The following is a 72,089-nucleotide window of genomic DNA, read 5'->3' as shown; positions in this document are numbered from 1 at the left end:
TGGCGGACGGCTGTCTTCGATGGACCTGCAAGAAGCCTGGGCCGGAAGATCCGGCGAAGACCCTCCGATGCTTAAGTCGGAGAGGGATCTTTAGATATTTTAATGGAGAGATATTTTCTGACAAGGGGAGAAGATGTCTCTCTCCTCGGAGTTCCTTCCTCTTTATAGGAGAGGGTGTAGCGGTTACTCGCAATCGGATGTGATTGCACAAATCTTGGGTTAAATGAATTACTTTAGATGGCACGGAATTTCAGGCTAGCTGGCAATCGGTTGAGTTCACAAGGATTCAAATATTGACAGTCGTTATTGCGGAGACTGCAGGATTTGATCCCGAATATGAAGGATTTAGTGACCCCTTTTTTAGGCAGACCGACTTGACTGTTGGTCCACTGGAGTCTGCCCAAATTGAAGGACATTTGAATATTAGAATAATATAAAAGTCCCATTTTTGGCTTGCACTCTTCACATCGAGAGGCTATTGTAATCTCTTTTTCTCAAAAGGCAGCTCTATACGTTCATGCATTTCTTGTGTATACCAATCAACATGCTAGCTACGTCTAGATTTCAATAGTTGCGAGGAAAAATGGTGAGTTTGCTGTTCATATCAGGGGCAGGAAAAACCATCAGTTTACCAGGAAAAACCAGCAATGGCAACCTAAAACGAAGAACTTTGAAAGGAAAATTAGGGTAGGCCCGTTAAAACGGGAGAAAAAAGGAAAAACGAGATTATTTTTTTTTTTTAAAAAAAGGTTCTATTACCTAGGGGTCTGGGTGCATTTTGCACATGAAAGAAGCATTCACCTTTCTTCCCGAGCAATCGAGCAACCACTGGTTCTTTTGATATCTCTGCAGTGAATGATAGAGTCCGAAGTGCATTGAGATCAATGCATTGGGTGATCAAATGGTGTTCGTGGCAAGGAAGATGAATCCTTCTTTCAAGTGTAAGATACAACCCGGATCATTTATTTGAAGCATGTTGATAGGAGTATCTTGAATACAATTTGGCACAATGTTGAGCCCCCCCCCCCCCCCCCCAAAAAAAAAAAGAAAAAAAAGTTTTTTTTTGTGTACATACCCTCCTAAATATTAGAATTTATGTGAACACCCTTCTAAAATTAATATTTGCATATATATCATCATCAAACACTTGTTTTGTATATATATATCTTCTTTTTTTTTTGCATATCTATCCATGCCATCTAACGTCCTTAAGAAGTTAGCGGTTTAAAATTAAAATAACAAAAATATCCTTAGCGGATAAATATGCAAAAAAAAAATGTTTATAAAGGTATACATGCAAATAGTAATTTTGAAGGATATTCATGCAATTTCATATATTTAGAAAGGTATAGATACAGAAAAAAATCTTATATTTTTGTATAAATACCTTTCTAAATTTTGAAATATGCATGAATGCCCTCCAAATTAATATTTACGTATATGCCCTCATAAAATACTATTTTTGTATGAATATTATTGACATAGCGATTCAGCTAATATGATTAGCCAAAATCATATTTATTTAAATTAAAAATTAATTAAAATTATAAAAGTATATTTTTATTTTTGAAGCATAACAGGTTAATAGGTCTCACTGGAAACTAATATCTTTATCCTTTTTGATAAATTTTTCAATCTATCTCGACCTTCCCTTTTATTTCTCCATCCGAAATCAAAACCATTCCCTTGACTTCTTTCTCCACCATAGACAACCCTTCATTATATCCTTTTTTATATGAAGATGATCAGGTCGTGCCTTTAGCTTTATGAATTATTTAAAAAAAAACGTATTGTGAGAAATTTACAACATTTATCTTTTAATATATGAGATTTGTAATTTTACCTTTTAGAGTTAGAAAATTTCTCATTTGTAGGCTGAAGGCTAATTTAAAATTATTATGACAAGATGGGCTCCATACGCTAGATCTTTTCTTCTTTTAAAAAATTGAAGCTTCAAAGAAAAGTGGCTTAAGGTATACAACGTAAGTAGTGGCCTTCGACCACACGGCTGCGAAGCTTGTTAATAAGTCTGTAGGGTTCGAAGTCCTTCAATGACTTTGCTTGAGGATGACTGAAGTTGTTCTTCCATACATAAGCATAGCAGTAGTAAGGAACCTTAATCATTGCAATTTATCACGTGCCTTTAAGAGCTTCTAATACATGCCCTTATATATGCATTATAAATGAAGAAAAATAAAGTAAAAAGATCCCATGATTAGTGAAAAACTTTCATAACTCTTTTTATTATCTAATTATCGAATCAAAATTTTTCTTGAATAATATTTTTAAGAAAAATATTGAGGAGCAGACACTAGATATATCCGAGCGTTAAAATAGGTTGAAATAAAAAAAAATAAAATTAGAATTTTTTGCATGTAAATCCTTCTCAATATGTGAAATTGTATGAATACCCTCGCAAAGAATTATTTGTATATAAACCCTTATAAATATTTTTTTATATATCTATCCCTTAAGAATATTTCAGTTATTTTTAATTTTAAACCACTAATTTTTTACGCCGTTAAATGGTGTGAGCACATATACAAGAAAAAAAAAGAGTATACCCATAAAAAAAAGTATTTTATAAGAATATATATGCAAATATTAATTTTAAGAGGGTATTCATATAAATTAGGAGGATATGTATCTAAAAAATCTATAAAAAAACAACACAGCTGCTGGATTCCGTGTCTCGTTGGTTGCTTGGGCCTGAAGGAAACGGACCAGTTTTCCCATGTTCTAATGTCAAAGGCAACAAAAGAAAGTAATCAGCTGAAAACAAGTAATCAACTAAAACATAGGCTTTTTTTTTTCATCTCACTTGACGGAGAAAAGCCTCCTTCTTCACACCAATCCTTATGCAATTATTTTTATGTTTTGAGAAATTATCGTAATCTAACATAGCACCAAATTAGTAATCTAAAGAACATCTCTGATTAAGTCGACAAATATTTTCAAAAAGTTCCCCATTTTAGGGGCACGTAAGGGTCCCCCTGCCCTTAATGATTCACGCCCGGAGGGGTGCAAGCCTTTGTTGGGACAAGAGGAGCCCATCCATGTCTTACCATGCGTCCGCGTGATTTAAGACACGGCTCCCAAACAATAGTACAATAAAGTACATGTACGTCAATATATGTTCCCTAATTCACTCATAAATTAAACTAAATACACTCCTAGATGGGTGTAGGAAAAGGCGTAGACGGCACCGCTTGCTTTCCCGTAACTTCGGGCAGACAAATCAAGGGGCTGGCACTCTTGGCTCTTGGCATGGATGGAAAAATATTTCAATATCGCACCCACAAAATGTATAAAAAAAAAGAAAATCCCAAAAAAGATGAATGGTTTTATCATTAATATTTCCCCTATGCTTTGTTTAATTCTCCTTTTTTTTTTTTTTTTTTGAACATGATTTGTCTAATTAGACGATTGTTAATAGCCGAGCAATTTAAGAAATTATATCCTACACAGTATGCACCATGTGGTTGTGGTTGTTCACGCCACTAATCACAATCATCCGTACTTGTAGACTTCTTCTTCGAGCCTTACCCTCTTGTTAACGAGATTGACCTTCTCTGTCTTACAATCATGGATCTCTTAATCCAGTTTGCTTACCCATCCTTATCTGGTTACGGTAAGTTCACAATTTCTTTTACCATGATGCGTTCTTTGCTAGTGGAATGGAAGCAAGACTCTTTCCTATCCACTTTGCCGAGGAGAGAGAACTATCAGATAACTCAAGCTAGACAGAAATGTGCAAAAGTCCACAGTTCCTTAAGGATCTTGTAAGCAAGTAGGTTCAGATTGTCATTTAGCTTCAATTTCTTCTTTCTTGTCTGGCTCTCGAGGAGTTGAGCGGGTGCTGGCCAGCAACTTTCGTGCCTGAGAATGGAAGAGGGCATAGATTCATTCTTCGTACCTGGTCTAGCCTCACAACCCTTCGCAGGTTGGTTAGATGGAATTGGACAAAGAAAAGAGAGTGCTCGACCGGAACAACGTCAAACCATAGAACACAGCTCCTTTCGGTCGAACCCGCTTCATACATCAAGCGCTCATCTCGGTACATCATTGCAGAAACGAGAGGCTATGATTAGCGGTATGCATGGCCACTTGGTGCATACTGTGTATAATATAATTTTTCAAGCAAATAGGTCATGCAGTTCCAGAACCAACTCACATTAGTTTGAAAATCTATTTCATCGGCTTATTAGTTAAAATATTTATTTGCTTCAATAAATAAAAAAATTATTGAAAAATATGGATCAATATAAAGTTTTCTACTATGGGTAGCTCTTCAAATTTGAAAGTGCAACCTTTTATATTTTCCTAGCACCACTAGGCCGATGATGCTGCTTATAAATTTCAAAATTTGCAATATATAGCAACAATGTCCAATGTGGATTATGGTTGCATCCTTCGTGCAAAAGAACAATATGCCTCCCTTTGCAATCATTTATTTCTCACCTTGAGATCCATGCAGGTACAATTTGGAGCATTTTGAGATCTGTGCGATGGATGATTCAATGGTCATCGCATCATGCAAAGAAAGAAAAGCATATCCTTCCACTGCACAAAGGACACGACTATGTCCGGTCTAATGCGAAATCATTCTTTACTTTGCAGTAGACCTAGACCATATCAAATGCCCAATACTAATATAAATCAAGATCTTAGCCAAGACGAAAACCATTGTTCACTCTCAAAAAAGGGCTGAGCATGAAGATTTTTACATGCAACTCTCAAGCTGCAAGTAAATAATAAATTGGCCATCTTTCCTGAAAACTATGGTGAATCGGCTAACAGACGCCGATGGGAATCCAATGCACGGCCTCGAAAACTTTGACCCCGGGAGAAAGCAGGGTTGGGCTGCCCAATTCTTTTCGCAAAGGGCGAAGCGTACCAGCCAGCATGACAATGGAAGGGTGGGCCCGGGGGGGGGGCCCATGTGGAGCTCCAAAGATAAGAAGCCCCCATGTGGATACCATGTGAGTAACATTTTTAGCTTTTCTCAAAGCCCGCTGTACCCCACATCCATCACCATTTTTTCTGGATCCTGCCAATCCACTTTTCGCACCACCCCCAATAATGAGGGAAGAAAAGGTCGCAGAAGAACACATTACCAAAAATATATTCTTTTGGCTAGAATTGGGTATAGGTCTTTCAGTTTTTGGTTGGGATTAGGTATAGGTCAAATTTTCTGACTAGAATTTTCAATAAGTCGAATATGGATCAAAAAAAATTTAATCCGACTCGCGTTATGTGGGAAGGATTCTATTTAGGTTAAAATAATTTAGGTTAGATTGAGTTATAATTTTGAATATTTTTTTTTGAATGATTATTTTAAAAAAAATTTCGAAAAGTTAATAGGGTTGCAGATTGGGTGGCCGCTTATGCGGCTAGCCATGCAGATAATACCTTGTGGGCTAAGAATGGGAGCTGCCTCAGGTACTCTGAGATATTTTGTTTTTTAATTTTATTGGGTGTATTCATACTCATCGGGTATCAATAATTCGCTCTAGCAAAAAAAAAAAAAATATTTAGTGGTAAGTACCGTATAGTCAATTTGATGGGTTAGATTAACTTAGGCCTATTAGGGATTGAATCTTATAAAATCGATTAAATTATGGTCAAATAGGTAGCTCAAAATGATGCATGGGTGTCCATGAGTCAAGAGGTCTAGACTCGATCCATGATAAGGTTGGGTATGGGTCAAGTTTTTTATGAGGTTATCTTACTTGATCCAAGCAAATCTAAACCTGACCCAACCTAACCTATTGCCACCCCTACTAAACACTAGATCACTTTATATATCGTGAAGAAGAAAAAAGAATTAAACGGAAAAGAAGCATACCTTATTTTGATAATTATATATGCTCATTTCTTCTATGTATCAAATTTTAAATGCTTTGCAAGAACAAAAAATCTTTAAATATCATTAAAAAAACCCTAGCTTCATGATATATAGGCATACATGTGCAGTGATCATATAACTAATCAAAATTTCTAAACAATCGATTTGCCTTTCACCTTTCAATTTTTCTTGCTCTTTAACACACTAAAATGTGTTCAGTGCAAGAAAGAGCCCATGGTACCATCGAACAATAGTTACTCCTAGCATTTTCTCGCAGTATTAGTAATACCTATCGAGATATGAACAAGCTATTAGAGGACACTTTCATCTTAGGAAAACACCCAATAAGAAAATTTAACACAAAGTGACTATAGAATTTTCTGGCGAACGACTTTATAAAACTAGAAGTTTATCCATGAGAGTTAAATTTTACAGAAAGATGGGTATCAAAAATAAATAAAAAAAAATAATCTGAACTTACATGCAAAAATATCATCGTTATAACTCTCACCCCTACTTCTTCCTGATGAGATTTAGCAAACTCCTACAATTTATACTTATTTTGAAGTGAAAAAGTTACAAAGGTCGACTCGGGTCTCCTACGAGCTAGGAAAAACACAATTAGATTTTTTTTTTTTTTCCTTTGGTGGCAATTTGACAATGGTATCAGCATCTAGCACTGCTACCTAGCTAGCTTGCTAATAACTTGTTCTTATGTGTTCATAAATTTATGAAAAAAGTTGAGTTTTTCACTTGAAATACAGATCTACTTGGTATTGTTTGTGAGTGTGGGCCCTTGAGCACCATGTGCATGCATGTGGCACGTCTCTTTCCACAAGGTCCCACTTGCTTTCCCTTACTCAAAGAACCCTAAATTTTATTGGTTTTCTATTCATTCCTCCCCATGACTCGTCTCATTTCAAACCCAAAATTCTTCCTCTTCCTCTTTCATATTTGTTGCTATCTGGCCCTTTTGGTGGCACTCTGAAAGCACACTGCCTACCATGGAAACCAGTCACATTTTCTGAGTACACCAGCGCTCATGTGAAGACAAACCAAACTTTCCAATGACCACAGACCCGCATAGCTTTGAGCAAATTCCATTCTCAATCCTCCCATTATAGGCCCCAAGATAAGGAATCAAGCTCTCATCCAAACCAGACAGCCATTTCTCCTGGTCGCTCCTCTCTTCTACTCTCACTACTATAGAAATAAAGCCACAGGATTTGTTTTTAAGCATATATACACCAAGCCTTTGCCTCTCTACCTTGCTTTCCCAATCGCTACCATGCAAGCCTCAGAGACATTCATGCGAGCTTTCCTCAAACGCATGCTCTTGGGTCTCCAAGTAGCTGGTGTTTCATCCGAGAGCATGACCATCCAAGAGAGAGAGAGTGCCATTAAGCTCTCGGCCGATGCCGCCTTGGCCGGCGCTAGAGGCAGCACAAATTGGACTCGTGCCCTCATTGCTAACCTTTCAAAACAAGCGAGGAGCAAGGCCCTCCTGAGGAGTATCCTCGGGAAAGATTATGAGAGGCTAACCAAGCCATGCCACCACACGTGGAAGATCCCGAGAAGTAGGAAGATCTTGAGGAGGAGTGTCAGGGTGTGCTCGAGGAGGAGAAATGCTCTTCGTGCACCTGCAACAAGTGTTCTTGCCAGGGTTTTGGTGAAGAAGAGGACTCAGGTTCTCAAAAGACTAATACCAGGGGGTGAGTCCTTGGATGGCTTCTATTTGTTGGATGAGACTTTAGATTATGTCGTCTCTCTCCGAGTTCAGGTTGATCTCATGCAACGCCTTTTGAAGGCCGTTGAAGCCTCAAATCTCAGGTAAGTTCAAGCATTACCTCCCTTTGGTTACATGATCGAGGGTGTCACCAAACTAATTATTTTTTTTATACTTCTGTATGTTTATATATACGTTAATTCAATCCTTCTGCATCCCTGCATTCTCTCTTTTTCTGCCCACAGATCTCCCAATGTGCTGCAAGCAAGGGAGGCTTCAAGTTTTCGTAAATGAGGGGCTTCAGAGATAGCTGCCTCTTAATCTCCCAAAACAATAAGAGGAAGAAACAACTCGGACCCAAGAAAGGCTTCCATAGATTGTAGCATGGGAGGCAACGTAATGAGTGTCTTAGCCTGTCAACTCTACTGAAGATGATGAAGAAATTATGTTGGTTTCTACATATCGTAAGGCCAAGCCGCAAAGAGACATGAGCTTGGGTTTGTATCTATATGATTGTTAGATTGTATCGAGAGAGAATGATGTTAGGGTTTCCAAAGCTTCGGATAGCATTTCCATGCTGATGGCATTATTAGCTAATAAATATAGAATTACAGTGCGGCATGAGTTCAAATCAAGGTATCTAAACCATCTAAACAGAAGAAAATTTCTTTCCAATTAAATTAAAACTACTTCTTTTGCTTTTTGAGAATGGATGGAGGAACCCACCAAGATTTCTCATTAAGAAAACAAAAAAAAAATACATCAAGGCCTTCTTGCAGCACCGATAGGTTTGCATATGATTTGTGTGCAAAGAACAATGGCAAGGTCCACATCAGACATCCATAAACCGCCTATGTCTGCCCATTCAGTTTGGACATGAAACAAATTGTGCCTCTAATGGAAAAGTTATGAAATATACAAGGGAAAAAAGTGAGGAAGCACAAGGTAACCATGAGAACTGTTTCCCAGTTTTCCTTCTCTTTCAAGGAAAAGGCTCAGGGAATGGGAAATCACATTTCCCATTGGCAAGGCTCCAAACTGTATGATCTTTAGAGAATATTGTAAGAATATTAGGAATTATCTAAGTAGTTGCAACCACTTAACTACTTAAGCATGAACGGAACTAATTACAGCATGACGAACACGATCAAGCCAGTTCAATTACAGAAGAATTTCCGGTTCATTTGAGTAAAACTTTTGGATGTTCAAGTCTAAGTCTTACCGATTACTGACCACGTTAATTTTTAGGAATTTGTGAAATATGAGTTCTAATCCATTTGGATTACGATATTTGAGCATGTTTAAATATCCAATGTTCATCACTGATCAATTGTTAATGGAGGTATGTAAATGAAGTGAAAAATATAACAAGCCATCAACTAACTAGCCTGAGGCTATGACCATGTTTAAGAGAATAAAGCCATTTTGTTAGGCTCGAGTTTGTAAGATTTGTTTCAACGTTGTGGCATCATGAGGAATCCCAGAAGTTATACAACATCGATCTTTTCTGGTCTAGGTTCTTTAAGGCTCCCTGTTAACTCACTGGTTAGGCAGAGATTGCAATTATTTGTTTTTTTGGTAAAGAGAGGTTCTTTCGGAACACTTAGATGTGAAGGTTGTGTATAAAGAGGCCTATGATAGCGTGCATATTGATAGAGATTACACACACTGGACCTGTCAAATAATATGACCATGAAATAAGGATGGATGCATACTATCAAGCTTTAAGAAATGAGTTGATAGTTGACAATTAAATTGGCTATTAGGGCTTGACAAAAGGTAATGGGGTAATTATCACGACCCCCACCCCGTTCCCGGCGGGCCGCCGCGACGGTCCTAGGGTGCGGGTAAGCATAATGTAGAACCTTACTACCTATCAATCATCAATAAATTTTGAAAATTTTGGCATGATACATGCACAAAATGATCACCTTTCCTATATTGAGATGTCAGGATTATCTCAATACATACAACACTACCTGTTAGAACAGCAATCACATAATCTATCACATAATAAACCTGGACAATATATAGCAATACATTATCATAGGCACACAACTGATCTGCACACACACACACACATATATATATATATACCTGCTTCCCAATCCATCCATGGTCAACCCATATCCACAACAGGATCTATGACTGTAACTATGCACTATATACAACAGAAGATTTATAATACACCAAAAGGTATAAACCTCTATCTACATTATACTATGGAGCAGCACAGCTAGCGGGCAATCTCTAACTCTGTCCCTCTCTATACAACACCTGCCCTGCAATCAAAAACACCAAACTGGAAAGTGAGTATATAAATACTCAGTGAGTGGAGTAGAGGATACTATGCATATGAGACAGAATATAATCATGGCTCGAAATGAAATCTCAAGAGCATATGAATGGTGATCAATAGCAAGATGAGCATGAACTCAACATAAAGAATATGGAGTAAATCATCAATATCACTCATCTGAAGCACATATTGAATAATCAAGTTAACATATATGCTACTCATGAATATGCTCAACAGATCATAATGCTGGAACATACAAATCGGGTGTCAATATGCGAAGTCATCACTAGACACCTATCGGAGATGGGTCTTACGCCACAGGCGAACCACAACAACTTCCTACTGTCACATGCATATGCAGGATAAGACACCACACTGATCATGTAAATGCTAGCCAGTATCCAGAATAGAAATCCATAGAACACCGTGAGACTCATCTCACATCTGAATACTAAATGGCACCTCGCGGAAATTCTACATCCGCAGAAAGCCATACTGCACCTCGCGAAGTCTTACTATGCCCGGCGGCAAGTAGAATATAAGTCGTAGGACCGGCCGATCCTACGTCTAGGGTCGTGTCCCCCCTAAGAAGGGACTGGGCTCCGCCCACCCAGAAGGCTACTATGTGCACACAGGCCGATGTCTAACCCCATCGACTATAGGTGTCCTGTAGATACTACCAAGCCATGCATAAATGCTATAATGCACCCTCCCAATACTCTACTAAAAAGGAGTATAATCAAGACTACCACTCACTCGACCATGACCCAATCATAAACTACATCAGGGTTGGGAGTGAGGAATCATGGGAGTGCAATGCAACTCAATATACCATGAGAAGGGTTCTACAAGTCTTTGAAATAGAGGAAATGAAATCAATTTACAAAAGAAGTCATTTCACAATTCGGAACCAATTTAATTACTCATCTACCCCTCGTAATTCCTCTCAATGTTTCCTCAAATGCATGTACAAAACAATCAAGCATGGAGAACAAAACATAGAGGAATCTACCACAATAATTAGTCAATAAGCTCAGGTGGAATCAAGTCACACTTGGCAACATTCATAAAAATGAATAAGAAATGTGCTCATGGTGCAAAGTACAAACTCCCACTCACCTGTCAATCTGGTACAGTCCTGATACACCTCCAAAAATCTACAGTAGGCAGTGGGGAACTTCTTCCTCTTGTTCCCTAGCTTCTTGCCCAACTGATATATGCATTTACAATACATTTAGTCTTGTATCAAGGGCCATAATCTACGTGTCAATCATAAATATAGGAAACCTAATTGATTCAACTCTCTCCTTTTTTTAAATCCTTTCCTTTTTCTCTTTTTCCTATCAATTAATCTTCCCCTTATATGTATTATGATGCAAAAGCATCACACACACACACACCTTAGGCCACTGCTATAGGGTCAAGGTGCGAGAAAGAGTCAAAATCCTCCTTCACTAAAAATTTCACTGAAGCGTGAGTCGACCCCAACCTCATGAGTCGACCACGACCACAGAGCCGCAAAACTTCATTTTTTGGACTTTCAGAGAGACTCGACCCCCAACCTCGTGAGTCGACCCCTCTGAGGCATGAGTCGACCCCAATCTGCCCCGAGTCAACTCCAGTTGACCTCGAGTCGACTCCGGCGCGTTTTGAGGCGACGCCCATCATTTTTCTCACTTTCTTCATCTCGGATAAACAGTACTCCGGACTGACAGCAGGTTACTTCATCCCGATTTCGATCTATTTTCCAAACTCCAAATTTAATAAAATTTTTACCTAACATTCTACACTCATAGGGATTTCCAGAATGGTAACATGCATCGCCATCGGAGGCCGATTAACCTCCGAAATAATTCACCGAAGTTGGAACTTCGACACAGTTTTTCCGTAGCCTTGGAAAAACTTATCGAAATCCGATTTTCTCTTCTTTAACCACTTCTAACATTTCTATCTAACCTCTCTAGACTAAATCCACCCTTTGTATAGCCTAATTTCATTAGAAGACTAGGTATGGATGGGTATTTACACTTTGCGTAGAGGAGAAGGAGACCTACACTTTTTCCTTCAGCTGACAGCGCAACCGGGACTCCCTTCCACTTTGAATCTCCTTCCCTTCTTCTTTCTTCTACTTCTTCCTTTCTTTTCTGTTTGATTCCACCGCCTGAGACCCAGCCCCCTTCTTCTCTATTTTATTCCACCGACAGCACAACCCCCCCCCAATTAAGTCACATCAAACACTATTCACCCTTTGTTTAATATTATTAAATTTCTATTTTGCCCTTAACACTTCAACATATCTACTGTTATGTCATTAACTTTTGATTCCTTCCAATTTTACCCCTTATATCAATTTTAAAGGACTATTCTATCCTTTTTTATATATAAAATTTTTTTTGGGGGTTATTACAAGTCCAATTATTCATTACCAATATCAAAACTACTGTCTAATAATAGATCAAAGCATGGTATGATGTACTGGCCTGAACCAGACGGTACGGAACACATCATACTGTACTGGTTCGATATCGATAACTGATACGGATGGCGTACTGACATTCGGTATGCTGATGGAGGACGACTGCAGAAGAAAGAGAGAAAGAGGAAGAAGAAGGGATGGAGGAGGAAGAAGAGGTTATAGAGACGCAAAAAGAAGAAAAGAGGAGGAGGAAGAAGAAGAAGCAGAAAGAAGGCTAGGGTTTTTTATTCAATCATTCAATCGCCTAATTCATAAGAGGGGTGGCCTTTATATAGGCCTTACTTCAGGCCAATCAATTGATGACATACCAAACTGAGATCCTCAATCAATTGACTAAATCAACCGATTGATTACATACCAAAATCGATCTATTCACTCGACCTAATTACACAACTTAACAGCTAACCCAATTGACTTCATTAAAACAAAAACAAATGACCAAATTGGCTTAAATGTAGAAAATAAAAATAAAACAGACTCAAATGGATCTAATCTGGGCCTGACTCAAATCGGAGACTCAAGACCACCTCCTAGCCATAATGATGTCAACCCCTAGTATGAACGCGAGCGAGCAACCCTGATGGCTCGATCGTCTGAACGAACGATTCCAATCTCTATCACACTAGTACGATATTAGGTACCGAAACAGCGAATCTTTGATCAAAGCAGCCAGAATCTATAATTAAGGTTCCAAAATCACCCAAGACCAAGCCAAAATAATTTGCTAATTATCTAAATTCAGTATTTCTGATTGTTAGAGCTCAGAGGTGGCTCTAAATAAGAATGCTTTGCATATAAACGTCCATGAAGTTGACCCCCAAAACTTTGGAACAAGGCTGGATAGTAACGGTTTTAAAAATTATCTTCCACTTCATGTTTAGTATGACCATACTACTATCTTGTGGCTTTTTAACTTGAGCATCAACTCTGGAGTGTAGGAATACAAAAACTGCATGCCCTGTTACCACAATGCTGCCCATAAAAAAAATTTGTGCATACAGTCTTAGCTACATTTTAGGCATGTATCTTTCTGTGAATTGACAGAAGAACGTACTTCCAGTGTCACGCCTTATCTTCTTGTTCTTTTTCTTTGAATCCTTCCAAATTCAGCAGTCTCTTTGAGGGTCCGTCAGTTGCACGAGATTAACTTGTATGAACAATAATGCAAGCTTCTCCTCGCACCGACGACTTTTCGACGTTCTATCACACTCTGCCATGAAGCAAGCTAGGATGAGAGGAACCAACTGTTAGACATTGTTAAAACTTTGTTGGGTTGAACTCTGATTTATAAATTATAATGCCAACCCTAAAGAGATGATTCCCAGCATTCTAAAATGTCTACTATCTTATGAGGGGACACATATTTACAGAGAAGCTAACAGTGCCGGTGACTGTATGATGAGATATGCAGCGAATCAGATGGGAGCTAATTTGTAGTTTGCTCCACTAGATTTTTTTCTGATTTTTTGCATATTTTATTTTTTAATTCACACTGATGAATAATGAATTTTTACTAGATTGGTATAATAAATCCGGTATTACCCAAAGAAAGAAAAGTATCTGCTGTAGACAACTCACAAGAACCAATGGCATATCATAAAAGAGGTCCACCATGTCCATAGATCTGTGAAGGATTAGCGGGTCATATGAATGAGCCAACTCAAAGAACACAAAAGAATTGGTTCTCAGGATGTCTGCAGATTTGGCTTCACAAACATCAATCAAGACAAAGACACAACAACAATCGAACAACGTACTGATCTCTCTTTCCCCATCTTTGATCCCCAACAGTTAGCAATACCCATGGTATGTTCCACAGATCAGCTAGCAATGCATACATGCATGCTGCAGCGACATGACCGATTACATACACCATTAAAATATAAAATGTAATCTTGCTTCTTTTTCCAACTATTCTTAAAATATAATAAATTATATAAATAAAAGGTTTAAATAGCTAAATTTTTGTTGCATATTAAACAGTAAACTCATTTTCGATGGTGAATGGAGAACTCCACACAAGCTGAGCCTCTATTTTAAATAATATATAATAGATAATAGATGACCTAAGGATAAGAGTTGGTATTGTTCTCAAGGCTCAATATATATTGTTTAATCAGAATGGATTAAGATGTAGAGAACTCCATACAAGCTAAGCCTCTATTTTAAATAATATATAATAGATAATAGATGACCTAAGGATAAGAGTTGGTATTGTTCTCAAGGCTCAATATATATTGTTTAATCAGAACGGATTAAAATGTAGAGAACTCCACACAAGCTAAGCCTCTATTTTAAATAATATATAATAGATAATAGATGACCTAAGGATAAGAGTTGGTATTGTTCTCAAGGCTCAATATATATTGTTTAATCAGAACGGATTAAGATGTGGGATTGCAGTCCAGTCTTTGGAGAATTAAATATTGGCCCATGTAGTTTTATATTTGGTCCATGCTCTTTGCATGATATGGGTATCTTGGGCACTTCTCCACCAAGTGCTTGGCCCAGCGGGCTGAGGCAGTGGAAGGCCTGCTGCTGTACCTGGTGGCTGGTTTGGCCAGTCTATATTATCACACACACACACACACACACACACACACACACACACACACACACACAAAAGGGGGGTTTTGAAGAAGAATGATGTCCAGGCCTTCAGTTAGAGGAAGCCACCCGCAAGTCATGGCACATGATTAATCAAATTATAGACTGTGATATGTTTCACTCCAATATTAAACAAAATTTTTCATGCATTTGTAAGAGTGATTTATCATTACTCTTTCTTGATAAATTTGTGGTTTAGATCAGTTTATTAGGAAACATATTGATGTATTGTTACTTTTTCAGCTGCAGTGCTGTGGGGCAAAGCAAAAGATTTAGAGTGAACAAGGCAAAAACACAAGAGTCTAGAAAGATTGCTCAGTGGTTGTGTGAGGATCCATGTGGGCGTATATTTAGTCTCACATCGGTTATTCACTGGGTTGATCTTGGGTACTTATACAGAATCAAGAAATCTAAATAATAGTTTCCGATTAATGGTGATGCCCTATGTTTTTACAAAAGGTATTAGAGCAGACCTCATCCATAACCTATGTGGAATAAGGAACACTGTATCACAGATCTATTGTGGCTGATCACGAGCCGATCGTTGTGCTTGTGATTAGATATAAATAGATTTAAACCTTTAGCCTAATGAGGACGTGAGGGCGGGGAGAGTATGTGAGAACCCATGCGGGCGTATGTTTAGTCTTACATCAGTTATTCGCTATGTTGATCTTTCAGCTAGCCATCTTGGGCGAGATCTTGAGTTGTTACAGGTTGACATCCATGAACCTCTAATAGCTATCAGAAATTACATAAAACACCTAGAATTATAAATTTTTACTTTGAGTGTGCCTTTTAGTTGGGCATTAGTCCCTCATTAACTTTAAATTGTGCTATCTTATTTTAGATGATCATGCATTTTTCTGTATATGTCATGCTTGAATTGTTAATACATAAAAGTCCATCAACAAGGAATCTCACTCTAGTGCATTGTGAGGCCCTTGTTAACCTCTACTAGAACATTAGAATTATAATATCTAGGTGTAACACCACCTTGCATGATGATGTCTGCGTAGCATGACCATAAAATCTTGGTATGACACCATTTCACATGATGATGATGCTCAAGTTGTGCAGTTCTTTGAGAAATTCTTTCCAAAAATTTTGCACACCACCTTTAGTGAGACTCTCACCCATGCTACTTTTGCTTCTCTTGCGAGGCAGGACTTGATAAAACCAACATATTGATCTTATTTCAGGGTTGAATCATCAAATAGAACTTGTTGAGCTAACCTGTTAAGATTTCCATGTTCAAGCTTTTACTTCGAGTTTAATACAAAAATGTTTAGACTTTTTGTTTTATAAAATGCATTGACCAACCACCAAGAACTCGGGGTTCGATTTTGAATAGGCATAAACCCTCGGCCCTCAATTAACAAAGAACTCATTCTACGAGCTTTGACTCGCTTTACCTCGAGTCCTAAGCTTCGATCTAGATGAGGTGCGATGGGTATAGGTTATCGAATGAGGATCAGTTCCTCCTAACTTCCACAAAAAAAAAAAAAAGGACATGAATAATCCAACAATATATCTTCTCTAAATTTTGTAATCTTTTGGTTTCCCATGAATAATTCTTTGTCGACTTGAGTCATTTACAAGCTCTACACCTTCATAACTAAAATTAGGCATGATTAAGATCACAACGTGCTTATCTGCCTTTTAAAAACCCAAGTTCTGACTGGTTAAGGATAACAACAAAAGTCTAGGATGGTTGGGATAACTCTTAAAGTGTATTAAAACATAACGGTGAGAAGAGTCATGCTAAGGCCAAAATACTTCTGTTACTTTATATTTGCTTCAACAATGGAAAAGAAAGTCAGTCCAAAACAAGTCATCATTCTGTTCCTTCCCAATGTTCCAATTTCCATTGACATCATCATTTGCTCTCATCCATAATGTTATGCCCTACAAAGTGCCCACTAATTATTTTAGAAGATAGGTACTCTTTCAAAATATGGCACCTAGAGCTGTGAATCTCAGGCATATTACCATAAACACCAGCTTCTAAAAGGCCTATCTTGCATACAAAAACCCTATATATACCCTAAAATCACCTCATCCACCCAAACGAGCAAACAAATTCCATATTGCTCTGGCCTTTTTTCTATATCAATAAATGAATTGTTAAAGCAATCAAACAACAAATAACATCAAAGCCAACCACATAATAGTAAATGATACTGAACTATGAAAGTAAAAAAGGGTCTCTGAACAAACCATTAATATATCCAAGGCTACAGTAATCACATCAAGGTAAAACCTAGATCACTGCAACCAGATATATCTCTATATCCTAAGTTAAAACACTTCAGCAGAGGAGAACTGCCGCACCCAGGATATACAGAGGAGAAAAGTGAAAACAAGAACAGCGAAGGAAAAAGAGAAGCGCTAATAGGAGAAACTATCACTCGCTAAGCAAATCCTCCTTTCCATCTCGGGTGCGCATTGCCCTGCCTGTTGTTTCTGAAGGCACAGCATCCAACAGAGTAGACGACAATAAGGAAGATGAGGAAGATGATGTTCACGACCGCGACCTTCTTCCAGTCATTCTTGACATTGGCGAGGACCCCTGCTTTGCAAGATTGGCAGTCATAGCAGAGGATTGATGGATCGTTTTGCCAAGTGTTGCAGTCCGAAATATTAGAAGGGGTGAAGCCAGGAGGTTTATCCCAAACAGTTTCACTTCGGTAGGTGAAGTTACATGCAGTGGGAGGCTTGCAGCATCCAGACTGCATAAAAACAACAGAGAAATATTTAACAGGTAGCAAAGAACCGAAATTTCATTAAGTTTATATGGTGCCAATATCAGATCCTAATTCAAACACATGGAGAAACCACTCAACACAGATGTGATTCACCTGAAAATAATTCGGATACAAACTATCAGTCCAAAGTTATGCATCTAAACACCAAGGAAGACAGCTACAGAAAGGAAGTAAACTTTGAGGCATTAAAGAAAGATCGATATGATCACAGTTCAAAGGAGGAACAGAATCAGAATTGAGGAGGGCCAAAGCACATGAAAGTTTAAATTCCAGTTTGATTAAACTAAAACACCAACAGATGTTAAAAAACCTGTCAGCAGCTGTAATATAGTGATACTAGTTGCCTCTAGTAGCTAGCATCAGACAAACTACACAGTTTTCTCAACGTTCAGATGCAGTTTAAATTCCATATTTTTAATAACAAGACTACTCGAGTAATTTGCACGCATAGTTGATGAACCATTAGTATAGTATAAAAAGCTTCTTAGGTTGCAAAAATCAATGTGGGGTGTGCCAAGATTACAGCAGCAAACAAAGCTTGAAAACTTTCTTAAGTTGCAAAAAACCCCACATGGGAGATGTTGCAATAAAAGCAACAACCAAAGACTTCACAAGGATATCCTATATGTCAATCAAAGGAAGTTTTGTGACTTGGTTTTTGTACAAATGAATTAGTAAATAAATATACTTCAACTCTTGGTTAAGCAGTATGACCAGAACAATGTGACCGTTAACTGAAGCCTTGATGAAGGCGGCCTCGGAAAAACAAAAGCTAAGCACATGGCTAACCAATCTAGACTTGAGGATTATAGAGTAAAATGAATCATGGAAAGTCATATTGTACTCCGAGAACTCAAATACAAGGAAATTCATTCCAATAAAATAATAACGTGCAAAAAACTCAAATATAAGGCCCATATGACACATGCGGATAGGTTCGGGTTGTATCTTTCGTGCCGAAGAAGGACTGATCTTCTTTCACGACATCAACCATGGGTTCGCACCTCGCACAGATCTCAGAGCACTCCATCCTTCTTCTTCTATCCGCCGTCCAGTCCAATGGTCAATATCGCGAAAGAAGATGAATTGTTCTTTCACGCGAAAGATACAACCCGAAACCTGTGCAGATTACCTACAATAGATTCAAATTTAAAGATCATGATCATCTAGAATTCTAGATAGCAAAATACAGGGCAAGAGGCAGTAAACAAAAGGCAACAAAAATATTGATCAATGAAACAAATAAAGAAATTCACAGGAACATAAGAATGCCTAGGAAATCCACCAAACAATTTACCACAGGAAGGGGAAAAAACGAGCAAATTCATCAAGAAGAACACCAGTAACATGCAAGGACCCTTAACAAAAGCCACTAGAAAACAGAAGGTGCACAAAGTACGAAAAACCCAGAGCCAGAGAGAGATTCTGAAAGAAAACATAAAAAAATTGTCATTAAAAAACAAAAGAGAATCAAAGCAAAAAAAAAAACAAAAAAAACAAAAACAAAAGAGAAAAAGAGAGGGGCCACATCTCCTAATAACCAGACAGAAACCCAAAAAGAAAACGATAAGTTACAAAACTCCCTTGAGTCTCAGTAAATACCCACAGAAAATCACTTGCAGGAATAAGACAAAAGGAGAAGAAAGATAAAGCAACTCACCAAACCATCAGAAAGCTGCCATCAGACTGCACCAGAAAACACTAAACCCACTTTCTAATACCATCACTTTGGCCAGGGAAGAAGGAGGAGGAGGAGGAGGAGGAGGAGGAGGAGAACAAAAGAAAGTATTTTATAAGAGCATTGATCCAATAATACATAGAATATTGACAGGCGACCAGTGACGAATCCGATACTCCGATAAATAAGAACAGAAAACAAAAAAGAACCCAGATTAAAAGAAAAAAATATATAAATAAAAATCGAATGATCAATGGAAAAGAGACATTTTCCGATAAACCCATGTTCCAAAAGGACGAAAACCATCAAATTGTTACAAGCGAACAAACGAAATCAGAAGAAAAAAAAAATCGAATTTTCAGTCTCGAATAGCATTGATCGAATACTATCTCGATGGATAGAGAGAGATTTTTGTTGATGAATCCATGTTCCAAAAGGACTGAAACCATCAAAGATCGAATTTTTAACCTTGACAAGGGACAAGAAGAGAGCAAAAACAAGGCTTTACCTGGATTGGCGAGAGGTGGTTGTTGATGAACTCATCAAGCGTCTGGTTCCTCTCCCCCAACCTCTGGCAGACCTTGCCTTCCCGCAAGCAGCTCCGGATCTTGCGCCAGTTCCCGTCGTCTTCGACTCTCTTCTGGAGCCAGTGGGAGTAGTCCCCGAGGCGGTACTCCTTGTATCCCCGACCGGAAACGACCTCGCCGGCGCCGGGATTGGTCACGACGAAGGCGAAGACGGTGAAGCAGAAGAGGAGGACAATGAGGAGGAACATGACGAGAAGGTAGAGCCATAGGAGCCAGGAGACGCTGCAGCAGGCGCCGACGAGGCCGGCGAGGGAGACGAGGAGGAGGAAGACGCCGAGGGCGATGACGGGGCGCTCCAAGAACTTCTCGCAGTCAGTGTGGGCGCGGTGGCCCAACCAGATGCCGGCGCCCAGGATGGGGATCGAGAGGAGGAGCGTCACGATGTTGAGAAGCCCGACCAGGTTGTTGCTCACCCGCACCATCCCTGTTCCTTTTTTTTGTCTCTGCCTTTTGGTGGGGAGGGAGAGAAAGAGAGAGAAGACGAGGATTCGATAAGGAGTGGAGGAGTATTTATGGGAGTTGGTCAGTCGGATGGAAAAGAACCCCCTTTTCTGGACTCTGGGGCCCACTTGAGAGCTGGATGCTGGGCCTCGTGGGCTCTTTCTTGTTTTTAACATTTGATTGAATACTTTTTCCAACGAAATCTTATAAGAATAGTGAATGCACAATTTTTTTCTTTAAAAAAAAATAGTAATAATAAAATAAAGCATTGGCTTGTGTATAACAGTGTTTTCGTAACTCAGATTGAATCTTAATGTCTCACCATCCGAATTTATTAGAAGGTACACTGATAAATCTCTTGTTAAGGCTAGCTAGTCTTCCTTGTGTTTTATCTTTTAAGGCATGCTCTCTCATTTCCGAACATACCCGAAAAATGGTAGCTTTCATGGTTGTAACTAGTAATGCTTCATGCAAGCAAATTCAATAGATTAATCTAATGATCTTTCAAGTGGTTCCTCTACTAACAAATATGTGCCTTCAATATATATCCTTTCCTTGGCTAAGCAAGTTTGATCCGAAACGAACATAGGGCCATTTAGAATGGCTGCACTAAAACAAATTGTTTCTCTATTACTTCAATTTTCTTCCCTAGTTTGTGGGGTTTATCTAGGATTATTGGGCTTGTTGTATTGATAAAACCTCCAATTGGGCCGGGGCCTATTCAGAAAACCTTTATGATGAAGGTAAGTTAAGCCTTGCTCACGTCATGTTTCCTCCTAACGGCTATATTGCCGATGCCGGCATCCACCCCCGACAGTTTCCTTTTCAAGGCCGCGAAAAGGCTTCGAAAAAAGAACAACTGCCCCCTTCCTTTTCTTACTACTAACGGTTTGGTGGGTACGACGCATCGTGGTCGCGGTGAACTCAAGAACCGATGACCGGTGCGTACTGGAACTCCGGTCCGTATCCACGCGGCATAACTTAAGCCAGGCGGTACACATGGCACGAATCCCATCAAGGCCGACGAAGCATCGATCTCATTCGTCCGATTAAAAGAGCGCGGCTTATTGAATGGAGAAAGTTTATTGGTCCAAGACGAGTGTTCAGATTCAGATACACTGCTCTGTGGTACATTTTAAGGAAGGGGCGGAGGGGAGGGTGTCGAACTTCGAAACCGCTGAAGGTTAAGGAAACCGCAAAACCTTCAGCGGCGGTTCGCGCGGTTGCTCACGCCAACTTGGAAGGACACTCCCCCTTAGGGTTTTTTTTTTTTTTTTTTTTTTTAATATAAATACCCATCTAAAAATTTAAATTTACATAAATATCTTTTTAAATTTATATTTATTTCTGTACTCTTATAAAATATTATTGTTTACAAATATTCCTAATATAACTGTTCTTCTAACATCGTTAATAGAAATTATATTTATTTTAATTAAAAATAAAATTAAATTTTAAAATTATCTTTTTCATCGCGATTGCCTTATAAGTATATTTTTTTGCACATCTACCGATTAAAAAAATTTCAGTTATTTTAATTTGAAATCGTTAATTTTTTAAAGGCGTTCATAGCATGGGTATATATGCACAAACAAGAATAAAAAAAAGAATAGCACAGAAAAAGTAGTGTTTTACGAAGCTATACATGCAAATATAAATTTTGAAAGAATATTCATGTAAAATTCGATATTTAGGAAAGCATTCATGCAAAAAAAAAACAATTAGAAAAATATATAGGCTTACATAGAAAATTATTTTGATTTTTGATAACAATCTCCATCCATGCTTGCCATATTACTCGAAAGGAAAAATTGAAGCGTAGATAATATAAATAAATCAGGCTTCCAAGTCTGCAACTTATTCTGTGAGCAATGCAACCAGAAACTTAGTCGGAGTTGTTAATATTACTCTTGAGAACTAACTAAAGTAAACAAAGATTGAGAGCAATAATTCGGTGACCATATAATGTTGCAAAAATTGCATCCTTGGCTTAAAATCTGTGCACCAATTTTTTGAGATATTTGATTGCTAGTGTTTTAATATGCTCAAATTGCTTGATGTTTCAGGCAACTCAATTGTCACTCCTCTCCTCGGAAGATACTTTTGTTATACTTATACTGAGCATACATATGTATTCATTGAAGTTACAATGCATCAAGAGTTCAAATTTTCCTACATTACACGTGTAGCTCGAGATGTTCCGTGTCGTGCCAAGAAATCTGAAGTTCCAAGGTGAGCAAGTTTCTTCGAACAAAATTTCTATTTCGTTGTAAGATATTTTCACCTGATATTTAGATCAACGAGGCAAGTACCTGCATGCAGTGTTCTGTGGCTTTCTACCAGGGCGAGCACGTCTTTCCCATGCATGCCTCAGATGCCTGTAATAAGCTCATTCCCAAGGCAAGCATACTCTGGTTTCGAGACCAAATTTTGGAGCTATTGAAACTGGTGAGTTAAGTAGAAGAAGAGGGGGGTTCGGAAAATATTAAAAGTTACATGACATTAATAGACACATTTTGATTGAAAATTTGAAAAAGAAAGAAACACGGAGAGCGAAAGAAAATTAAGAAGCAAACATGGAGGCAGAAAAGAATAAGGGACAGAATAGGAAGAAAGGGCAGGTAAAAGAGGAAATACAGGGGGCAAAAATCAATTATAAGGTTAGCATAAAACAAATCTCGTAGGGTTTTTTTTTTTGAACCCACTTGCATGCGAGTAGTACATGGATGAGAGTGGTGTTGAACCGCATCCATTCTAATAGGAATAAATTTGGATTAAATAATTTTGATTTTAATCCATTTTTCTATCCAAATCTATCTAAATATAAACAGTAATTTAAACATTCAACTAATATTCATATCTGTTTCTATATCAGTTAAAAAAATAGATATAGATATGGATAGAGAACCATATCTGTTCTTAAAAATAGATATGGATATGGATAAAAAACTATCCAATCTGTGTTCAAATATTCGATTCTATTTATAGTTTTATTTAATTTTATATAGCACTCATAAATATTTAAGAAAAATAAATGAGCATATTAACATGCTATTAGCTTGATTTATCATCCACTTAGTAATATCTTTAATTATTCAATTTGTATCCGTATTTATATTTATATTTTTGGCATCCAACTTGCATCCGTAATTGTTTAAAATGAACATGCATAAGAATTTTTACATTCGAATAAATATCTGTATTTGTCAAACAAAATAAATATGAATATGAATATACTAATATCCAATCCGATTTTAGTCTTAGTTTTTAATGCTAACTTAGCCGCCTTCCATAAATTCTCTACTTCCATCATAATCCATTGTCTTTTTCTAAAATGTATCATAACGCATTGTAAGCTTTGTCTACACTGGTGTTGGCATGTAGTTTTGAAACGACTATAGCCCCATTTGGAAGAGTTGTTGATAGTATAACTTTTGAAAGTAGTGCTTTTCGAAGTAGAGCTTTTATAAAAAGCTATTTGATTATATTTCTAAAGTGTTGGGAACTTTAACATATGTTTGGTAAACAAATTGAGAAAGTACTTTTGGTATGACAAAATGACCATAAAGGACATTATATAGTATTATACAACAAAATATAATAAAATATAATATATATTAATACATAAATATATGATATAGTATAATATTAATATAATATTATATTATTATAATATAGTAATATAATATTGTATACTATAGCATAATAATTTAATAATATTAAATTATTTAATATAACATATCAATGTATTATAATATAATGTAATATAATATTATATTTATAGTATAATACAATAATAAAGGTATAAAATATTATAATTATCAGCGTAAATTAATTTTCCATCCTCTCGATAACTGTGGGATAATATAATATAATATTAAATTATTTAATGTAACATATTAATATATTATAATATTATATTATATTATATTTATAGTACAATACAATAATAATGGTATAACATATTATAATTATATTGGCCGACGCTTTTGAACGTCGGTTAACTTGCAGAAGAACGATGCTTAAAAGCGTCGGCATACATCCTGTTTTGGCCGACGCTTCATGGAAGCGTCGGCGTAAACTATGCCGACCCCTACCTGCCCGACGTTTTATCCACGCTTTGGGGGGCATTGGCGGGTAATCTACTGACGCTTAAAATCGTCGATAAAGACTAAAAAAAGCGTCGAGATATATTCTTTCTTTTGTAGTGTATCATATAATATATTTTGTGTAATTATTTTATTTTATTATGAATACTTTGGTCCAAAAAAAATATTATAACTTGAAACAACTTTTCGATAATTCCTAAAAGTATTTTTTCGAAGAAATTTCAAAATGAAGCTTTTTCCAAAAAGCTGTTTTAGCTTTATAGAAAAATTAAAACAACTTTTCGAATATTTTACCAAATACCTATATTTTATCTAAAAGTGCTTTTGAAAAGTTAGAAAGTACTTTTTGGCCCTCCAAAAGCTCTTCCAAATGAGGCTATGATGAAGAGGCCGGTAGTGCCACCATGGTGTGTCATGTGTGACGGGTATGCTGTGAACAAATATTTTCGCATACATGAAGCAAACGTAAAGGGACAATTTTTCCGCTAAATAAATTCAACTACTGGGAATGAGAAGTGGGTTCCAGTGCCTTGCAATTATTCTCTTTCTCTATTTCTCTCTTTTTCTTTCCAATTATGAACCCAGACTCCTGGACAAGTTGCTCTTCACTACTGAGACAATATATCCCCACGGCTCAAGATTTAGAACGAAGCGAAAGCTGCTACAACCTGGGCTGATTTCATGGGTTGTTGTCCAACTTTTTCTTGGAATCAACATGAAAAGCTTACATGGGTTTTGTGCTACAGTTTGGATATTTAGCTGATGGTTTGTGCACTAGAGATGAATGCACTTCCTAAGTTTGCCTTATTTTTGTCTTAGAATATTACCAAATCTTAAATAATTTGGATGGTTATTCCTTCATTTTTTACGAGTTCATGTCATGTAACTAACAAAAAATAAAGAAAAAGGGCTTTCCACCACACTAGCTGGTATTTTAAGATTTTTTCTTTTTTTTCAGCAGGCCCCTCTCTTTTGGTGGTTGCTTGATTAGGAATATGGAAGCAATTTGCAAAAGGTTGGTATCAGATAGAAGATGGAGCTAGCCTTCACTCCACCCAATATGAACTTGACTAGACTCTAACTCGATATGCAAGTTGTAAACCCATAAGGCACTGTTGTCTAGCATTTGGTACCCTATATAAATAGATGGACGGCCATCAAACAAGACGGTCTTACATGTTATATATAGTGCATCTTGTTTGATGGTTATTCATCTTTTGATGGCAGTCATCGAGTATTACATAATACTTTAGAATGCAAGCAGTGCAATATATATAGAGAATCCTACGTCAAACCCAAAACCTATAGCTCATTCTCAATTAGGTAGATGATGTGCAACATGAAATTGGATAAGAAAAGCAAGCAAGCCTAACCCTCTTAGACCACTGTAAGATGGACTCAAAATGACACAGCGTTAACCACTACAAAAGAAGGAATAACTTCCGGCGCTTTTTTTTGTCTTTACCGACGCTTATAAGCGTCGGCGAATTCCCAGCCCACGCTTCGCAAAGCGTGGCTCAGACGTCGGACAGGTGGGCGTGGGCCGGGTTTAGCCCGACGCGTTAAAAAAGCGTCGTTGGTCTATGCCGACGCTTTTAAGCGTCGTTCCTTTTATCATACGCCGACGCTTATAAGCGTCGGCGAGAAGGGTTGCTTTTCCCGACGCTTTTAAGCGTCGTTTCTTCTATCAGACTCCGGGGAGAAGGTTTAGTTACTACGGGCTTAGGCCGACGCTTAAAAGCGTCGTTAAAGGCTCGATTTTTCCGACGCTTTTAAGCGTCGTTTCTTCTATCAGACTCCGACGCTTATAAGCGTCGGGGAGAAGGGTTGGTTACTTCGGGTTTAAGCCGACGCTTAAAAGCGTCGTTAAAGACGTGCCATTAGGTGTAATTCCTGTTGCTTTTCCCGACGCTTATAAGCGTCGGCATTAAATTTTTTTTTAAAAAAAAATTTTGAAAAAGTAATTTTTAAATACTCTGTGTACATTAAATTCTTACAAAACAATAGAAACAAATACACTGAATCACATATATAACAAAATATGAGTCACAAACAAGAACTTTGATTGCATTCATATTATCATATTTGATTACATTGTACTTCAAAAACATTCTAAAAACATACAAGTCAAATTCCTAAGTACACAATCTACAATATGTATCAAGGGTCGGCATCATCATCTCTACAATATTGTCATTAAGCTTGGGGCGAGCCCAGTCAACCAAGCTCTGCTGCTTGCTCTATTAGGAACCAAAAAACAGAATTGAATGTGTAATCCATCAAGTTGATACCGCTTTCTTATATGGCCTTCGGTATTCAGAACCTTCTATAGGATTGAAAGGTATCAGGTTCACATGATAACCCCGACCGCACGAATGAAGCATTTCTGCAAGTTCTACTGCATGCTCTATTCTATCATTGAGACCAGCTGCCCATATCCATGATTTGAAAAGAAATGGTTAGCACATCAAAATTCATACTACTAAACAAAATATCAAACAAGGTACAAGTTAAATTCTGGTCAACTACCTAAAAGTGTATACTCAAAGGTTACTCTGCGTCCAGTTTGGAGGAAATAGTCCTTGCAGTCATCCATTAACGCATCTAAGGGGTAAGACTTTGCACTGGGAACAAACATTTTTCGAAGTTCCTGGTTTGGAGCATGTATGCTTGAGCCCCATAAAAGCCAAAAAAAACTACACATCAGCAGGAGGAACACAAAAACTTAAATTCGTGAAGATAGAGCTGAAATCCAGATAAAGCTCACTGGGCAAGATAATGCTAGACTGAGGTAACTTAGATTGGTGCAGGCCCTGCCTGACAGACAGAGTTACCTAATGGCACTTGATAATAGCCTCATGTGATAGCTAAGAGTTGTTCGCACCAGTATAAAAGCAAACAAGAGAAGAGAATCGAATGCAACTGTCCTGGATACTGTAAGCACCAGTATAATATGAATATTCCACTATATGCACTGGGAAAGTCATGCCGCTATGACATGAAAATTTAAATAAGGCAGGATTCAAGTTTAGTCATTAAAAAAAGGACGTCAAGGGATGCATTACAGTGTATATGCTATACAAAACTAATAGAAAATATAAAAATGCATAAGAATAATATATATTGCAAATGCAACACTATAGGTCATTATTTTCTCTAGCAAAGTTATCAGTGAAAAAAAAATTATTAGCATCTTTTTTTTGTTGGCAATTGGGATACTGTTTGTAAAACCAAGCAATAATCACACATATATCAGATTATTTTTTTTTGTCGCAATGTCAAACAGATAAAGAATCTAAATCATACTTTTAATTCAAGATCCAGGTTCTAATTACATCGTATTTTCGCCAGAGATATTTAATGGAAAATAATTTAGAACCTTATTCAAGCACCTATGTGCTTCCAAAACTGACTTCAGATTCAACATTGGTTCACCCATGCCCATGAAGACAACATTTGTCACCCTATGTCTGAAGAGCTCCTCTATAGCCAATACCTACATTCACAAAGCACCGCACATGATATGTATGCAAGCAGAAGCAGTATTTTCCATGGGAAATAACAACAGCAGCAGCAGCAATAGAGAAACTCATGTCAACAATAGTGATCCAAGTCTTACAATTATACCTGTGATGATACGCATGCAGTAAGGCGAAATGAACCTTTATCTTCCTCAACAGGTATCCCTACAGTTTCGGTTAATCTGTTATCTTCCAACTTTATAAGTATCTGCAAGATTGGATTCAATGAGGCAATTGAGCAGAATATATACTACAACATAAAATAAATAGAAAAACCCTATATTAGAGTAATGTGATTAAACTTACAGCACTACATCAGACATGAGAAATTACAAACAGCAGTCAGAGAATCATTAGGTTGTCAATTGGTATCAATATTTATTTCGTACATAAATATGAAAGAAAGAAGAATTCCACATACATGCTCCACATTCAAACCTTATACGACCAATTATCCAGCCGTGGATAAATAGAAAAACCCTATATTAGAGTAATGTGATTAAACCTTATATGAAAGAAAAAGTATCTTATCAAGCCGTGGATAAATAGAATGAACAGTTTACTTGCATGAAGAAGATGTATTCCAGTTACCTCATCTAGTTCGTGGGAGTCAAGTTGTCCAGCCAGACTGCCTGTCCTGAAACCATGTTCCTGTCAAGTCAACATAGAGCCATTCCCCAAGTAAGATAAGGTGAAGTAGATAAAGTAGTTCATATTTGAAGAACATACTAATTTCACAAACAAGAACCTTTCATTCAAAATATTCATATTATCATATTTGATTACATTGTACTTCAAAAACATTCTTAAAGCATACAAGTCAAATTCCTAAGTACACAATCTACAATATGTATCAAGGGTCGGCATCATCATCTCTACGAGTAGATGAAGTATCATCAACCTACAAGAAAAAAAAATATTTTAGAAACTAAAAATACGAAAGTCATCACGCTCATACAAGAATACATTATAATTACATAAAATATTCAAATAGATTTAGTTATGTACCGGAGGAGCAAATCTCTGCAAAAAGGATGAAATATGGTCAAGCTGGTCCTGCAAAGATTGTATCTTCAACTCTTGGCTTTGCTTCAACTCCGCCATATCAGTCATATGACTCTGCCTCATCTCCTCTATCCTTGTCTCATATGACTGCTTTATCTGTGCCATCTCTGTCTTCAAACTACTTACCTCTGCAGTGCTAGTACCTTGTCTGGCATCTTGGGTATATCGGCTCACTGCAGACAGCTGAGTGGGGGTAACTCCGACACCGTAACCCCTCACGCGACCAAAGCGTTCTGGGCCCATCAATTCAGCATAGACCTGAGCCTCGACGCGACTGGCCGTGTCGGATGATGATGACTCCCCGACGTGCTCTGAAATAAGAGTTGTAGCTCTTTTCTATATCTCTCTCAAGAAAAAAAACAGTCACATTAATATTTTAAAAGAAGTAAAATTAATAAGAAAATTCTGAACAAATAAAAAATGAATACATACAACTATATCTCTCGACTCGTCCCGGACAAAGCTGCCATCTCGGTGAGTGTGGGTCATCTTATAAAACTCTACCTCACCAGGCTCCCTTCCATGCTCTACCATCTACACATACGGAAAGTATATTGGCAAACTATATATCATGATACGTGCTATATGTTAGTAAAATATCAAATAGTTTCAAAAGAACTTACAAATTTATTTCTACGTCTCGCATAACTCTTCGAGCCTGAAGTATGAGGAACTGCTTGAGATGCTCGTGCAGCTCTGCCAATATTAGAATATGTCTGCCAAAATAAAAGCACACAGTATAATATGATTCAATGTATATATTCGCAATCTATATTAATAATAAATATAATATAAAATATTGAAACAATATACGTGACCTGTCCTCTTTCAGAAAACCAGTAGTGAACAAGCTCCCTCCACTGCTGAGGGTATACATCAGGAGGAGTCACACGAGCAACCTCCTCCTCTGTCATACCCTCGTGCTTGAAGTCCGTCTTCAATTTTGCTTTATATTCTTTCCATTTGCGATTGAGGGACTTTAGCACCCAATCATGGCTCTCTGGAGGGAGTACAAACTTATCCTACAACAAGATTCAGAATGTTATAATAATATTAAACATCTAAAATAAAATTATGATACTAAGCAAATTAATATACAGGAGGTGTCGAATTAAAAAGAATAAATTCAATTCATTATCTGTATAAGTCTAAGAAGCTCAACCTTATACGAAGGAAGCATGTCATTCCACTTCGTATAGTTGAGTGGACACAGCTGACCCTTGCGTGCAACCGATCCTAAAAAGCTTGATAGTAGACTTCCAGCTCTATTGATGGGCTGCCCCAATTCGTTGCATCGGATGATGATCTTCTCACCCGGAGGAAGCTTCCACACATCCTTTGCTTGAGTGGGTCCCCGTCTCGTCCTCACCGTCCCTTGTCCATCTATTAAAATTAAAAAGTCTTAAAAAGTTGAAGACAAATATGAACATAAAATATGAACTTTAAATCGAATTATCCTGGATCCGGAGCTCATCCTCCGGACAATCAGCAGGAGGCTCGTGCTGAGATCCTGACTCGTGCTGCTGGTGCTCACATGGCTGCTGGGACTGCAGGGACTGCTCAGAAGTAGATCCCACCTGAGAATGCTGGAACTCCACATCTCTAAATCGTCTTCCTCGGGGCATATTGTTACCTGGAATGCACAAAAAAGAATCAATATTTGGTTAAATAATAAATTTATACTAAATAAAGGGCAAATAAAAAAGAATATAATACTTGGTTAAATGATAAATTGTACTTACCATTATGAAACTACATTCTCATTCAACATCCATCCTGATCAAACTCATTGGCGCATTTACTTCATCAGTTGGCACAATATTATAAGGCATACACTGAGTATAACTATCATCGTCCTCCTCTTGCAACCTTTTTCCCATATCATACAAGTCCCTAGGTTTCGTCTTAATAACAAGAGACCAATTTTTATCTTTTGAGTCTTGCACAAAAAATACTTGTCGAGCTTGAGATGAAAAAACAAATGGATCATCTTTCAATAGCACACCTGTATGTATCAACCTTGAAAAATTTACAAGTGTGAATCCATTTATGTCTTGCCTCAAACCTCTAGGTGAGTTTATATCCACCCAATCACATCGAAATAATACTACCTTAAAATTTCCATAATAATCCAGCTCATAAATATCTGTTAGAGCACCATAATAATTTTTTCCATCCGCCTCAACCATAACCCCACTATTTTGGGTTTTTCTAAATTTCTCATGCTCTTTAGGATGAAATTTAAAACCATTTTTAATGAACCCACCATATCTGTTGACAATATTATTCGGACCTCGAGCAATGACTATTAACTCCTCGGAACAATTCCTCTCCATCATCATTAGTACCTATAAAGAATTATAGAAGTAATGATTAATTTCTCTCTATAAAATTAAAAAAAAGCTTAATATATTAGACATCTATCCTGTTTGAAAAGCCATTCTGGAAATAACTCAACCAACCATCGTTGCTCAATCCTTGGTGTAGGACGAATGTTATGGTTGAGACTTCGCTGAGCTATTAAAAATTCTCTGCACGATCAAGGTTATCTTTAATTAAATACCAATTGTTGCCCAGTAGATACAAGCCAAGAGGGGGGGTGAATTGGGTCTTTCAAAACTTTTATGCTACTTCTAAAACTTTTTGATTAACTATGCTAAGTTGTATAGATGCACAGTGAAAGTTAAACTTAGCAAGGGTTTGATGTATAGACTTCGACTTGATTAAATATGCTTGCAACTAAAGGATGTGCGCATAAGAATTAAGCAAGCAATTTATCTAAGTAAGTAAGTGTGTTAGTTAAACAATAACTAGAGGCATTACAAACACACAGGACATATAGTGGTTCGGTGCACCCCAGCACCTACATCCACTCCCCAAGACCTCTTGGGAATTTCACTATAATCCTACCGATTACAGCCGGTTGTTTTACAAGCTCACAACCCAACTTGTTGTTTTTACGAGCGCACAACGAACTCGGTCGGTTTTTTCCAGGCTCACCGACTAGAACCAACCCCGATTGTTTTTCCGGGCTCACAATCAAACCCTTACACGTTGGTTTTACCCTCGGCTCACCAACAAACCTAAACCCCGTTGGTTTTCCCTTTGGCTCACCAACAAACCTTAATCCCGTTGGTTTTCCCTTTGGCTCACCAACAAACCTTACACCGTTGGTTTTCCCTTTGGCTCACCAACAAACCTTTAACCCCTTGATTCAATCCCTTGATTGAATCAAGTTACAAGATATTAGAACAAAGAATAAAAACAAATCAAAGCTTCTTAAACAAGCAGATATGACAATATAAACAAATAGAGTAAAGAGAAGCCCTCAAACGAGTTTTGAAGATGGAGGAGCTCGGCTTCTTCTTTACTTGACCCTCTTCTGATTTGGCACGAGGTAGAGGATCACTGAGGCAGCACACGGATGGAGAGGAAGCTTTGGGATTCTCTTGGATGCTCTTCTTCTCTCTATTTCACTTTGAATGGCCCTTTTGTGCTTATGGGAGATTTCCCTTGTAATCTCTTTGGAATCTCTTTCCTAAATGATCTCTCCCACTTCCATGCCTTCTCCCCTAGCTCTCCTCTTGTTTTTATAGCTTTAGATGGCGTGGAAACAAGAATCTAGCCGTTAGAGACAAAAATAGAGCCGTTGGACACAGTCTGCACTTCCTGACAATATTACCGTTGGGATCGGAGTCGACTCGCGCGATCAGGAGTCGACTCGCCTGTTGCAGGAGTCGACTCGTGCTTTACTGGAGACGACTCGGCCACTGTTCCAAATTTGAATTATGGTGCATCCTCGACTGGGAGTCGACTCGTCTTAACCCGGAGTCGACTCGCTAACTTCTGGAGCTGACTTGGCAATTTCGGAGTCGGCTCATCCACTGAAGTCCGTGGATCCAATTTTGAATTTTGTCCTCTCGAGTCGACTCGACTGTCCTGGGAGTCGACTCGAATCTCAGAGCCCGAACTCCCGATCCTCTGTCTTTTGGCTCGTCCAGTCTTGGAGTCGACTCGAACTTCCTTGGAGTCGACTCGGCTCTCAGTTTGCGAAACTTGGTCTTCTGCCTTTTTGATGTGAAGCTGTCTTGGAGTCGACTCGAGCTGTCTGGGAGTCGACTCGAATCTCAGAGGCAGTAACTTGGTTTTCTGTCTGTTGATGGTCGCGGAGTCTCGGAGTCGACTCGTGCAATGCGGGAGTCGACTCGAATCTCAGAGTCCCAAAAATGCTCTCTGACTTTTTCCTTGTGTTCCGCTGAGAGTCGACTCTTGCTTTCTTTGGAGTCGACCTACCAACCATCGGAGTCGACTCGCGTTCCACTGGAGTCGACTCGAATCTCAGACCCGAAAACTGCTCTGACTTTTCTGCCTGTGACTCCTAGGAGTCGACTCATACTTCTCCGGAGTCGACTCATACTTCTCTGGAGTCGACTCGAATTCCACTGGAGTCGACTCGAAGACTGTTCTTTTGAATTTTTCTTTTGATTTTACTCCTCCAATTTGAATCCTTTGAACTTTAAGCTTGGGCCAATAAATTGTAGCTTTCTTCCAACTTGAGAGCTTTGGAGGCCTTCTTGTGTTCTCCCAACTTGCTATGTTCCTTGCAAAATAAATATCTTTCTCCTTGCAACATAAACATTAGTATCTATACTTCAAGGTTTTGTGATCATCAAAATCAATCTATGAATCAATCTTTGGGTCATCAATCTCCCCCTTTTTGATGATGACAAAACTTGGAGTATATGCAATATAAAAGATATTGTTTTCTAGAAGTAATACATAGCTAAGTTGCATGAAGTAGAAAACATATATATTTAAAAAAAAACATACTTCATGATAATGCTTTAGATTTAATCAGCTTAACACAATCAACATATTTAAATTTTAAGCTGATTTATATTCACTTCAAAGTAATAAAGCATTCTGAGTATATAGCATATACTTAGATATTTCTCCCCCTTTTTGACAACATCAAAAAGATAGTGAAACATTAAGTACAAAGATCAGAGCAGAACACATCGAGTGTGAATTCAAGAGGTTTTTTAATTTGATACCACAGATAGTTTTCTAATCAAGTGTAGGTGGAATCTTCCTTAGGTTAATTCAAGAAGTACCACAAATGATATTCAAGAAAAAATATGAGTGGAAATCTAACCTCTCTTCACTAAGTACGAAAGCTTGTTCATTTAAGACCTTTTGCCCAATCTATTAAGTATTTTATCAACATGAGAGCAATTTAATTAATTTTCAGAGTAAAAGATCAAAACTTATATATTTGGAAAAACATATCATCATGTTGGATCATTAATTCTTAATGACTTCAAAGTTCTTATATGATAATAAGAGCATTGGGGCACAAATACCAAAATATGAGTTTATGCAATTTTTGATACATCTTTGAGCTCTTTTAAAGACTTTCTTTTATTCCTTTAGAAAATAAGCATAATTTGATACATAAAATAATGAATTGGCACAAAATAGAAGTTCTAAAGAGTAAGCCAATTAAAACTCATTAGTGAGGTTCAAAATAGATTTTCTAAGAGATACTCAAGAAAATTTAATACATTGTTCTCCCCCTGTTTTATTAAATTAGAGGCTCTTAAGATTTGTAATTTGGTTCATGAGTGATGCATAAGATATACTAACCAAATAACACGCCTCAAGGTGTATCATAAAGATTTTCAGATTTAAATTTCAGATGATACATATTGGAGAGTATTAGGATCACTTTTCATTTAGTATTCTTTCCCTCTCCTATAGATTTATGTAATTAAGTTCCATAAGACCTCTCCTTCTGAAATTTTCTTTCTCCCCCTCAATTGATCATTCCATTTAAGAGTTTAGAATCCTAAGATAATGTTCAATAAGATTGTCAATCTCAAAAAATATATTTCAGCTTATCTTCATGAGACTCAAGGTTTGAGACAAGACAACCTTTATAGAACTCATCTCAAGGTATAAACTTATAATTAAAGCAAGTATTGTAATATAAGGAGGTTCATCAAAATCAATCCATAAAAATCAAGGTATACATCAAAATAAAGTGTCTTTGGGATAGGATACTGAATATCTAAAGCTCCCCCTCAAAAGATGCATTCTTCTTTAATCATTTTAAATTGTTGAATTTCAGATTTTAGTGATAAACGTGAATAACACTAAAATTCTGTAATATCAAGAATGTAGAGTGATCTAGAATTATTCAGAATTTATAGTAATCACTCTTTCTAATCCTTTAAGAACAAGTTATGCTTTCTCCTAATCTTAGAGAAAATGTATAAAAGTATTCAATTGATGCTCAATTTCTTTCAAAAGCATTTACATTTTCTTTCTTTTAGAGTCATTTGAGTGAACTGAAATATTTCTAGTTTTAAGATCATTCACTCTATTGATATTCTGATGGAAATCTTTAAGAATGTAGGAGAGAAAAACATATAGATGATCATTGAGGTATATATATTTATAGAACTCAATTTCTTAATCATAGTTTTTCACCAATGTATTCATGAAACACAATAAATCTTTTTAATATCAAAATAAGATCATATATTTAGAAATTTTTGTTTGCAATCAAGATCATCGAAAGACACATCATTTGGACCAATATTAGTACATTTTAACGATAAGAAAAGATATGTTTCGGATGCGTATCGGAGCAATCAACCAAGGCATCAAAATTAATTCTGTTTTTCTTAAATTAAGATTTTATTTAGAAATCATATTGAGTTTAAGCTTTTATACGAAATCAGATTCTGAATTTCATAAAGATTTTCAAAAGAGGCTTTCAAAGTCATAATTTGAGATATGGATCTTCCACATTGTAGCTTATCTTAAATCATTACGATTGAAAACACATATTTCAAGCATATTCAGAATATTTGTATTTATGTTGAATTTTGGTATGAGTTAGCACATTATATACCAAAGTTAAGCAAGTTGATGGATAAGACAAACTCAATTCATTGTGCCTAAATAGAGATATCCTTCTCTTCTCCTTTTTTTTTTACAGATTTATTTAACTTTCAGATTTTAACGATGATTGTGAATAACAAATCTGAATTTTCTTTTCAATAAAACCAAACAAAAGATGTTATGTAGCATTTCAAACATTCAATCAAATTGTCCAAGTATGGGGTACTACAAAAGATATTGAGAACCCATAATTTAAAATATCATGCCACATGCAAAATATAGTGTGTGTTAAGTCATACATTAAAATATTAAGAACAAGCATGTCAAGTATCAAAATCAATTCTTTTCAAATAAACTCCCCCTATTTAAATATAATTTTGCACTGATTTCATCCTTAAAGTGTGTTTCCATGTGACTAAAAATTTGAATTGATTCTTTCTTGTATACTTTCATTTACTTTGTCTTTCTTTTAACTTTCTTAAGCTCTATACTCTATTTGCTCCCTATCCGGTGGAGTTGGGAAGGGGCACGAGGTACTACCACTAGCCTCCCTCTTGTGCCGTCCCTAATATGCCCTACACCGAATAGTTGGGTCAAATAGTGCCGGGTACTACCACTAGCCTCCCCATTGGCACCATCCCTATGATGAGCAATATAGAAAGGTTAAAATGTTTACTTCAAACTCTCCCTGTTTGAGTGTAATTAATTATAGATTTTATCCCTTCCAAATGTGCCGAATATATTATGCTTGTTTTGCTTTTCCTTAAGATTGAAGTACTTGCCTTTGCTCAGATTTTTCATCTCTTGAACAATGTCCATTTTCTTTTCTTTATCTCTCTCTCTTTTTGTTATTCTCAAGTAATCTTCTTCACGCCAATCTTCTATAAGAGTTTTCTTGTGGACTAACGTTGGTCAATGAAGATCCCCTTTCCTGTTTGTCTTAATTTGGAGTTTGAGAGAAGATGTTAATTCATTCATCATATTTCAAACTCACCTTGCAATATAACTATTCATATAAATTTTCATTGGTAGAACAAAAATGATGCCATCAATGTGTGCTATGAGCAAGCAAGATATCATAGATTCTTCTTTTTGATGCATAGATTTATCACTATTACTTTCTATCAACAAGGTTACCTAAGCTTTTATATATCAAGCTTTTGATGCTTGTTTTAAATCACATATTGCTTTATCATATATGTAATGTGTAATTTTTAAATATGGTGGTTATTTAACATAGATCTACTTTTTAATGAAATAACCACATAGGAGTGAATTCTACACATTCATTTGACAGAATATAAAGCTCATGAGTCAAGCAAATGATAGTGGTGATCTTTACTTTTAATCATAAAAGAATCAAGATCTATTTCATCTTTTCTTGATTCAGTCTTTTAGTAGTTATCAATTTTTCTTCATTAAGTGCATTTCTGAAAAACTCAATTTTGTAATAATTATTAACAAGTTTTCAGATTGTTATATGTAAAAGATTAACCATATATAATTTGATCTTAGTATCTTGACAATAAATCATTAGTCTCATAGAGAATAAGACGACTTGATATTTTTGTAACTAAAATCTTTTCATTGAATATTCTATATGCATTGCTTGATGAATGATATCCAAGGATAGACATATCTCTATCAGATTTGGCATTATTTTTCATAAGAACATATCAAGCATAACATGTACGACTGAAAAATATGAAAGATATGCAATGGTTCATTTTCCATTTTTCAGAAGATCAAAGGGAGTTTTCATCAAAAATAGATCTAATAGAAATCATATGTATGACAAGCAGTGATGATAGTTTTTTTTTTAAAAAAAATCATTTAAGTAGATGACTATCATACACAATTGTCTTTTTCATTTCTTCAAGAATTCTATTAATTCTATTTTACTTAAGGTGTCCTTGGTGCTGAAAATATTATTTTTCTGTGCACAACTTAACACAAAATTGGTTTTCAATCACTATGCCATGATTTCATAGTTTGCAAACCTTTACCATTTGATCGCTTCTTGTGAGTTTGTGCCAATGCAGAAAATATTTTAATTTGAGTGCCAAGAACAAGGCTAATGTAAGCTTTTGAAAAAATTAGTGTTGGAAACAACATCTCTAGATTTAGAAATTATTTTTGTTTGTTTCCTTAGTTAGCATGCATAGTAAAACTTTGACCTTTAAGAGGATAATCTAAGTAAGCCTATGGCAAGGTCTTTTGAGATTAAGTACATACTAGCATGAGCTGATTTCATATGCCAAATATGGTTTCTTTAATCTTGGTATTCATAGTGCATATATTCAAAAGCATACCAAGTACACATTATCATATCTATGATCAATAAACAATAATGCCATAGATAAAAACTCTCAACCAAGCATATAGAGAATTCATAGAGTTATTCTTAATAAGTTGATTAATCATTTAGCACCTTATCCACTAGTGAGTAAAATGAAATGATTTGATTATATTTCCAAAAGTATTTTCTATATCACAAAATTGATCACTACTAGCAAATCATATCAAATACTAAAGCACAAATAATGATGAGATGCAAGAATTACTGATTTCATTATTATTTTTTTGTTAATAACTTTTTAAGTTTCTTTATGTTCCATGGGTACCTTGGTACACCTATGTGTACATCCTCATTTTCTCATTTTGGGTACCCAAGCTTGCTTGAGTCCTTGAGAGTTAGGACATATGGTTCCTTTTGGAACCCATATCTGTTTAATAGTAATAACTTTACCATTTGATTTAATTATACTAGAACGATAGGTAAAGTTGTTATTCCCATCCTTTTCATTTTTGAAATAAGTTATCTTATTTAATGGTTTGCTTGGTAAATTGATAACCTTTTTCTCTAGAGATTTATGGCTAAGTGAAGGAGTCAAGCTAAATTTTGATTTATCAAAATCAGCATGTTGGCTTTCAAACATCATTTTTAATCTTTATGAGCTTACGGTGAATTTGTTAATGCAAGATTTTAATTGATTAATTTCTTCGCTTAAGTTTTGATTTTCTTTAATTAAGCTATGATTTTTCTGAATCAATTCTTCTGAAAATGACCTTAAGCATTCATTTTCAGAATTTAGTTTCTCTTGTATTTCATCATTAGAATTTCTTTCTTTTGAAATTTTCAGATTTAGTTTCTTAAGATTTTTATTCTTTACAGCTAATTTTCTACATTCACCATACAAATCATGAAAAGCATTTAATAATTCATCATAAGAAAATTCTTCTTGAAAATTATTTGATGTAAGAGTAGATTCAGTTTTTACCTTATCTTCTTGTGCCATAAAGCACAAGTCAGTTACCTCTTGTAGTTTCTTGGAGCTAATATCATCATTGTCGCTCCTAACTTTTATTTTCTGGCTTGACTCTTTCTTGGTCAAGGCTTTCTTCCTTTTTATCTCTTTCTTCCTTTCTTCTTGCTTCCTTTTCTTCTTTGTCTTTAGGAAGCTGATTTGCCTCGGAGTCGACTCGGACCTTATTGGAGTCGACTTGGTGAACTTGAGAGTCGACTCTGAGATACTTGGAGTCGACTCGACTGAGGGAGATTCAACACCCTTTTCTGCAGTCTCATTGTTAGTATATATTTGAAGCACATGTGAGCTAGTCTGAGATTTATCATAAATATTTTCTAAAGTATCCCAGATCTCCTTAAGCAGATAAGCATGCAGAAATTTCATTAAACTTCGTTTCTTGAATAGCACAATATAACATGTTCATAGCATTAGCGTTCAATTGTGCTAAGTCCTTTTCATTAATAGTTTGTGAGAGTGTGTGAAGATCATTTGTTATGATTTTCCATAAATAATAGTTTTGTGATTGAATAAAAATGCGCATGCGTATTTTCCAATGTGTATAGTTTATGCCATTAAATAGTGGAGGTGTATCAATTGATTGTCCTTCTCCTAGAAAACTATCTATTTGACTTGTCATGATCTTTGGCTTTTGATCGTGAGATCAATAATTAAACTTAGAGCACCTGCTCTGATACCACTTGTTGCCCAGTAGATACAAGCCAAGAGGGGGGGTGAATTGGGTCTTTCAAAACTTTTATGCTACTTCTAAAACTTTTTAATTAACTATGCTAAGTTGTATAGATGCACAGTGAAAGTTAAACTTAGCAAGGGTTTGATGTATAGACTTCGACTTGATTAAATATGCTTGCAACTAAAGGATGTGCGGATAAGAATTAAGCAAGCAATTTATCTAAGTAAGTAAGTGTGTTAGTTAAACAATAACTAGAGGCATTACAAACACACAGGACATATAGTGGTTCGGTGCACCCCAGCACCTACATCCACTCCCCAAGACCTCTTGGGAATTTCAGTATAATCCTACCGATTACAGCCGGTTGTTTTACAAGCTCACAACCCAACTTGTTGTTTTTACGAGCGCACAACGAACTCGGTCGGTTTTCCCAGGCTCACCGACTAGAACCAACCCCGATTGTTTTCCCGGGCTCACAATCAAACCCTTACACGTTGGTTTTACCCTCGGCTCACCAACAAACCTAAACCCCGTTGGTTTTCCCTTTGGCTCACCAACAAACCTTAATCCCGTTGGTTTTCCCTTTGGCTCACCAACAAACCTTACACCATTGGTTTTCCCTTTGGCTCACCAACAAACCTTTAACCCCTTGATTCAATCCCTTGATTGAATCAAGTTACAAGATATTAAAACAAAGAATAAAAACAAATCAAAGCTTCTTAAACAAGCAGATATGACAATATAAACAAATAGAGTAAAGAGAAGCCCTCAAACGAGTTTTGAAGATGGAGGAGCTCGGCTTCTTCTTTACTTGACCCTCTTTTGATTTGGCACGAGGTAGAGGATCACTGAGGCAGCACACGGATGGAGAGGAAGCTTTGGGATTCTCTTAGATGCTCTTCTTCTCTCTATTTCACTTTGAATGGCCCTTTTGTGCTTATGGGAGATTTCCCTTGTAATCTCTTTGGAATCTCTTTCCTAAATGATCTCTCCCACTTCCATGCCTTCTCCCCTAGCTCTCCTCTTGTTTTTATAGCTTTAGATGGCGTGGAAACAAGAATCTAGCCGTTAGAGACAAAAATAGAGCCGTTGGACACAGTCTGCACTTCCTGACAATATTACCGTTGGGATCGGAGTCGACTCGCGCGATCAGGAGTCGACTCGCCTGTTGCAGGAGTCGACTCGCCTGTTGCAGGAGTCGACTCTTGCTTTACTGGAGACGACTCGGCCACTGTTCCAAATTTGAATTATGGTGCATCCTCGACTGGGAGTTGACTCGTCTTAACCCGGAGTCGACTCGCCAACTTCTGGAGCTGACTTGGCAATTTCGGAGTCGGCTCATCCACTAAAGTCCGTGAATCCAATTTTGAATTTTGTCCTCTCGAGTCGACTCGACTGTCCTGGGAGTCGACTCGAATCTCAGAGCCCGAACTCCCGATCCTCTGTCTTTTGGCTCGTCCAGTCTTGGAGTCGACTCGAACTTCCTTGGAGTCGACTCGGCTCTCAGTTTGCGAAACTTGGTCTTCTGCCTTTTTGATGTGAAGCTGTCTTGGAGTCGACTCGAGCTGTCTGGGAGTCGACTCGAATCTCAGAGGCAGTAACTTGGTTTTCTGTCTGTTGATGGTCGCGGAGTCTCGGAGTCGACTCGTGCAATGCGGGAGTCGACTCGAATCTCAGAGTCCCAAAAATGCTCTCTGACTTTTTCCTTGTGTTCCGCTGAGAGTCGACTCTTGCTTTCTTTGGAGTCGACCTACCAACCATCGGAGTCGACTCGCGTTCCACTGGAGTCGACTCGAATCTCAGACCCGAAAACTGCTCTCTGACTTTTCTGCCTGTGACTCCTAGGAGTCGACTCATACTTCTCCGGAGTCGACTCATACTTCTCCGGAGTCGACTCGAATTCCACTGGAGTCGACTCGAAGACTGTTCTTTTGAATTTTTCTTTTGATTTTACTCCTCCAATTTGAATCCTTTGAACTTTAAGCTTGGGCCAATAAATTGTAGCTTTCTTCCAACTTGAGAGCTTTGGAGGCCTTCTTGTGTTCTCCCAACTTGCTATGTTCCTTGCAAAATAAATATCTTTCTCCTTGCAACATAAACATTAGTATCTATACTTCAAGGTTTTGTGATCATCAAAATCAATCTATGAATCAATCTTTGGGTCATCACCAATATTACATTCTCCTGACATGACAGTAAATTTAGATTTCAATTAACCGTACTAACCTGCGAGACTCGGATATTATATCACTATGAAGTAAGACATAGCGATGTGCCTGTGCCAACGATTTCTGGTCAAGAACAATACTTTCAACTTTTCCCAAAACTCTTCCGCCAGATGAGAACTTGTAAACATCTGCATTCTCTATGATATCACAATTCCTTTGAGGTCGATTGAAAACCGTTTCAACACCTTCAAGATATCTCGAACAAAATGTCAAACACTCCTCAGCAATATATCCTTCAGCAATCGAGCCCTCGGGATAGGCTCGATTGCGTACATAATCTTTTAAGCGCATAAGAAACCTTCAACAATAAATTTTTAAAATAAATATCAAAATCAAACTGATTATTAAATATGGACATTAGAGTTTAGAAAAATCACCTCTCAATAGGATACATCCATCGGTAGTGAACCGGTCCTCCAAGTTTAGCTTCCGCCGCTAGGTGAATGAGTAGATGAACCATAATAGTAAAAAATCCAGGAGGAAAGATCTTTTCCATATGGCATAGTGTAAGTGCAACATTAGTCTCCAATTGATCAAGCTCCTTAGGATCAAGAACTTTGGAACATAATGCCTTAAAGAATGATGACAATTGAGAAACAATTGCAAAAACTTGTTTCGGTGTTGACGATCTTAAAGCCAATGGAAAGATATCTTGCATCAAAATGTGACAATCGTGACTTTTAAGATTTGAAAGTTTTCGCTCTTTGAGATTTACGCATCGTGAAATATTCGATGAGTACCCATCAGGAACCTTCAAATTTTTCAGAACTGTTAGAAAAAGATCTTTCTCTTGAGTAGACATTGTATAACATGCAGGAGGTATATAAAATTTATCATTGGCAAGCTCTGTCGGATGAAGCTCTTGTCGTATGCCCATATCTTTCAAATCAAGACGCGCTTTCAAGTTGTCTTTAGTCTTTCCATCAAGATTTAACAATGTTCCAATCAAGTTATCACAAACATTCTTTTCTATGTGCATGACATCAAGATTATGTCGAAGAAGATTATACTCCCAATAAGGTAAATCAAAAAAAATACTCCTTTTTTTCCATAACTGTTTCTGTGTAGAAGCAACCAATGTGTCATCATCATTTTCCTGTCCATATGCATTGTCATCATTCTCAAAAAAGTTAGCATCCTCTAAAATCTCTGATATTAACCCTTCATTTAATGAGCTACCAACATCCTCCCTTCCCCTCTTCTTTAAACATTTGGAGACCTTACCAGGTATGTAATTTGTGCCATGCATTTGTCTAAGAACTTCGGTACCAGTTGGTGGAATAGGGGCAGAACGCAACTCTGTGGTACTATCAAACAGATCATTCTGAAATCGAAATGGATGGTTTGGTTCTAACCATCGACGATGGCCCATATAACAGAACTTTCCTCCATTTTTTAACCAATATGAATGGGTTGAATCTCCACAAGAAGGACATGCAATACGCCCCTTAGTGCTCCAACCGGATAAATTAGCATATGCAGGAAAATCATTAATAGTCCATATAAGAGCTGCACGCAATTTGAATGTTTGACCAGTAAAAGCATCGAATGCATCAATACCCTCCCATAACTGTTTCAATTCCTCTATTAAAGGCTGCAAAAAAACATCAATATCATTACCTGGGCCCTTATCACCTGGAATAACCATTGACAAAATGAGTGAAGACTGTTTCATACACATCCATGGAGGTAAATTATATGGAACCAAAACAACCGGCCAAGTGCTGTATGTAGAACTCATAGTTCGAAAGGGATTAAACCCATCAGTCGCCAAACCCAGTCTGACACTGCGAGCATCAGAAGCAAATTCGGGATGCCTATCATCAAATGCTTTCCATGCGGGACTATCCGCTGGGTGTCGTAACATTCCATCCTTTGTACGACCTTCGTCATGCCATCTCATCGAGGAAGCCGTCTTCGGTGATGCAAACATCCTTTTCAATCTTGGTATAAGAGGAAAATACCTCAAAATTTTAGCCGGTTTTTTCTTAGTCGGTTCAGCATCCACTTCAGTCAACGAATCATTCTCGTCATCTTTATGTTTTCCCCATCGTGGGGTTCCACATATTCGGCACGACTCTTGGTTCCTATTTTCACCACGATATAAAATGCAGTCATTCGGACAACTGTGTATCTTCTCATATCCAAGGTCCAACTCTTTTATCAGTTTTTTGGCTTCATATGAAGATGATGGCAGAGTAACACCTTCCGGAAATGCATCCTTTAATAATTGAAGAAGCATGGTAAAAGACTTGCTGGACCACCCATTCAAATATTTCAAATGTAATAAATGCAGAAGAAAAGAAATCTTCGTAAAATTCTTACAACCCGGATACAGTTCTTGATCACAATCTTTCACCAAGTTATCATAATAAGCTGTGTCATCAGCATGTATAGATTCCTCAACATGCATGGACTGATCAATAACTGCACGCTCATCTTCTCCTACAGTTCTGATATTATGTCCAAGAGCATCTCTAAGTAGGCCCCTTATATCATCTTCTTCTACAGAATTTTGTTCCGTGACACTACATCCAAAATTGAAGGTGTCTTCTAGATCGGAGGGTTGGTTACATGAAGGTATGAACTCTCCATGGAGTACCCATTCAGTATAACCCTTTAGAAAACCATTCCATACCAAATGTTCTTCAACAATTTTTGGATCAAGAGCAGAACCATTTACACATTTTTGACATGGACATAAAATCTTTCCGTTCATATTAGATTTCTCAAAAGCAAACTTAATGAAATTCTGAACTCCATCCAAATATTCAGTACTAGATCTTAACTTATTTATCCAACTTTTGTCCATTCTATTAGAATACCGATTGAACTGCAGTTTTTAAAAAAAAGATAAACAAAATTAAGTAAAATGCAACAGAAGAAGTATATTATGCAGCTGAATGGAATGAGAATGAGAAAGAGAAAGGTTACCACTCAGCAAGCTTAAAGTTTGCAGATAACAGTGTCGGTGAAAGGGGTGAAAGAGAGGGCTCTTCACCTACAATCCCTGTGGATGTACCAACACAAGCATGAACACATGAAATTTATTTAAGAATGTCAACAACAACCAGTTCGAGAAACATCAACTCACCTACTGTTTGATTTCTTATCCTTGCAAGTTGTTGATATGTTTAAATGTCCGAATATGTTGTCTGGAATGAAGATAATGCTTCTCAGAAGAGCATGTATTTTCGTATTTCATGATGCTCTATTTGAGATGCCAATGTCGTAGCTCTTAAAAAAAACTCATAGCTGGTATCCTAAACTACTGGGATACCAGCTATGATAGTTAAAGCATAGATAGTAGCTAGACAGGCAGGAAAAGTTCTGCCAGAATATTTAATTCAAAATCATGTTCTCAAGAAGAAAGCTACATTAAATATAATATAAAGTATATTCGATGATATTGATACAACAAGAATGTCTCCCTGCATCTACTGAACAACTAGAATATAAGATTCCTTTTTTGGTCTAAACTTTGCACTTATCCTACTCTAATTAGGACATATAGCTTGCTTGAACTATCAGTTGTTTAACATGTATAAGCTTCTATTGTGTCAATCTTTTTGATCATCAGTTGTTTAACATGTGCTCCAATTGAATGACATGGATACTCTAATACCAAACCAATTTGATCTCTATACTCTAGAGCTCTTGGGCACAGTTCAGCTAATGAGGACAATTCACGTTTGGAAAGATTTCTGGTGATCAAAGATTAGAAAAACAACAAAAATAAAGAAACTTTGATTATTGAACTATCTATTATATTTCTTCACAAGAAAAATAGAATTGGTGAGAACTAACCATAAATAGTAGCAAAAACAAGACCACCAGTAACAACATATAGCATCATTAATTTGTAAGGCATCAAAGTTTTTGAATCAGTCATGGGCAATTCATGAGTAAATCATAAAATCTATGATAATGGCAAATAATTAAATATTCTTGTTACTTTATTACCAAGGATAATCTGGAGGATCAAATTCCACTAATCAAATAATAATGAACAGCTACACTAACGCACTGCACCACAGTTTGAAATTTGAGTATGCAAAAATTTAAAAAAAAACACCGTGTTTTTCATTATATTTGGTTGTGAAAATTAATAAAGGTCTAACTGCTAAAACTCTCAAATAAGGCATAACATAGAAGTACAGGGTTTGCATGTTACACACCTTTTAACCTGATATGATATCCTCTAGATGCAAAGCGCAGTATGGCCTTATATGGCTGTTGTTCGGTTCATGTCGGATATTTCTGGTTTTCTAACGGGTCGATTCGGGTCAGATCAAGTCAGATTTATGTCAGATCCTTAGGACCAGCTGATTACTATCCCTATTTTGGCTCCTTGCAGAATGTTTCTTGGTGTATAAATAAATAAAAAAAAAATCAAGAAGGGAAAGTTAGAAGCTGCCCTTAGAACTTCCATGCTGTCCATCAACAGGAAGGAGGACCTACACGCGCAGTGGGTCTGACACCTATCCTATCTAAACATTCCATGCAAATTTTTAGAATATCTCCTATCAAGTTTTCATTAATCATTCAAATCGGTCATCAACTCAGGTATTGTTAACTGATGTCAATATCATTTCAAACATCTGTAAACAGAACTTGATTATTTCTGAAACCTTGATAAATTAACCATGCTGTAAATTCAATTAACAAGATCACAAAGAACTCCATGCACCAAAGAGGCCATGCATCTCTATGCATTTAACAAAATTGACAGAAGAAAGAGAAACAACTAGTTTCATAACATTAGGAACTCCCAACACTAAAAACATCAGATAAATTATTGCTTTAAAGAAATTTTAACCCAGCTCCACCAAAAAAAGGACTTACGGAACAGATGCTTTATGCTCACAAGCAAACCTATGAAAAAGGAAAGGAAGTCTTTTTTAACAGAAAATAAAAAAAAACAATTAGAAAATCAAATAAGGAAACTGGACGCACCTCCTTTTCCTAGTGATTTTGAAGTTGAGTTTTATTAAAATGCTTCGTTATTTTCATAAAACCTGTTCTGGAAAACTGATTGCTCTAAAACCCTACCAAATAGTAATACACAACCAAATTTTCCCCTGTTTTCATTAAACCACTTCCCCAAAGCGGAACTTCATGAGTACTCCTAATAAGACCAAGAGACAATCAGACAACCCTAAAGCAAAACCAAAACCTGCAACCAGTACAGGCTTTGGTCAGGCACAAACATTACCAGATCTGATACAATCAGTCCTCGCCCAACTTGATAAGACAAGGATTCACGATCAAAGGGTCAGTTTTACTGTCTCACGAGGGAAGCTTCGATCCGAACAACCTCCTGTCCATAAATAAAACAGTCATACCAAACTCTCAAGAAAGAATGTATTTGGTATGGAGGACAGGCATTGACACCAACAGGTTCACAAATATGCCTTGGTCTTAAACTAAACTCAGACCAGATCATTTGATGTAATGACTCGAATGAGACAAAATACGTTATGCACAAAATGAAAGCAACCATGACGGCCAGAACCATCTAACATGTTGCACGTTGCTATCAGCACCTGAATTTGGGTCAATAATACATCATCCACAAAATTGACAGAACCATTAAAAGTTCCAGAACTCCCATTTAACAGAGAAAAATAATAAGACCAACATAGCTTAGTTTAAATTGAAAGTAAATAACGGTACCCAAGGTTCACATCTTGACAACAAATGAATTGAAGTTGTAACCCTACTAGTAGCCATAATACTACTAGTAGCGCGACCAACTAATCAGAGGTAGTACAGCAACACTTGTGCACAACTATATGGACGTTACTCAACCCGTCCACTACAGACTTATAATTCCACCAAGGATTTTCTACCTGGATTCTAAATGTACCATATAACCATTATTTGTGCGAGAACCAAATCGAGACACCTGAGAGAATGCATGGTCGCACGAATACACATCAGATGATGAACTAAAATTAGAGAGACATCACTACTTGATGATACAAGCTCAAATTGCACCTGGCACACCTCATGCATGGATAATTCCACCTGTTAAATCTTGCAAAATGCTAGTACATTTTAACATATGAATGGTATGCCAAGAAAAGCATTAGCCAACACCTCATACACTGCAGAGCAAGTTTCTTCCATTATACAAAGGAAAAAATGACAAGATTTGATGTTAGCAATGATGATCAGCATTTCAAGATCATTCCAACTGAATAGACTGGTGCCATTGATATTGAAAAAGTTTAGCCAATTTACTTGCATAGAAAAAAACCAGTTCAGTAAAGTTAACCTAAGCAAATTGCAGCCATTGGTGTTCATTCATATGCTCAAATATAATGGAGCAGCCAAAGTTAACCTGAGACTACAGCAGTCGATGATGCAGAATCATGATAATAAAATCTATTAGTAACCCAGAAGTGCTGAAAAGAGTCTAGACAGTAGGCACGATCTTGTCGATCCTAATCCATCTTCTCCGCAGAGAAAAAATTTAGTAGGTGGCTTATCGTTTACAGCACATATTGATGTCTCTAATATCAAATGTTGCTCATCTCCATTACAAAGGAGGCACTAACCTAGTTTGAGCTGCTCCGATCTTGTTAAAACATATTTTTGCCATAGTTGGTGTGATTCTCGAGGACGAAGCTCGATCAAGGCTTATACCAAAGAAGAGGAGAAGGAGCGTGTTGAGGAAGGAGGAGAAGGAGGAGAACAAGCGAGACGGAGGGAGAGAATGGAGTAGGAGAAACTACCTCGGGACGCCGGAGAGGAGGTAGGCCTTCTGGAACGTGGCCGTTGGCGTCAAGGAAGTCTGATTCGTGGCTTTCAGCCGCCGGAGAGGAGGGAGATGGGGGCAGCGCCGGAGACGAAGGCAAGGGCAGCGCCGGAGAGAAAAATAAGGGGTATCGGGAGTAGCTAGGGCAAGAATGCGGGCTTGGGGTCGGGCGCTGTGTTTTAAGGGGGCCTTGGCGACGCTTATAAGCGTCGTTGTAGCCTCAAGTCTACAACGACGCGTTTAAGCGTCGTCCAATGCTTCAAATTTTCCACGCTCACCCAGAGCGTCGGGAAAGGTTGGCGCGGGAGCAGGAAATGCCGACGCTTTCCCTTAGCGTCGGCATTTAAGCGTCGGCTTTTCACACTTTTACTGTAGTGAACCAATGATAACGAGGCTCAGTCTTAACGCAAGATAGAAAGAAAAAGGCCATTCTTAATTGAAACCGCCAAGCATGCCGAATCAAGAACCATAATTCTCGCCAATATTATGCAAAATATTTAAACATGAAAAGAAGTACAAGTCGAGTGCTTAAGAGCAGGCCACTAGTTGACAATCTCAGTTTACGTAACGAGCGACAGAGGTAAAAGGCAAACAAAGATGATGAGCTCCAGGTTTATTCATGGGCATACAATAGTTGAAGTTTAGCCTGCAAACACATTCCTATCAAAGATGCCCACCCTTAGACCCAAATCGAGATCCAGAACCATATCCTTGGCCATGTCCCATACCAGATCCACTCCAGTTCATGTCTGCATGCCCTTCCGCAGAGCCAACTCCAGAGCCATACCCAGAACCACTCCCATACCCACGACCTTGAGCAAAACCAGATCCAGAGCCGAATCCATACCCATAGCCTTGACCTATAGCACCATTGGAGCCCCCGCCAAAGCCAGTCCATACGCCAGACCCTGCCCTAGAGCTTGAACCAGAGGTAGAAGTAGAACCAACATTAGGGCCCCCATTAGAAGCAGCATAGGATCCTCCACTGGATCCAGACCATGCACCAGAGCCTGCTCCTGAGACCGCGTTGGAGGAAGAGCTAGAATCTGAGAAAGAACCAGAGTTCAATCCTCCTCCCGAGGTGGCATAAGATCCCCCACTAGAACCAGACCATGCACCTGAGTTCGATCTAGAGACTGTGGTTGAACCAAAGTTCGAGTCCCCTCCAGAAGCAGCATAAGATCCTCCTTCCGAACTAGAAGATGCGCTTGATCCTGCACCTGCATTTGAGATAGAAGCAGACCTCGATTCAGAATCAAAGTGAGAGCCTCCACCTGAAGCAGCATAGGATCCTCCTTCAGAGCCAGACTCTGCACTACTACTTTCTCCCGAGCTTGATCCAGAGGCATAAGCAGAACCTGCACCATTGCCCGAAGCCGAAAAAGATCCCTCTCCACTGATAGATGATGCACCTGAACCTGCTTCTGAAGTCGAACCAGAGGAAGAACTAGAGCCAGAACTGGAGTGGGAGCTCCCACTAGAGGCTGCATTAGAGCCCCCACCAGACCCGGACCATGCGCCAGAATTGGATTTAGAGGTAGAACCGGAGCTAGTGCTGGAACTGGAACCTGAGCCCCTGCTTGAAGTATCATAAGATCCTCCATTAGAGCCAGACCATGCACCGGAATTTGCTCCCGAGCTTGTGTCGGAGGTAGAACCAGAACTGGTACTAGAGCCAGCACTAGAGGCCGAGCTCCCCCTGCCCGAAGCACCGGGTGCACAACGGGTGGCCCCACCTGGGGCGGCATAAGATCCCCCTGCAGAGCCAGACCCGCTAGTGGCAGAACCAAAACCATGACCAAATGCCGAGCCCCCCCTCGGTCCGGTATAAGATCCTCCTCCAAAGCCTGCTCCCGAGCTCGCGCCATTAGCAGCACCAGAGCCATAGCCAGACGCCGAGCCTCCGCCAACCCCAGCGTAAGACCCTCCACCAAAACCAGACGATGCACCCGAACCAGTGCTCGAGCCCGAGCCGTACGTCGAGCCGGAGCCATAACCAGAACCAAGACCTGCACCGTGGCCGGAGGAAACATAAGACCCCTCGCCGCTAGGGCCAGACCATGCACCAAAGCCAGAGCCAGAGCCCGAGCTGGAGGCAAAAGCAGAACCAGAACCCGAGCCCGAGCCAGAGGTTATGCCATTGCCACCTCCCAGGTCAAGCCCAAGCCCCACACCGAGCCCTAAGCCACCACCCAAGCCCACACCCAAGTCCTTCCTCACTGGTCGGCCTCTGGCCATGCCCAGGGAAAGGTAAAGCACAAGAAAAGCTGCAACTAGAGCTCTGTGGGATGCCATGTTTGCTCTTTGATGCTACCGGGCAGCTCCTAATGTGAAGTAATTATAGGCACTGGATCTTGCCAACAATTATTCCAACCATGTGATCGTGTTGTGAAAAGCTTGCAGTGCCACATCCGCAAGCTCTCAGATTTGGCCGCACGTATGTAGTCGCGATCGTTTCCACGTCAAGTAATTCGATTCTTCATGTGGTTTTCACCTAATATTTTGGAGCCTAATCTACGGCTCCTTCTGGTTCAACCAGTGTCCGGAATTGTGCCACAGTAGGTTCATTGTATGAAACTAGTGTAAAACCATGCTTTATTAATGGCCCTCTTAAAGCAGCTTTGTCGATGGGACTTTTTGTATTAGCCAAGTTGCCCCGGCCTTCAGTTGGGACAGCGTCGTTTGTTCGCAGTTGATTCTCTCGTGCTCTTTCGGTGGGCTCATGAATCCCACTCAGCAGTGTGATTCCTAGAAGGAAATTCAGATCGAGCATTTCAAAAGCTTGTTGCAGCAAGGCTTCACTGTCAAATTTGTATACAAAATATAACTTGACATGTACAATTACAATGTAGAAATAATCAAAGTAGATGGAGTGGTGTGTTGGACGGCTTGTTTGCTGGTTATTAGCACAGACATCTTTTGTCTCAATCCTACAGCTTTATGTCTCTAATTTATGTATAAGTTCTTAATAACATGACGTTTGGCTCTGAGATGGACAGCATCAAGGCTCTTGAAAACACTGAACCATGAATGTCGATGCACTCTGCTGAAACCAACAGATCAATTAGCACATGTTGTTCAATGTTACGTGCTAACAAAAATTGATACATGGAACCACCGAGACCTAATTTGGACTTGCACGGATAGTCCACATCTGGCAGCAAGGCAACCCAGGTCAGAATGCAGGTTAGATCTTCGACAGCTAGATCAACACATCAAGCTAGTCATGTGGAAAATTATAATCTTGTACAACAAATTCACGTCAATTTAGTTGTAACTACAACATCCAGATAGATATCGTTAGAGTAAATATTGGACACTTCGACCTCAAGCTAGACCTTCCTTCTTGACCTTGGACATTAACCAAGGCCAACAACTTCGAATCAAACGAGCAGCCAATCAACCGAGGTGAGCAACTTTGGTCCCGATCGAGGAGCCATCAGCCGAAGAGAACAATCAACACGTGTTGATAAGGACTGCCAGTAGGGCTGGAAGTGGGCCGGGCCGGGTCGGGCCAAACCCCTACCCAAGCCCGGCCCGAATTTTTTTTCCGGGCTTCGGGCCGGGCCGGGGCCCGAAAAATTTTAAAGGAACGAGGCCCGAGCCCGGCCCGAGCCCATTTGGGCCGGCCCAGTTGGGCCCTAACCTGGGCCGGCCCGTTTGGGCCAGCTCGTTTGGGCCAGCCCGATCCCGAGCCCGGCCAGCTCGTTTGGGCCAGCTCGTTTGCTGCAATTCACATGCTAATTTATCAGTTCCATATATTATTTATTTTTGTCTTACATGCTTTCTCCATTCGAATTATAGGTTGGCGTCATGTTTCAAAAGCTGGTATCTGATGATCATACTCTAAAAGTGACAGATATTTTGATAAAAGAAGAAGGAAAGGGATTACTTCCAAATAGAGAGAGCATTAGAGACTATTCTTATATAGCAGAAAAATGATTATTGTGCTCTGGTTCAAGAAAGTGTAGACATTGTACATCTCAGCACAAGCATAAATAATGTGTGGAGGCGTGGATACACATGCTTCGACAAATGTGTAGTAGTATTGTAGTAAGAAGCCCGTACCTTTGGATTGCATTGCTGAGGTAAAGTTAATACGCTCAAAGGACAGATCACCTGCACGGCTGCACAGAGGACAATTTCACATAGGTGTATGTGCAAATACAAGTACACGAAAACATACAAGCAAAAATGTCGACAAGCAAACAACCTATTCAACTTAAATCAAATATAAGATGGACCAAGTAGGCAATCAGACAGATCATTAACAAAATAGCATCTGATGGTTTGAAGATAACTTGCAAAAAAATTCATTCCATGCAACCAACTGCAACGATACAACTGAAACCAAACAAAAGGATTCCATCAAAAATAGGAGGATAAAAAAAATCATCAGCCTGAAGTCGTTGTTCCTTGCACAATAATATATTCATCATATCCATGTAATAGAGAAACCCCCTGAAGTCAGCTTCAGGCCTGCAGTTCAAAAACATACAACTCTCATAAAATTTTGCAACAAATAACCATGATCCACATGAAAATACTCCATCAACAAACATACTTCATACTTGATAGTTTAGGTATGAACTAGATCTGATGAGGGTATCGTCATTCAGTTCTCCCAAATTGCCCACTCCAGAAGTCTAGGGTGTCATCATCTACATTCAACGTTACAGAACTCGAGCAATTTGCAACTGTTAAACACACAAATCAATCATAAATGTTAAATTATAAGTACAATAAGCCAATAAAAATATTAGATAAATTTAAAAGATTTATATACCTTCATCATATTGTTCACGAAGCCAATCTTGGGTACACACTAAGGCTTCTACAGTAGAAGGACTCAAAGAGCTTCGATACTGATCCACAACTCTACCACCAGTGCTGAATGCTGACTCAGATGAAACAGTGGAGACTGGAATAGCTAGAACATCTCGAGCCATTCTTAATAGTATAGGATAGACTGCTGCATTGCTCTTCCACTAAGCCAAGATGTCAAACTCCTTATTCTCCAAATCAAGAAGTACATCATCATCCAAATAACTATCCAACTCGGATCTCTTAGGGCGTTTTGAAGAACTCTGACTTCTAAATTGAGCAAAATCCATACCAAATTTTTTTTTGGAAGAAACTGAACTTATATCACCTTGTCCACCAAAATTAGATGTTCGCTCACTTGAACTCATAGAGGGATGCATTCTTGTTGCATCTACATACTCATTATACAATTGAAAAAGACAAGCACGAATATCATCAATCTTTTTCTTGCACTCCTCCAACTCAAATGCCTTTTGATAACAAAATTCTACAAATATCAACTTTGATCTGGGATCCAAAATAGAAGCAATTACCAACAAATTATTGCACTGAGACCAATATTTGTTAAACTTCTTTAGCATCTCATTTGTTAATTACTTCACTGTTTCATCAGTATCGATACTTTCATCCATCAACAAAGCCCTAATTCCCCAAACTTCTTTTAGGTATAAATTGGATGTGGGATACTTACAACCAGAAAATACTTTAGTGGCATCAAGAAAGGCTTCTAAAAATTTAAGAATTATAGAAGCCTTTTTTCATTCATCATTGGTGGGGCATACACATGAATGCTCAGTTGCATATCTAATAAGAGCATCTTTATAACCAAGTGCATCATGCAACATTTCATAAGTAGAATTCCATCTTGTAGGAAACATCCAAAGTGAGTCCTTTTCTAGCAGGAAGTCTCATATGCTGTAGAATTTCATTAAATGCTTGCATTCGAGATGGGGATGCAGAGACATATCTAACAATTTCTCTTATACATTCAATAGCTTCATGAATGATTTTCATTCCATCCTGAAACCATAATATTTAATATATGTGCACAACATCTAATATGACTGTACTCCCCCACTAAACAACATTGAATAACAAAAGTGATCTCGGAGCCTTCTCATTACAGCATCATTTGTGCTGCAATTATCCAAAGTAATAGCACATATTTTATAATCCAATTCTCATTCAACAAGACATTTTTTTATAGCATCTTTCAATTGCAAAGCTGGTGTGAGGGTATGGAAGTTTCTTGAAACTAATAATCTTCTTATGCAGAGTAAAGTCAGAATCAATATAATGTGCTGTGAAAGAAATGTAACCGATTTTCTGATTTGATGTCCAAATATCAGTAGTGAAACTAACCCGAGAACTTAGGTTCTTGAATACATCATGCAATTTTTTCCTCTCTTCTTGATACAAAGCCATACAATCATGTTTTACAGTCTTACGACCCATAATTTTGAATAATGGCTGAAGAGATCTCATAAAATCCAGAAAAACAGTGTGCTCAACAATACAAAATGGAAGCTCAGCACATATGATAAATTTTGCAAGAATTTTTTCTACTCTCTTCTTGATTGAATTTGAAATACTCTATCGGATCTTTTGAATTTGGGTAGTAAGAAGCAACTGATTAGTCGAATTCTTTTGATACTTCTTGCAAACATTTTCAAGATGGCGTTTTAGATGACTCGTTCCTCCTTTAGTGCTCCAACTTAAAACTTTTTTACAATATTTGCACTTAGCTATTGACCCTTCAGAATTTTTTTCCTCGATAAAGTGATTCCATACCCAAGATCTTTTTCTAGAAGAATTGTCACAAATATTTTCAGCAGTATCTCATTTCTATCATCCTCATTCCTTAAATCTTCCACAGTCTCATTTTCACCCACTTTAGAATGAGACATTAGTAAAAATAATCTGCCCAAATAACAAAATAAATATCACAAATTTAACCTATAGCATCAGATATGTACGAAAATTTAAAACTCTTGTTATTGACAAAGTTGGAGATCAACTATTGTAATCTAGCCACAATTGCAACTATTGTAACAATTCTCCTCAGCAGGCATCATAATTAAAAGCATGAAAACTTCCAATTGCTATAACATAACAAAGATGATCAACTTGCCAGTTCAACTAAAAATTTACTAACTCATTTGAAAATTGAACCCATAAATAAATAACAAATAAATAATAACAAATCACTATAGTCTATAACCACTTATGCTGTTATGCAACAATCTATAGCCATGTCTGTAGGGGACCATAAACAAATTGATAAATATCTGAGAGTGGACAATTTACCTATTGCTATAGAATCAATCTGTGCTCCAGTTGCATTAGAGTCACCTAATATTTACATAATTGAATGTAATCATAGGACACAATATATCTTCATGTCAAGATCGAATAATCAATTCACAAGATTTTATCAAATGACCCCTGAGAATAGGATGTTAGGAAATATATAAAGAACTAGACGGAAATGTATAAACTACTATAGAACATGAAAACTTTTGGCAACTTGTTAAACTACCTGATAAGCTTAAAAACCAAAGGACGATTTTTTCTCAAAAAAAAAAAATGAAAGATAATTATTAGTTGCACGAGGAAAATTCTAACCAAGCATTAGTTCTTGAAGCGTTAAAACCTTGACAATAGATTAAACTTTTCATTTCAGTTTCTTTTTTTGATGTAAAGGGGAGGCATTTTCATTTCAGTTTTATTAACGCATCAACAAACAGAGGTTACAGAGCCGGGTAAGAGGGAGAGAGAGAGAAGAGAGAAAGATAGAGAGAGAGTGGGGTGGGGGGAAAGGGGGTGTATGAGTATGAGGCGTTGGCGGGAGAGAAGACCGCACGCGGCACGCCGGAGCAGGAGGTGGGAGGTTGCCGGTTGGGCATCGGTGACGGTGAGGGGCGAGAAATCCGCTAATCATCCTAGGAAAACATCAACCTAACCTGAGAAGTAGAACCCTAACCTGAGAGCCGACGACGACGAGCCGACGACGACGAGCGGAGAAACCCTAGCACTCGACGAGCCGCCGCCGACGAGCCTCCCCCGCTCTCGTCTCGCCTTTGCACTCAACGACCCGACGACGACGAGCCAACGACGCCTCCACCGGACCCTAGACGATGACGGCGACGAGATATATCGCCTCCGACGACGACGACGACGGTCGACGAGCAACCCGTAAAAATCCCCAAATCGCGATTCGGCAAGATCCAAGACGGCAACCCATAAAAAATCCCCAAATCCCGTAATGCCTAAACCGGTTACCCTTACCCAGTTACCCAAGGGCCAAGCTTAAGTTTTTATTCTTTAACTTACCCCAAATGCAATTCGGGCCTTGATTTTGGGCTTGGTTCGGGCTGGCATTGGGCTCGGGCTTGGTCCGGGCCCGGGCCGGGCCAATGGAAAACCCGAGCCCGGCCCGAAATAAAATTGGGCTTAAGTTTGCAGCCCGAGCCCGGTCCGACATTCATTGGGTCTAGCCCATAGCCCGGCCCGCAGGCGGCCCGACCCGATGGGCTTCGGGCCGGCCCGAGCCCACTTCTAGCCCTAACTGCCGTCCTAACGACTGATAGCCCTAGCGGCTCGCAGTCGTGGCAGCATTGCGGCCTGTGCCCCACCGGCACTGCCCGCTGCCCATGCAAACTGGCACCTACACCTTGATCGTACTACCGACCGTTACCTAGCTGTCATTGCATGCCACATCAGGCCAGGTAACAACAAAATGGACTCCCCTATATAAAGAGACAACCTGGGAGACCTCAGGTACACATGCAATGTTACTCACATAAACCATACTCTACTAAAATTTTCTTACTTCTACATTGTTGCTTCGTTATTCTGACTTAGCATCGGAGGATCCTTCACTGGAAACTCTTCGGCAAGCAGACTTTTTGCAGGCCACCTCTAAGGAGATCTAGTCTCTGCACTGCAGCTAGCCTGTTCAACTCGTCTTCAGACAACCTTGAGGTCGTTCAAGCTGTACTCCAACCTCAACCCAAATTCAATGGCAATAGATTGGCGTTAGAGAAAGGGCCTTAGTCCTCAAGCAACATCGACATCCATCAGAGGGAGAGACAACCAGCACGAGTTACAAGGGACCGCGGTACATCGCATGCTTCGCAATGCCGCACTTCGACCTCGTGAGGGTCATTGCAAAGCCCAAAACCCGCTTCGCCGAAACAACTCGCTGTGCCTATGGATAATGAGCAGTTCAACCTGCTCACTCAACAGGTGCAGACGCCAACTACGGCGTTTTATTGCCTGCAGCAGATGGGGCACAATCGAAGCCGGTCTAACCAGAATTCGGCTAGCCCAGCCACCACTCTCAATCGCCCGCGCATGACATGCATCTGGTGCGCCACTGCTCTTGAGGCTGGGACTCGGAGCGGTCGCCCCAAAGTCAGCACACCTAGCAGAGCAAGTCCTGGTTGGGAGGAAAAATAGCATGCTCCAAGCCCCCTTTTTGGTGAGGATTCCACTCCGACCCTATCACCTCCTCGCTGCATTGAGCCCCCCGCATCCGCAGAATGCCAACCTTTTAAAGAATCAAAAAAATGGGCCGACAGATTCAGACCCTCAGGGGACAAGCTCCAAGGGCAAACAAACAACCTCAACTTCTCCTTGGAGCCCTCTTCACCAGGCAGATCATGGAGGAACCGACTCCACCCTGGTTCAAGTTCCCTAGGTAGAGCCGTACAACGGTACCTCAGATTTCTTGGACCACCCTTGAGAGCTTCAACTCTCATGATACTGCATGGAGCCACCAACGCTATGCTTTGCAAGGCCATTCCCCACGACCGTTCGCAAAGCAGCTTGGTTTTGGTTCTCCAAGTTTCGACCCAATTCTGTTCACTTCTTTGAGCAGCTCAACTCGCACCTTTGCTACCCACTTTGTCTCCAGCCGAAGACAACGCCATGGCTTGGATGTGATGCTTAATATTAAGCAAAGAGAGAAAGAGCCCCTTAGGGGCTTATGTTAGCCGTTTCAATGCGGCGACGCTAGAGGTCCGCAACCTAGATCAATCGATCGCCGATGGTCAGCAATGAAGAACGGCATGTGGCCATCGTGCTTCCTATTCTCCTTGAAAAGGCACTTCCCAGCGGACTTACCCAAAATGCTGACATAGGCGGACAAGTGCGCTAATGCGGAGGAGGCCTCCTGGTCTTCCCACCGCGAATCTGTTGGCGGAGACCCCCTGCCCCGCCCCCTCAAGTAGCCAAAAGGGGTCGCAAGGACCGGAGGGAGCTGAGGAGCACTTTCAACTTAACACGAGAGCTCGCAACGACCCGAGAATCCTCCTAGGTTTAAGAGGCACACCCCTCTCACTGCCCAGGATCCAGATCCTCATAGAGATTGAGAGCCGAGGCTACCTGCGCCCTGTACCTCAAATAAAGCGCCCAACGACCAAGAGAGGCTAGAAGAAGTGCTACTATTTCCATCGAGACCGCGGCCACGACACCAGGAGTGCATTTTAGCTCAAGGATAAAATTGAAGCTGTTGCCCAGATAGACAACCCAAGAGGGGGGGTGAATTGGGTTTTAAATAACTTTTACAATTATTTGATTTATGAAATACTAATTAACACTTTTTTGCAAGTTGATTAATTAAATGCTATATGCTGTGAATGATATGAAAGTAAGGGAGAGACACAAGCAATCACAAACACAATGATTTTATAGTGGTTCAGAGCTAACCCTTGCTCCTACTACGTCCAATCCCCAAGCCTCACTTGGGAATTCACTATAACCCCTTGGATTACAGCCGGTTGTTTTACAAGCTCACAACCCAACTTGTTGTTTTACGAGGTCACAACGAACTCGGTCGGTTTTCCCAGGCTCACCGACTAGAACCACCCCGATTGTTTTTCCGGGATCACAATCCAAACCCTTACAGCCGTTGGTTTCAACCTAGGCCTCACCAACAACCTATACACCCTTGATTCAATCCCCTGATTGAATCAGTAAAGACCAGATGGAAAGAACAAAAACAAACAGAAAATAGAGCTTCTAAAAAGCAGATATACAGCGATATAAATAAGAGTAAAGTTAAGAGCCCTCAAACACGTTTGAGTTGGAGTAGAGAAGGGCTTCTTGAACTTGGGTCTCCTCTTGAATGTCTGAAAGACTTGAAGGCAGGAGGAGACTTCTTTAAAACTGGGAAGAGTCGGTTGAATGGAGTTAATGGCTCTCTTCCTTCTTTTCCGTTGAAAATCACTTTGCAGATGAAGGATTCTTGTTTTCTTTGAGTGGAATGTTACTTCTCTGCTTTGCTATAGTCCTCTGTGGCTATTTAAGCCATCCTCCATGGAAACTAGCCGTTAGACTCACTTTACTAGCCGTTCTGCACACTCTGCACATCCTGACAATGTTTCCGTTGGGGTCGGAGTCGACTCCGCGCGATCTGGAGTCGACTCGGCTGTAACAGGAGTCGACTCATGCTTTTCTGGAGTCGGCTCGCAACTGTTCCGAATTTGAATTAAAGTGAGCTTCTCGACTGGGAGTCGACTCGACTTAACCCGGAGTCGACTCGCCAAAAACTGGAGCTGACTTGGCATTTTTGGAGTCGGGCTTATCCCATGAAATCCATAGTTCTTCAACTTGGCTCACTCGAGTCGACTCGGAAATTCTGGGAGTCAACTCGGCGCTCAGAGCCCGAACTCCCAATCTTCTGTCTTTTGGCTCGTCCAGTCTTGGAGTCGACTCGAACTGTTCCGGAGTCGACTCGGCTCTCAGTTTCCGAAACACAGCCTTCTGCCTTTTTGGTGTAGCGCTGCCTTGGAGTCGACTCGAGCTATCTTGGAGTCGACTCGCGTCTCAGAGACACCAATTCTGTCTTCTGTCTTTTTGGGGTCGCGCTGTCTCGGAGTCGACTCGGGCATTGCGGGAGTCGACTCGGATCTCAGTGTCCGAAAACTGCTCTCTGATTTTTGCCTAGTATAACATTGAGAGTCGACTCTAGCTTTCTTGGAGTCGACCTGCCAACCATCGGAGTCGACTCACATTCCTCAGGAGTCGACTCGCCTCTCAGGGTCGAAAATTGCTCTCTGACTTTTGTCTGTAACTCCCTGGAGTCGACTCATACTACTCCGGAGTCGACTCGGTAAGCATCGGAGTCGACTCGCGCACTTCAGGAGTCCGATTCGCTGACAGGTTTTGAGTTAAGTCTTTCTGTTTGTCTGTCTGTTCTCAGTCGAAGTCGACTCGTAGTGTACCAGAGTCGACTCGAGCCTGTGCCAGTGCTTCTGATATGCTTGGAGTCGACTTGTAATATTCTGGAGTCGGCTCGAATCTCAGACTTTGGTTCAAATTGACTTCTTAACTTATCCAAAATACTTTGAAACCAAATCTAGAAACACTTAGACAAGATTTTCACTAAAACACTCGATTGAATTCATTAGTAAACAAAAGATATACTCAAATGCTTTGAGCTCATCAAAATCAAATAGGGTTTTAATCAATCACTCCACAATCTCCCCCTTTTTGATGATGACAAAACATTGAGTATATGTAAAAGTGAATTGCTCAATAAACAAGGAAATAAAATCTATAAATTGAATTCAAGTGTCTCGTTATTTAATTTATCCAAACATGAAAGGTGTGAAACAATAAATTTCGAAGTTAGAGCTCCCCCTTTTCATTTGGAATTGTATAAGCCTTCATGTCAATGCAATCAATTGTTTTGGCTTATACTGTTCTTTAATGATTTTGCTTTCTTAAAAATTCAGATTCTCCCCCTCAACATATGCATTCAACTTTGTTTTGATTCTCTGAATTTTTTTTTTAATGCATTGTAGTTTTTGAACTAAAAATTTTTGGTTTTTAGAGGGAAAATCTGTCAATTTGTTCTTGAGTAGGATTCAACTAATCTCTTAATATCCCTTGAATAGAATTCTGGAGATTACTCCATTAGGAGCTCCAAAAGAGAGATAATGAGCCTCGAGGTATCAAATTCCACTTAGAACAAATTATTGTTGTGTTTAATAGTTTTTCTTTTTTATTGATTTTCATTAATTTCTTTTACATATCTATTACATATTTCTCCCCCTTTTTGTCAATCGTATCAAACAAGGAAGTGAGTAGAACACACACGCAAGTAGAGATCAATTTGCACAATTTGAAGAGAATTTGCTCTACTCATTGTATTGATGTATATGTAAGTACATTTGTGAATACAATAAGTTAAAGCCAGAAAATTACATGTCAAAATAAAACAAATCAGCTAGGGTCTCCTCGAGGATGTGGCTCCTCCTCTCAATCTGTTTTGCTCCATGAGGAGACCGACCCCGTCCACAACATCCCTAGCTGGGAGATAATGGCCGAGGTGGCCCTGCTATGTGTGGTGGAGAGCTCGGTCAGGAGTCTCCTGAAGTGCATCCATCTTGGCGATCAGCACATTCGCCAAGCGCTCGGCCCCCCTGACTAGTGGTGCCCATATCATGTCGGATGTCATCGCGCATCTTCCGAGTGTTGCTCGTGACCATCGCTCATGTGGAGAACTGGGCTTGTATCAGGCTCCTGACATTGAAGATCTCCTCCCTCAGATGAGCCGTCATCTCGGTCACGGCTGATAAGGAAGGAACCACCGCAGAGGAGGGGCAGTGGCGGGACCTCTGAGGCTCCCCCAGAAGATCATCCCGAAGATCTCTAAACAATCTCCTTGGCCGCAACTCTCGGAGCCTGCTCAGGAGAAATGCGAACCTCCATGGGCTGAGTAGGTGGAGCTGAGGAGGAGGGTCCGGCTGAAGTGGTGAGAGCTGAGGTGGAGGAAAAGGTAGGATAATCTGAATCTGGGTCAGGACTGGGGAAATGTCTGGTAGTATGTTGTGGAGGTAGATGATTTCCTAACCCAAGTTCCCTCCTACCTTACGAAACCCCATCCTGTGTAGGGTTCCCTCACGCATGCGATCTGTCCATCGCAATGCGCGAGAGGGTTCCCCCTCAGGAATAGGAATCTCGGACTCCCTAAAATAAGAGTGAATAGCATTGCCATAAGGGAGGGTGAGCCTAGGTCTATCTAGTGGCTCACATAGGTATCTATATATCATCTTGGGGAAGTTAATAGGTGTGTCTTGGAGAATGTGGTACATGAGGGCTAGGTCCCTCTCAGACACAAAATCAAATCGGCCGGTCTTAGGGAACAATGACCGAGAAATGATGCTCAGGAGGAGCCCGCATCTCAACAGAAAGTGAGCTAGCGGACACCTCATCTAAGGGGGACTGGGGTGGATATCCTAAAATGGTCGTAAGGGCCTCAGTCCTATCCTCGGAGTGTGTGGGAGATACCCCTACTTGGGGAAGGTGGAGGATTTGGGCTATGAAATCCCTCGGAAATAAATAATGGGACACCGGCTACGGTTCCCTCTATCCCACCATTGCCCCTATGCACAGTACCATAAAACTCCCTAACTAGACCTGGATATGTAGGGAGATCTAAGGAACAAAAGAACTCTTAAACCCTGGGCCTCAATCTCTCTCCTATGGTGAAGCCCTCCCGGGAGAGATAGTCAAAATCGACGTATCCTCCCGGTGGAGACCGCCTTCCCGGCGCACGGCCGCGGAGGGAACCTCCCTCGCGGGGAACGAACCGGAGGTTGTGGCCTCACGGGATCGTTCCGAGCCTTGGAACGTCGCTCGGCACCGGTCGCGGGTTGGGGCCTCTTCCGGACAACCGACTTACGAGGCATTTTTGACCTAGGGAAGGGGAATGAACCTAAAGAAAGGAGGAAGATCAACGGGAAAAGCCCTAAGGGCGGCCGGAGACGATCTCAGAGTCGGCTCTAGGGTTTGTGAACAGTGGCGACGGTGAATAGAAGTGTTGAGTAAACGCTTGGATTAGGGTTAAAAACTCGGATCCCGACCGCGAGTCGGACTCTGTAAGTCTCGAGTCGACTCGACCTCGAGTCGACTCCAAAATATGCGCGAGTCGACTCTCCTTATGCGCCTATTGACCTCCGAGTCGACTCCCGACTATATGCGAGTCGACTCCCCCTATTCTGCCATCGATCTCGAGTCGACTCCCGTATATGTGCGAGTCGACTCCCCCTTATGAGCCGACTCTGAAACTTACTCGAGTCGTCTCGAACTCTGGCACGCTACCTAAAAATCATGCTATTTTCGTGCCAAATGAGGAAAATCACTAAGTTATGATCTGATTTGATGATCATAGAAAAGTAACTCTATATTTAGCACAATCTAATCATCAAAATCAATGAACTAGAAGAGAATATCACTAGGATGGATCAATCACTCCTAATCCTCTCCTAAGCCACACTAAATCTCTCTTCACTCAAGGGTTTTGTGAAGATATCAGCTAATTGATCATCAGTGCAAACAAATTGAAGTGTCACATCACCATCATTACATGATCTCTTATGAAGTGATGTCTTATCTCAATATGTTTAGTTCTTGAATGCTGAATTGGATTTTTTGGTTAGATTAATGGCACTTGTATTATCACAATATAGAAATTTATCTTGTTTAATGCCATAATCTTTCAATTGTTGTTTGATCCACATGATTTGAGCACAATAACTCCCGGCTGCAACATATTCAGCTTCAGCAGTAGATAATGCAACCGAGTTTTGTTTCTTGCTAAACCATGAGATTAAGTTTTCTCCTAGGAAATTGACATGACCCGCTGGTGCTTTTCTATCAAGTTTAGATCCAGCAAAGTCTGAATCTGTGTATCCTATTCAGTTTAGGACTAGATTCTTTAGAATACCATAGACCTATATTTTTGTTCCTATTAGGTATTTAAAGATTCTCTTGACTGCAATTAGATGAGATTCCTTAGGATTAGACTGATATCTAGCACACATGCAAACACTAAACATGATATTAGGTCTACTTGCAGTGAGATACAAGAAAGATTCCTATCATACCTCCTAAAACTTTTGATCTACAGATTTACCTGATTCATCTTGGTCTAATTTGCATGATGAGCTCATGGGTGTGCTGATTGACTTGTTTCCCTCCATATCAAACTTCTTAAGCATCTCCTTGATGTATTTGGCTTGATTGATGAAGATGCCTTCTTCAGATGTTTGATTTGAAGCCCGAAGAAATAATTCAGCTCTCCCATCATGCTCATTTCAAACTTACTCTGCATCAAGTCAGCAAATTCTTCGCAGAGGCGATTGTTAGTAGCACCGAAAATAATATCATCAACATAAATCTGCACTAATAACATATCTTTGTTTTTCTTCTTTAGAAACAATGTTGTATCTACATTTCCTCTAGAGAACTCATGTTCTAATAAGAATTTGCTAAGCCTCTCATACCATGCTCTAGGTGCTTGTTTCAAACCATAAAGTGCTTTGTTCAGTTTATACACATGATTAGGGTATTGATGATTTTCAAAACCAGGAGGTTGTTCTACATACAACTCCTCACTAATATACCCATTTAAAATGCACTTTTTATATCCATTTGAAATAATTTGAAATTCTTAGAGCATGCAAATGCTAATAATAATCTAATTGCCTCGAGTCTAGCTACAGGAGCAAAGATTTCATCAAAATCTATACCTTCTTCTTGATTATACCCCTTTGCTACTAGTCTAGCCTTATTCCTTAATACAATTCCATTTTCATCAAGTTTGTTTTTATATATCCATTTGGTACCTATGATTGAATATTCAGGAGGTCTTTCAACTAGATTCCCATACCTTGTTTCTAGTAAATTGGTTTATTCTTCTTGCATTGCATTTATCCAATTTACATCTTTTCAGCTTCTTCTAGTATTTGGGCTCAAAAATGTGAAACGAAAGCTAGATGATTGTTTAAGGTTCCTAAGAGATGCTCTAGTCCTAACAGGTGAGATGGATCATCTAGAATTAATTCCTTAGGATGCCCGTGAGCAAACCTCCAAGCCTTAGTCAGCCCATGATCCATAATAGCCTCTTGGCTTGATGATGCATTTCCAATTAATTTTTGAATTATCATCTGTAATGTCATCTCCATCTATCTTTTCTTCAAGAATTTCAGCATCATCATCAAGATTAACTCTCTTACTAGACAGAGATATCACTAGAATCATCAAAAACAATGTATGGATTCTTCTATAACTAGGGTTCTTTTATTAAAGACTCTATAGGCTTTACTAGTTGTAGAGTACCCCAAGAATATACCCTCATCAGATTTAGAGTCAAATTTTCCTAGATTATCTTTCCATTATTATGAACAAAACACCTACATCCAAAGAATGAAAATAGTTTACCTTTGGTTTTCTGTTTTTCCAAAGTTCATAAGGTGTTTTCTTTATAATGGGTCTCAATAAAACTCTATTTAATATATGACAAGAAGTATTAATGGCTTCTCCCCAAAAGTACTTAGGGAGGTTACTTTCACATAACATGTTCTAGCCATTTCCTCTAGAGTTCTATTTTTCTTCCACAACTCCATTTTGTTGTGGTGTCCTAGGTGCAGAAAAATTATGAGTTATCCCTTTTTACTACAAAACTCATCAAATAAATGATTTTCAAATTCGGTACCATGGTCACTTCTAATAGCTATGACTGAAGTATCTCTAGCATTTGTTACTTCTTATGAAATTTCTTGAAAATGAAAATGCTTGATCCTTATGAGCTAAGAACATGACCCAAGTGTATCTAGAATAATCATCTACAATAACTAGACCATATTTATTTCCACCTAGACTTGTGGTTCTAGTTGGTCCGAATAGGTCCATGTGTAGTAGTTCTAGAGGTCTAGAGGTAGAGACACAATTTATAGATTTAAAGGAGTTCCTTGATTGTTTGCCAAATTGACATGCTTCACATATTTTATTCTTTTCAAACTTTAATTTTGGCAAACCTATCACGAATCTCTTTTAACTAGTTTAGATATTGTGTCCATGCTTGCATGACCTAACTTACGGTGCCATAACCAACTAGCATCATTATCCTTAGTTTCATTAACAACTAAATGGGTTGTGTTTGGCAAGATCCTCAAGGTCTACAACATACACATTTCCACGTCTTATTCCTTTAAAAACTAAACTATTGTCATTTGGGTTTGTTATGATGCATAGTGATGGTTTAAACATAACATCATAACCTCTATCACATAATTGACTAATGCTTAATAAATTATGCTTAAGACCATCAACATATCGAACATTATCAATAAAAGTTGAAGGGGTAATTTGTACTTTACCTATACCAATGATGTGACCTTGGTTATTGTCTCCAAAAGTCACAGCACCTCCCTTCTTAGCTTCAAGGGTGAAGAATTGATCCTTGTCACCCGTCATGTGTCTTGAGCAGCCACTATCCAAGTACCAACAATTTTTGTCGACCTTGGCTGCAAGACACTCCTACACAAGCAAATCATATAATCTTAGGTACCCAAGTTTTCTTGGGTCCTTCATGGTTAGTAATGTTGGTTCCTTTTGGAACCCAAACCCTTTTAATTTTTCTTTTAGTTTTTCCTTTTATAATCACACATTTGCTTTATGTCCTAATTTCCACAACAAAAAGGTTATTTTCTTAGTTTTACTTTCTCCTGCTTTAACAAAGAAGTTACTAAGAAGTTTTTGCTTATTTTTAGGTTTATACCCTAAACCGCTCTATTGAATACAGCTCGTTGACTATTAAGTATCATATTCAATTTTTCTGAACTATATGTAAATTTTTCAACAAAGGTTTGTATTTTCAAGTTCTAGTTAATTTTTTTTTCTGTTTTAGATCATTTAGTTCTTTTGTGAGACTCTCATTTATATTGTTTATTGTTTTTGTTCTAATTTTCTTTGTTCAGCCTTTTTCTTTAGTTAAGGTATTATTCTTTTGATCAAGATTTGGTTGCTTGTTTAAGTTCTGCATTTTCTTTGATAAAATCTTTCCTTAACTAATGTATCATACTTACGGAGGTGAGTTTGGTTAGTTAGTTTTAGTTCTTTGTTTTTAAGTTTATTGTCTTATATTCATCCATTAATTCATTGAAAGCATCATATAATTCATCAAAGTAAAATCTAAATGTGTTCGGATGTTACCTCATTTTCATTGGCCATGAAAACAAATTGGCCTTTTCTTCTTGTTCCTCATCCGATGATGATGATGATGTCGGAGTCCGATAGGGTGGTGACAAGGGCTTTCTTCTTCTTGTACTTGCTCCCTTCTTCAGTAAAGGACACTCAGCTCTGATGTGCCCGGCTTCTTGCACTCATAACATCCAATCCCCTCATTTTCCCTTTCCTTACCTTTATCCTTGTGATAGGAATTTGAGGGGCCTCTCCTTTGATGAGGACTTCTTTGGTTGATGAATCTTCTGAACTTACGCACGAGAAGAGCCTCATCATCATCTCCCTCATGATCTTCTTCTTCACTGCTGCTACTGCAAGACAAGTCTTTGTTAGATTGAGATTTAAGCTATTACCTTTTTCTTATGGAGGACTCTTCTTCGCTGTGTTGCTTCATTGTTAGCTCGTGCGTCATTAGGGATCCAAGAAGCTCCTCAAGTGGAAGCTTGTTCAAGTCCTTGCTTCTTGGATTGCCGTCACCTTGGCTTCCCATGACCTTGGTAGACAGCGAAGAATCTTCCTGACAAGATCACTGTTAGTATAGTTTTTGCCAAGGCTTTTTAGGCCATTGACAATGTCAGTAAATCTAGTGAACATGCAAGTGATTGTTTCATTAGAATCCATCTTAAATAGTTCATACTTATGAACTAATATATTTATTTTGGATTCTTTGACTTGATTCGTGCCCTCATGGGTCACTTCAAGTCTATCCCAAATCTCTTTTGCAGAATTGCAAGTAGAGACTCTATTGAATTCATTCCTATCTAATGCACAGTAAAGCACATTCATTGCTTTGGCATTGAGTTGTGCCTTTCCTGTCATGTCATCCCAATCCTTTTCAGTTTGGGTACAGTGACACCCTCTACATAGATGGATGGGATGTATGGTCCATTTACTATAATGGTCCACATCTCATAGTCTTGGGCTTGGATAAATATTCTCATCCTAGCCTTCCAATATGAGTAGTCGGATCCATTAAAGAATGGGGGTCTTTGGGTGGACTGACCCTCAATGTGGGAAGATCCAAATGGGGTTGTCATTTTGATCTTTTACTCTTAGGGTAGAAGAGTTTAGGCTCTGATACCACTTGTTGCCCAGATAGACAACCCAAGAGGGGGGTGAATTGGGTTTTAAAATAATTTTGCAATTAAAGTTTGTGGATGACTAATTAATACTTTTGCAAGTGATTAATTAGATTGCTATGTGCTGTGAATGAAATGAAGTAAGAGAGACACAAGCAATCACAAACACAATGTTTTATAGTGGTTCGGAGCTAACCCTTGCTCCTACGTCCACTCCCCAAGTCTCACTTGGGAATTCACTATAACCCCTTGGATTACAGCCGGTTGTTTTACAAGCTCACAACCAAACTTGTTGTTTTACGAGCTCACAACGAACTCGGTCGGTTTTTCCAGGCTCACCGACTAGAACCACCCCGATTGTTTTTCCGGGATCACAATCGAACCCTTACACGTTGGTTTTAACCTAGGCTCACCAACCAACCTTACACCCTTGATTCAATCCCCTGATTGAATCAAGCAAAGACAATGGAAAGAAAAGACAAACAGAAAAAAGAGCTTCTAAAAAGCAGATATACAGCAATATAAACTAGAGAGAAGTTAAGAGCCCTCAAACACGTTTGAGTTGGAGTAGAGTAGGGCTTCTTGAACTTGGTCTCCTCTTGAATGTCTGGTCGACTTGAAGGCAGGAGGAGACTTCTTTAATGCTGGGAAAGAGGTTGATGGAGTTAATGGCGCTCTTCCTTCTTTTCTTGAAACAGTTTGCAGAGAAGATGCTTGATTTCTTTGAGTGGAATGGTTTCTCTGCCTTGCTACAGTCCTCTGTGGCTATTTAAGCCATCCCCCACGGAAACTAGCCGTTAGACACCTTTTTCTGCCGTTCTGCACACTCTGCACATCCTGACAATGTCCGTTGGGGTCGGAGTCGACTCGCGCGATCTGGAGTCGACTCGGCTGTAGCGGAGTCGACTCATGCTTTTCTGGAGTCGGCTCGGCAACTGTTCCGGATTTGAATTAAAGTGACCTTTCGACTGGGAGTCGACTCGACTTAACCCGGAGTCGACTCGCCAACTTCTGGAGCTGACTTGGCATTTTCGGAGTCGGCTCATCCCATGAATCCATGAGCTTTTTCAACTTGGCCCACTCGAGTCGACTCGACAATCCTGGGAGTCGACTCGGCGCTCAGAGCCCGAACTCCCGATCTTCTGTCTTTTGGCTCGTCCAGTCTTGGAGTCGACTCGAACTGTTCCGGAGTCGACTCGGCTCTCAGTTTCCGAAACACAGCCTTCTGCCTTTTTGGTGTAGCGCTGCCTTGGAGTCGACTCGAGCTGTCTGGAGTCGACTCGCTCTCAGAGACAAAATTCGGTCTTCTGTCTTTTTGGGGTCGCGCTGTCTCGGAGTCGACTCGCGCATTGCGGGAGTCGACTCGATCTCAGAGTCCGAAAACTGCTCTCTGACTTTTGCCTTGTATACCACTGAGAGTCGACTCTCGCTTTCTTTGGAGTCGACCTGCCAACCATCGGAGTCGACTCGCGTTCTCACGGGTCGAAAATTGCTCTCTGACTTTTGTCTGTAACTCCTTGGAGTCGACTCATACTACTCCGGAGTCGACTCGGTAAGCATCGGAGTCGACTCGCGCACTTCAGGAGTCGACTCGCTGACAGGTTTTGAGTTGAGTCTTTCTGTTCGTCTGTCTGTTCTCAGTCGGAGTCGACTCGTAATGATCCGGAGTCGACTCGAGCCCGTGCCAGTGATTCTGATACGCTTGGAGTCGACTCGTAATATCCGGAGTCGACTCGAGTCTCAGACTTTGGTTCAAACTGACTTCTTAACTTATCCAAAATATTGAACCAAGTCTAGAAACACTTAGACAAGATTTTCACTGAAACACTCAATTGAATTCATTAGTAAACAAAGATATACTCAAATGCTTTGAGCTCATCAAAATCAAATAGGGTTTTAATATCACTCCACAGAAGCACTCATTCGGTGCAGACGGCTAGACCGATACGTGCGCCTTGGCGGGATCAAGAAGCGCCCGCTTCAGTCTCTGACCCCCTGCCTTCGAGTCGTTTGACAATCGCCTGACAACAAGAGTCATCAACCCATCGATGTCGGGCCTGCTGATGCCCCAAGTGTCTCGAATAACTTAGCTTCTCAAAAAGACGACCACCGAACGGCCATGAACCCTGCACGTGGATGGGTCATCGGCCCTAGGGGTAGCTGAACCGATCCCATGCTCACCAGTCCTAATGGAGTTATCCCAGAGCATGCTCTATGGTCCAAATTCTCCACCTCAAACATCAAAATCAAGTACGAGACGCTCTTCACCGAACCCGAGCCTTCAAAGCAGCTCGAGATCCAACAACTAGAGGTCTTTGGCATGCAGGTTAGGCCACTTCAATGGTGCCCCGATCCTACGGGCTTGGAACTTCGGCAACCCTCGTGCCTATTATTAGTGAGGTCCATTGTAGCCCGAACTTATCTCTAATAACAAATGTTTTAATTGTAATTCTATCTTTCAAATCGGATGACGACGACAAGCGAACTCGACTTGGGACAACCTAGGGACACCTGGGATCCAATAAGGGAGACACCCTGGGGATGCCTGGGTCGCTTTAAACCAAACATTCTCGAATTTTCTCGTAGGCAACCCTAGAGATGCCTCCGGAAGCATACTCCAAATATGAACGAAGACGACGACCTCTTGAAGATCAAGCCTGCTTGGATTTCTCTAGTAGGCAACCCTAAAGATGTCTTCATAAGCATACTTCGGAGATGAACGAAGGCGACGACCTCCTGAAGACCAAGCCCACTAGGATTTTTTTTCTGGTCGGCAACTCTAAAGATGCCTCCGGGATCATACTCTAATATCTTTTTTGCATCGAATTTTCTATTTTTTTACTTTTAAAAATGAAAGATAGGAAAAAAAGTAATACCAAATATTTATCTTTCCTAAATAGGGAAAAGTCCAAAGTAGCTCAGTTGATATTCGTAAACCTTTTTTTCCTTGAGGTAAGTTTTGATTCGAGAAAGCCTAACAAAATTTATATTTATATCAGTGAACTAAGAGTATTAGATTATCGAATTAATAGTAAATTCAAATTTAGTACCAAGATCTAGGTGCTTAGAAATTTTAGGGAAGGGTCGCCCTTGTTCTATAGCTTGTTGCATACATCCTCGTAGCTGTA

General features: G+C 39.1%; 4 protein-coding genes and 3 long non-coding RNA genes across 7 annotated transcripts; 1 reads left to right on the top strand and 6 right to left on the bottom strand.

Moving 5' to 3' along the window:
• The first annotated feature begins 6,795 nt into the window (after positions 1–6,795).
• LOC120108225 (transcription factor IBH1-like 1) lies at positions 6,796–8,205 on the top strand. Its single transcript, XM_039121798.1, has 2 exons — positions 6,796–7,678; positions 7,820–8,205. The coding sequence occupies exons 1-2, from the start codon at positions 7,137–7,139 to the stop codon at positions 7,866–7,868; spliced, it is 591 nt and encodes a 196-aa protein (XP_038977726.1). The 5' UTR covers positions 6,796–7,136; the 3' UTR covers positions 7,869–8,205.
• An 8,916-nt stretch (positions 8,206–17,121) lies between these two features.
• Positions 17,122–20,473, bottom strand: LOC120108222 (tetraspanin-7-like). Its single transcript, XM_039121796.1, has 2 exons — positions 19,908–20,473; positions 17,122–17,685 (listed from the first exon to the last, which is right to left on the bottom strand). Exons 1-2 carry the CDS (start codon positions 20,406–20,408, stop codon positions 17,368–17,370), a joined length of 819 nt encoding a protein of 272 aa, XP_038977724.1. The 5' UTR covers positions 20,409–20,473; the 3' UTR covers positions 17,122–17,367.
• Positions 20,474–26,566: 6,093 nt separating this feature from the next.
• LOC120108217 lies at positions 26,567–27,208 on the bottom strand. Its single transcript, XR_005509678.1, has 2 exons — positions 27,066–27,208; positions 26,567–26,964 (listed from the first exon to the last, which is right to left on the bottom strand). It is a non-coding gene; the product is annotated as an uncharacterized LOC120108217 (long non-coding RNA).
• A 589-nt stretch (positions 27,209–27,797) lies between these two features.
• LOC120108218 lies at positions 27,798–28,881 on the bottom strand. Its single transcript, XR_005509679.1, has 3 exons — positions 28,649–28,881; positions 28,164–28,265; positions 27,798–28,032 (listed from the first exon to the last, which is right to left on the bottom strand). It is a non-coding gene; the product is annotated as an uncharacterized LOC120108218 (long non-coding RNA).
• Positions 28,882–31,497: 2,616 nt separating this feature from the next.
• Positions 31,498–44,929, bottom strand: LOC120108223. The gene is made up of 2 exons (XM_039121797.1): positions 42,257–44,929; positions 31,498–31,653 (listed from the first exon to the last, which is right to left on the bottom strand). Exon 1 carries the CDS (start codon positions 44,669–44,671, stop codon positions 42,632–42,634), a length of 2,040 nt encoding a protein of 679 aa, XP_038977725.1. The 5' UTR covers positions 44,672–44,929; the 3' UTR covers positions 31,498–31,653; positions 42,257–42,631.
• Positions 44,930–45,036: 107 nt separating this feature from the next.
• Positions 45,037–45,551, bottom strand: LOC120108224. Its single transcript, XR_005509683.1, has 3 exons — positions 45,353–45,551; positions 45,193–45,268; positions 45,037–45,091 (listed from the first exon to the last, which is right to left on the bottom strand). It is a non-coding gene; the product is annotated as an uncharacterized LOC120108224 (long non-coding RNA).
• Positions 45,552–49,684: 4,133 nt separating this feature from the next.
• Positions 49,685–51,316, bottom strand: LOC103719522 (keratin, type I cytoskeletal 9-like). Its single transcript, XM_008808815.3, has one exon. The coding sequence runs from the start codon at positions 51,314–51,316 to the stop codon at positions 49,685–49,687; it is 1,632 nt and encodes a 543-aa protein (XP_008807037.3).
• Positions 51,317–72,089: the final 20,773 nt, after the last annotated feature.

This window comes from Phoenix dactylifera, unplaced genomic scaffold (assembly GCF_009389715.1).
Source record: "Phoenix dactylifera cultivar Barhee BC4 unplaced genomic scaffold, palm_55x_up_171113_PBpolish2nd_filt_p 001230F, whole genome shotgun sequence".
Taxonomy (NCBI): Eukaryota; Viridiplantae; Streptophyta; class Magnoliopsida; order Arecales; family Arecaceae; genus Phoenix; species Phoenix dactylifera.
The sequence above is the reverse complement of the archived record's forward strand: the minus strand, read 5'-3'. Positions and strand labels throughout refer to the sequence as shown.

Excerpts from the sequence above, each read along its gene's own strand:
- LOC120108225 (XM_039121798.1), top strand. The coding sequence starts at position 7,137 with ATGCAAGCCTCAGAGACATTCATGCGAGCTTTCCTCAAACGCATGCTC. Across the intron at positions 7,679-7,819 it reads GTTGAAGCCTCAAATCTCAG|ATCTCCCAATGTGCTGCAAG; the intron begins GTAAGTTCAAGC and ends TTCTGCCCACAG.
- LOC120108222 (XM_039121796.1), bottom strand. The coding sequence starts at position 20,408 with ATGGTGCGGGTGAGCAACAACCTGGTCGGGCTTCTCAACATCGTGACG. Across the intron at positions 17,686-19,907 it reads ACCACCTCTCGCCAATCCAG|TCTGGATGCTGCAAGCCTCC; the intron begins GTAAAGCCTTGT and ends GTTTTTATGCAG.
- LOC120108223 (XM_039121797.1), bottom strand. The coding sequence starts at position 44,671 with ATGCATGTTGAGGAATCTATACATGCTGATGACACAGCTTATTATGAT.
- LOC103719522 (XM_008808815.3), bottom strand. The coding sequence starts at position 51,316 with ATGGCATCCCACAGAGCTCTAGTTGCAGCTTTTCTTGTGCTTTACCTT.